At 40.8% G+C, this 72,089-nt stretch overlaps 2 protein-coding genes across 3 annotated transcripts in view; one reads left to right on the top strand and one right to left on the bottom strand.

Annotated features, from left to right (window-relative positions):
- Positions 1-17,638, bottom strand: part of zeb1b (zinc finger E-box binding homeobox 1b) — a 60,157-nt gene extending 42,519 nt beyond the window's left edge. Inside the window, exon 1 of the mRNA XM_077554148.1 lies at positions 17,330-17,638. Within this exon, the coding sequence (XP_077410274.1) occupies positions 17,330-17,387 (58 nt within the window). The 5' untranslated portion in view covers positions 17,388-17,638. The remainder of the gene's footprint in view (positions 1-17,329) is intronic.
- Positions 17,639-34,401: 16,763 nt separating this feature from the next.
- Positions 34,402-67,448, top strand: znf438 (zinc finger protein 438). 2 transcript variants are annotated; one of them, XM_077554149.1, is made up of 5 exons: positions 34,402-34,521; positions 36,039-36,115; positions 55,613-55,685; positions 62,468-64,213; positions 64,990-67,448. In XM_077554149.1, the coding sequence occupies exons 4-5, from the start codon at positions 62,496-62,498 to the stop codon at positions 65,561-65,563; spliced, it is 2,292 nt and encodes a 763-aa protein (XP_077410275.1). In that variant the 5' UTR covers positions 34,402-34,521; positions 36,039-36,115; positions 55,613-55,685; positions 62,468-62,495; the 3' UTR covers positions 65,564-67,448. The 2 variants fall into 2 exon arrangements, with proteins under 2 accessions (XP_077410275.1, XP_077410276.1); XM_077554150.1 differs by lacking the exon at positions 55,613-55,685.
- Positions 67,449-72,089: the final 4,641 nt, after the last annotated feature.

The raw sequence follows: 72,089 nt of genomic DNA, 5'->3' as shown, positions 1-72,089 counted from the left end.
CAACGCGGAGATAGCAAGGTAAAACCTTTCGTGGCACGTCACATGCTCTAAATCAAACCACACAATGTGGGCCAACGGGTCTGGAAAAACCCAACTGCTTACATCCAACCCATTCATATAGGGAAGAGTGTAAACTTGCATTTCACTCATGGAAATGACTTGAATATTCATAAATCCAATAAAAGCTTTAGACCATCAAATGGTCAAACGTGGCTAATTATGTTTTTTTTTTGTTTTTTTTTCTGGAGAGCTCAGTATTGTTCATTCGATAATTTTACCGATTTGACATGTCATTTATCATTGCTCTCTCTTTTTTTATTTATTATTATTATTATTATTATTATTATTATTATTATTATTATTTTGTATGTGAGCGTGTAGTCATTAGTTCACTTAAAACCTATTAAAAAAAAACATACCGTTCACCTAAACCGACTACCTCAGAATCCAGCGAGAGTCGTGAGGTTGTCAGGAGACCCCAGGAAGGATCAAAGAAAAGAAAGGAAAGTGAAATCCAGCACCGACCAGACATTACCTACTACCCACCGGGTTTTTCACCAACCCCAGAAACATCAAAATTCCAACAAATTAGGGAAACTGTTTTAAATATAATGAGAAAAAATATATAATTTTTTTTTTTTATGACGATATTTTCTGTTTTTGGTGGTGGGGTGCAACTGGCCAGAAAATGGACTGGCCGTTCGGGAAATTCCTATATACCTTTTTTTTTTTCCTGGAGAAAGTGGCTAATTATGAGTGAGCCCAGTCATTGCTTTCTAATGGCCCAACCCGCTTCTGCTCTCCACACCCCCTGACATCAACTCCTCTCAGGCCTCTTACATTCCAGAACCCCCCCCCCCCCCCCCCCGCCATTTCCACCGGGACTCTGATGGAAGCTCCGAGATGGCCCACGTTTAATCGATAGTGCCAGGTTGCCAAGACAACCTTGATTTCCTGTCACCGTTTTTTTTGTGGAGCGCCGGTGATTGCGCCGGGTGTCCGTTGCACCTGCCGCCCTCTACTACTCCTCTTCCAGCGTCTCATCAAGCACTCCCTCCTATCCCGTACCTCCCCTTCCCTCCTGATACACAAAAAGAGGACGGCCATACAAAGGCATCATAACGGATTAAACAAAGAGGTTGAGCCGGCGCAATCAAAACATAGCACCCCTGTTATCTCTTAACTACCCCGAGCCGTGACAAGCTATCATATCTACCTTCGAGGGTGATGTCATTGCACCTGGGGGAACGTTTACTATCAGCGGCCCTCACCCACCCACGCACACACGTACACAACCCGCCTCTTGTCTTCTCCGCAAGAGGTTGGCACCTTCTGTTTTTTTCATTAATGGAGAGCTCATTAATCGTGAGTGATAACGAGGACACGGGACAGGGACATGATTAAGGGGTTCTCTCTCCTTTCGCTGGCCGCCCTTGGGAATAAATAGCCTATGGGCTACGTGGTGTAGAGTGTGTGGTCCGCATGTTAAAACAGGTAGAGGACATACTGTATGTCTAGTGTTATCACTAGGACATCTCTGGTTGGAGGACCCTGCGCCATGTTTTTCCCATTTCGTTATTTCAAGTGTGCCCAACGCACCGATTGCGCATTAAACCGGCATATGGCGTCCATGAAGATGGATGACGGAAGCAGTTGGGACTTAACAGTTGTGCGGAAGACGACGACTCCTTGGGGTCTTTAGACTGAGCTTCTAACTGAATAATTCTTATATTTTTGCACCTGCATATTCTGAAGAACTAGCCCCCCCAGAGACTGATTAATATTTTGATCCACAAATCCAATTTTTTAGTGCGACATGATTTTGTGTGCTACCCTGTGATTGCTCAATTCAAAAGTGCATTAGGGTGAGCAACAGTTAATCGAAAATAGCGATAGATATGTATGCCAGACTGGCTCCAATTTCTCTTTGTCAAGTATGCTTTAGACTATGAAATTGATGATTGTTCATCACATGACACTAACTTTGTAAAGTACGTCATGTTTTTTTAGAATCCAACATTACTTTTGTTGTTACATGGCTGCCAGTACTGTGAGTTTGAAATAGGAACGTTACGTATCAATCAAGTATCATAACCTAAAGTCATAAAGAATTGGTCATCATGTTTCATTTCTTCTCTTTTCTTTGATCCTTCCTCAGGTCTCCTGACGACCTCACGACTCTGGCCAGTGTTTGGTTTAGGTGAACGGTATGGGATTTTTTTTAATAGGTTTTAGGTGAACTAATGAATACACGCACACTTGCACGCACGCACGCACGCACAAATACAAAAAAAAAAAAATACAACATACAAAAAATAATAATAACAAAAAATAATTTAAAAAAAAGAAAATATATATATATATATATATTAAAAAAAGGAGAGCAATGATGACATGTCAAATCAAATGAACAATACTGAGCTCTCCAGAAAAAAAATAAAAAATAAAAAAAATAAAAAAATTGGTCATCGTGTCTTGGTGGATTTCGTACTTCAAATCAACCAACAAAAAGCTCGCAAGTGACTGACTAGTTGATGCCGATGAAAACAAGGGCGTGATAATCCGCGACGGTGTGGCAACATCCAAACTGCTCCCAACCAAATGTAATGAATGAAACTGATCCAGAAACATTGCAGGGCGATACGATGTCACAGGAAGAGAGCAGAGATCAGGCCGTGAGGGCTTTGCAGTACAGCAATCATTTAGCCTTACACACGCATTAAATCCAATCTGTCTGGACCAGGACCTTAATCCCCTCTCTTCGACCACGGCCACAAGCAGACAGTAATCCTCCATATTTGTATATTAATAGCAAGAGTCTCAGGAGCGGACTATCTGTGTGATTGTGATGTATGTTTTATTAGTTGGGTAATCTGCTTGTCGATCAGAGGGATCTGGTCCATTTAAAGCCGGACTTTAATAAAAACACAGCCACCGCTGCCTGAAGGATAAGCTCTCCAAGGACAAGGGAAAGAGCATGGCTGCGTTGAATAGACTCATCGGCAACAATAAACAGCTTTACATCAACGTTATCTGTCATGCCGCAATACAATTATTGTGTGGAATCCAGCCCTGGGGCTCTGCCCTTTCCTATGAAGAGGGCTAGATAAAGCCTGACCCAAATATAAACCTGCTACCTTGTTTCCAAGGGTGTACGCTTCGCTCGTCCCTAATGTTATTTCTGAGGGTGCACTTTAAGATTCATTGTGCGCGTCCATAATAATGCTCATCGCCCCTGAGAAACACTGAGCTGACCCTGACATACTCCAGAAGAGCAGATGCCGTTCCACATCAGCAGACAGGACCGGCGCGAAGAGGTGAGATTCCTTCAGATCTGAATCACGCTGGTGAGTCGTCTGCTCACCTCTCGACCTGTCTAGACGTGGTATGACTGCCACGCCCTGCTGGACATCGCTCCTGATTCAATAGTTCGATCAGAAAAGCGCTGCTTTGAATTAGGCAGGCAAGTCAGGGAGAGATGAAGGGAAGGCGACAGACCACATTGGAAACGCCTTCCTGCTTACCAACAGTCTTCTGTCATGCCAGGATTTATTTAGCCTATAAACACACAGTCTACAACCAATACCATTACAAAAAAAAAAATCTCTATCCGCATAAAAACACACTTCCAGACTGCCCAGTGGTGATGCTACAACCCCAAACAGGATGTCCCTTTTTGCCAATCAGAAGTCACAGCCAGTAGCGACAACGTGAGGAAAAGAGGGAAAATAAATTGGAATTACTTGAAGATGACTAGTGACTACGTTTACACGCAGTCAATAACCAGCTATGTAACAAATAAGACCTCTGGGTTACCACTTTTCTAACCCGAATATTTGGTCATTCAAACACGATTGGAGTGCCTCCTTTGTTTTTTGTTTTTTTCTGAAGAGCTCAGTATTGTTCATTCGGTAAAATTTTACCGATTTGACATGTCATCATCATTGCTCTCCTTTATTTTTTTTGTTTTTTTAATTTATTTTTTATTTTTTTGTACGTGGGTGAGTATGTGTGGGTGCGAGTGTGTGTGTATTCATTAGTTCACCTAAAACCTATTAAAAAAATCCCATACCGTTCACCTAAACCGAACACTTCCAGCCAGAGTCGTGAGGCCTTCAGGAGACCCGAGGAAGGACCAAAGAAAAGAAGTGCCTCCTTTGAACTGAAACCTTAAGTTCGTGTTCTTGGTCTTTTGAGCACAGGAATTTACAGATATACAGTGTGTATGTAAGTAAGTCCGTGCGTCTGGCGCACAACCTACCGGAAACAAACACGGCGACTTAGCATAGCATAACTTTTGACATAACTTCTAACAACTTTTGGAGGGAGAAGGAAACTACTCGACTACTTTATTATTTAAATATTTTTTAATATTTATTTATTAAATATTTTTATTATTTTTATTATTTAATATTTATTTATTATAGATATGGGGTAACTCTGTTCACTCACGTATGTAAATAGGTTATCCGGAATGTTTCAGGAACCGTAATTTTGGCATTAACTCTCGATACTGACAGCAAAAAAAACGTAGTCACTGACAAAGACAACTGTATTGTTACAAAAGTTATTAACAATGAACCGCGACATGCGAGGATGCAGTTTTTACACTGTAAGCATCTATCAAAGTGTTTTCCTTTAGATAAACAAACAAATCAGCTTTGTGCGAGAGAGCGGCTGATTAGGCACCCTGGGGAGAGAAGTGATTTTCCTTAAAGATTTGCTGATAAGGAGAAAGAAGGGGAGGGGGATAATAATACCAAAACGGGGAAGTCGAGCCGGCGACAGTTCACAATCCGGTCATAATTCAGGTGGAGGTCAGAAATCCACTCCGAAAGATAGCTTATGAAACGGAAGCACACAACAACAGAAAGCAAAACAAAAAGCTTTGTCTTGAAACACATTACAGCCTAAACATGTGACTTTCACGTGGTAATCTCATGGGAGCATCCCCCCCCCCCCCCACCCGTGATCCCCCTGATGGACTGTAACAACAGGAAGTCAAGCCTGCAATCTGCCCGCAACTACCGCCACACCTACAGATAAGTGAATTTCTCCCTCGCAAAATCATCACATAGACGCGCACTCGCAGCCAAATAGAAGAAGGCACAAACAAACACTGTTTCCAGCCTCCCTCATCATTCAGATGTTACATTAACGACAGCCATTTATCAGTCCACTCAGTTAAGTCTATGTTTAATCCCTTTAAAAAGAAGACTGTGAGGAGCAGAAGAATCGATGGCGCGCTGCCCGTTGGCGTCTGTGGCAAGCAAGAACGTGCTGCAGCCTGGCACTGAAACGCCGAGGGACCGAGGCGGGCAAGGGGGGCCGGGGGGGTCTTTTTCAGTGGGCTCAATAGCCCTTGTTTGTCTTGGTCCCTTTGGGGAGTCAGGACACAGCAGTGAATAGGAGCCAGTTAGCAGCGATAGCATAATAAAGAGTGAGGAGGGGGGGGACCCGGGGTCATTGAAATTCTGCGCAAGCTACTGTCAAGACCAAGCACCGTTGCCAGCTGTGGCAGCAACTCAATGGAGCGTGGGGGTGTCCTACAAGGCTCAAGTTTTGGCGTATAATCATAACATGGGGAGATAAGAGAATCTTTGATCTGGCACCGCTTCGTCAGCAAAAATATTAGATCCCGAGTTAGTTGAATAGAACTAGAACCTAGACCCGCCAGACGTGTGTACTGTGAAAGTGACTCATTTAAGCCATGAATTTCCAGAGGAGGATGACACGGACATGACAAGCAAACAGACCAGGCTTCTTTTTTTTTTTTTTTTTTTTCTCTCTCTTGCAGGCGTATGTCATACTGTGTAAAGACAATCCGCTCTGTGTGGGCGTCATTGTAAATGTTGAGAGTTACAGATAGACACGACAGTGACAAATTATTTCCAGGGGTCGCCTGTTCATAAAAAAAAAAAAAAGACGGGACTTTGTAATGACTCTGATCAAGAAGTGTTAATTAAGAGTTATTTGATTGTTTATGTTTTCTCTTGTTCAACAATACTCTCAAAGATGAACCTCAGCGAAGGGACTGAGTTGCTGTTTGGAAACAGACTTTTTGTTCTCAAGTACAGTTTGACATATTAGCTATGGTTTGGATGGGTCAACCCCAATCAAGCTTGCGTAGCAGGATGGTGATACCCGTGTAAGCTATAGTATGACACCATATAATTCCGCACCATAACACAAGGTAGAGAGGAGCGGGCGGACAATTTACAGCCACGGAAAATTTACCGCCAATCAATGGACAGCTACGTTACGATCAACTTGATCGTGCACCACTGCTTTTTTTTGTTTTTTTTCTTCTTCTTGAAGAGCTCAGTATTGTTCATTCGGTAATTTTACCGATTTGACATGTACCACTGCTAATGACAGCACCGACTCAAAAGTGTGACAGTCAAATCCAGTATTTTGAGAATGAAATGCATACAAATAATTTGGTTCAGTTCGGCAATATTTTGCACGTTACCAAATGAACTGATCTGAACCATCATTTTTTTTTAAATTGACCGTTACTCCTCTGATACGACAATTTTCCGCAAAGGGTGGAGCTCAACTCGCTCAATAGCCAAGTTTATGTAGAGACCTTTTTATCATTACGATTGAAATCATTCCGATGTGATGCGCCGTGATCTAAGGGACGCACGGAAATGGACGAAAACATCACGTGATTTATCGAAGACGGAGTTCATTCGCCTTACCCACGGTAAAACTTTTAATGACGACAGATCTTAATAAAATCAAGTTCCAAGCTCTTGATGAGACGCCATTTTAAAGTGCATACACGACGACATAACAATTTATTTACGGTAACAAACAGCATGCGAAGACTGGACACAGCCTGGCTATTCCAATTTAACACTTTACATAAGGCCCGTTCGGATTTGGCCTTTTCATTCCGAGTTAGGTGTTAATATGGAGGATTTTCATTTTTGCTTAGTCAATCAGACTCATTCTAATCGGAATACATGGATTCATGTAAACACGGGCTAAGGAGAAAAACACTATATATGACATTTTTAACCCTGGAGAACCCAAGAACCCTTTTCTTCTTTGGAAAATTATGAATTATACATTAAATGACTGCTATAAGTTCACTGAACACCAAAATATATGTTTTTTCAATTTTAACCCTTTATTCCCCAGTTTAGGATTAGGGCGAAATTTGACCCTTTTGGAATTTAGGGGTATCATTTTGAAAAATCAGAATAACAAAAACTGTCAGTAAACTAGTTAGAATTTAAGAAAATAATCAATCAAATACACAGCTACATTGAACAATATAATTTTTTTGTTTTATTTGTTGCATTTTAGAACTGGATTTTGAATGTACAAACACACTTTGGCCAATGCAAACAAGAACACAGGGACAAAATCACTGCTGGAAAAAAAAAAAAAAGGTTTTCGTTATTTGAGTAGCAGAATTTATAGGGGCCAAATTTGACCCCGTGGGTTCTCCAGGGTTAAATAGATTACAAAGATAAGCCTACAGTTTTATTTTGTTTTTGGTCATGTTCCTCGTTTGTCCAATTCATGAAACTATGTTGCGCTGGTATGATGCCACTACTATTTACAAATCTTACGTAACCGACCATCATCAAACAGCCTACACATGAAGACAAAGATCAAGGATTACAGTTTGCGCTGAATTGATTTGTATCACTTAGTGCTAACCTAATCTGTTTTGCTCACCGTGTGTCACTTTTATAGCATGCCAAGAAAGAGAGAAGCCAAGCAATGCTCATGATTTGTTTTTATAAGCGTACCAAACCGTAACTTTTGTGTACGGTAACATCCTGGTTTGTGGGTCCCCTCAGCCCCTGATGAGGAGCCTTAAATAGGTTGCCACAGGTGCTGGGGGGGCCGGGTGTGTGCAGGAGGGGGTGGGGGGGTGTTAGCCTGGATGGAGCAGGGCCGCAGGAAGCTTCTTGTTTTCACAGAGATAAAGGGGCTTTCAGGTTGCATCCTGGGCCGTAATCTCCCGCACACTTCCTGGTTTTGTTCACGGCCAGGCGAGAGAAAATGACAAGCTAACCTTCGCCACAAGAGGCTGATCAATAACTTGGGATGAAGCCCGATGTGCGTCTGGCATTTGTGCATTTGACAAGCATTTAATGGCAAAGCGACTTTGATTGAGGTTATAATAAAGGTCCTTGATTTGAGGTGATTTATGTATTCATTTATTCTGAGTGCTGGTTCATTAGCGATGATGATAAAAGTGCGGCATATACTTTATTTTCTGACCCCTTCAGTTGGCTTTAAAAGCATAATTAAGATTGTTCCAAGCTCTTACATCCTAATTAAAGAAAAGCTACTACTCCAAATTCAAGTTTCTCCTTACAGTCACTTAGCGAGAGCCTTGTGCTTGTATTTTACTTGATATTTGCATGAGAGGGCTTTATTGAAAGCTTGGCATGGAGGAGGAGCGCACGCATCATATGAATGAGAAACACACTTAAAAAGTACGAAATCCAACATTCCACTCTGCTTTTGGAATGCCAGCTTTCGGCTAAGAGACACGCCCTGTTCTCGTGCCAGAGGAAACTTTCAATCTCCTCTCTACCTCACTCTGGCTCTCTCATACTTTTGTCAGGTGTTATTTATGAGTGGTGTGTAGCTGAGTAGTTGCATGCCTACAGCACCTGCTGGTGTTGGAGAATCCAAGCCAAGGCAGCTGCTAGAGATTGGGGAGGGACAAGAGAGGGCTAGGAAGAAAGACTACTTTGGGGCTCGAGAACAAGCTAACGAGCGAGTTTATGAGGGCCGACAATGAGGCTAGCTGAAAATGTTGGGAGTAATAAATGTGCGGTGATGTTAAATCGCTCTGCCGCCGAGCTAGCATCTTATACCGCTAATGAAGGTTGTTATGACGGGGAACAGGAGGACAAAACAAACAAGTGACGAAGAAGCACTAATTAATAGTGTTGTACAACTCGGGAGCATAATCAATTAAAGGCCATGCTTCATTGACTCACAGGCAAAAGCACTGGCGCCAGAGTAAACTAGGTGGGGTGAGGGCGGAGGGATCGGGGGGCGTGTTCGTCAGCGTGAGTAAAAGGACAGCTGTACAATAGCTTGAGTGTCATCCCTTGTCCTGCTACATTTACACAATGTTGATATAAATGGATCGTTCTGTGTTTTTTTTGTGTCAATAAGTGATTCTCAAGAGTCCCTTTTTTTAGCCTTTGTGTCTCAAGTTCGTCCCGTACATATTTCATGTGGTCCAGTCATCAAGTCTAATCGCTAACAAGCGTGTTTTCATTATACCCGAATTAGAACGACTTCCTGCTTTTGTGTCTAAGAATCATGGGAAATGTGGTCCTACTCGTGTAGTGCTGCGGTGGCAGGTCAGACCCAAGGCAAGCTGAGCTTTTCTGGTGGCATATTTTCGAATGTTGCAATGTGGGACCGCTGTGAGGTAAATGGGACTTGTTTAGTGCTATTTAACTGTCAACCAAGATAGCATTAGCTAAAGCAATAACACAAGCACCGGTGACCAGATTGACTAGCAATTACATTTGTTATAAATACTTCCTGGTGAGAATTTATTGTGTATTTAATATTAATATATAATATATATTTATTTAATTTATTAAAGTAGCACTAAGGAACTTTTCAACCTTAATAAAAGAGCGACTTGAAACTAGTTGAATGGTACCTTTGCCATGGCCTGAGTGGGCCTGTATCTGTATTTTTACTGGCACTAAACAACTTTGAGGAGGATGGTAGGAACACTGCCACATAAAAAAAAAAACTACAAATGTGCTGACTGCTTTATGGCATATGTCACTTCCCCCTTCACCCATTTGTTACAAAGACAAAAGTCAATTTGACTGGCGTGAGCTCTAAAACGACGCAATGTGCTTGTCCTCATGGGAAATGTGGTCTTCCTTCAGCCATAACGTTACCGCTTTTGTCCATATGGCGCAGTCATAATCAACATAAAATGAAAGTTCCTTAGTGTTGCTTTAACCAAAATGCAATTTCAATTATTTATGCTAATTTTCAGTTCTTTGAGTTGTTTTAATTTATACATTTGCACCTTTTTATTTTGTTTTAAAATAACAAATTGAATAAAAGGAACTTGCATAATTGGTGTTTCAAATAATTTAATTTGTCTTACTATTTTTTTACATTTTCTTGTTTTGTAACAAAAAAATAAATGATCGACCCAATCGTGATTTCAATTATTACCAGTATAATCAAGATGAATATTTTCTTCATAATCCAACAGCCCTACCGTTATTAATTTAAAAAATCTCGTCACCCTAGATTCCTGGTCCTGGTTGAGCTGACACAATCGACTCAAGGCTGCGATAAGGCAAAGGTAAAGCCAAATTTCACAAGAAGCATGCATGTTTGTCTGTCAATAGCAGGTTTAAAATGGGTCAATCGGTCTGGATAGTGATTAAGGAACAGTTAAGATGATTAAGCTCCAACTAAATACTAGCATCTTGCGGCAAAAACACTTTATCTTACCGTGCTTTTGTATGTCTCATACGGAGACAGTAAATACAGTAGCGAGTGTGCCTAGTCTTTCTTAGATTGGGTCACACTCAGGGGCCACTGGGAGCTCCAAAAAAATACTTATGGGTTAAATGGGGCGACGCGGTCGCTCCATGCCTCCCTCTATTACACCCTCCCTCTGCTTTCAGGCAGACCATTCTCCTCTCATTAATCCCGTGTGGATGTTTATCCATGTTGACATTCAGCATAGCAGACGGCCCTCTTTCTGACTAACAAACAGGGTGACTAAGGTTTTCTTTGCTTGAGCTGTCATAGGGCTCTCGCCGAGCCCGTCTCGTTGGGCGTACAGGCTCGGGGGGACACAGGAGTACTCTCGATTTGTTAGTCATTGTGACCCCTGGGACATCAAAGTCAGGCTGCGCAACCGGAATCAGTGTGTGAATATGAATGCGTGCCCCCTCAGGAGGGCCATTATCAGTTGTGTGTGCTATGGAGAGGAAAATCAATATGGTCATCATAATGGGCTGGCAAAAAGCCAGCCACTAGGCTGTGTTCAAAGCACAATGCGCAGCAACGGATTACTTCTCATCTGATGTCATCCAATTTCATCCCCGCGGACCGAACCGCTGTGGGACTACAATAAGGTCAAGCACATTAGAAAAGGGGGCTAGCCGACAAACGTCTTTGTGAAAGGAAAAAAGTTGACAAACTGACAGTCAGGTGCTCTAGCAGAGGTTTGCCCTAAAGAGCTTTTTTTGCTTCACACAACACAAGCTGGCGTGAGCGCCTAACTGAGCCCGCCTTCTGCCTATTGTGTCCGTCCAGTCTTTTTCATTAACCGCTCCACTGAGGACCACAAGCAAGAGGGAGGGGACGGACGGACGGATGGGCAGGCGGGGGAGAGAGAAAGGTGGTGGTAATGATGGGGGGGGGGGGGCGGTCAAGGAGGGGTCTGCAGACAGACCCAACGGGAATTACTGTTGGCCTACCAAACGCATGATTAGAAATAAACACAGCACAACTCGGGACACAATATATGACTGTGCTCTTTATACCGCTAAAGATGGCAATTAAGAAGTAATCACTCCTTGAGTATACACATCACTCCAGAACATTATCTCACCCTTGCACCTGTTGGAAACGGCCAAGAGGGCAGACTGACGAAAATTACAGAAAAGTTGGCAAGTTTTGTGTGGTTGAAGTCATCTTGCGAACCCACCTGTGCCCATGACTCACTGCTTTGGTGTCATGCTTGCATGATACACAACCCGGCTCTGCTTACATCGCTATGTGTCCGTATCAGGGTCACGACGGTTTCCCAAGCTTATGGATCGTTTTTATTTTTATTGGGTCATCTATTGTCAGTTTAAAATTAATTTTATTTATTGATCACCATAGAATTTCGGATTTTATTTTTTCTTACAAATTTATTTGTAAATACCGGCCTAACTACACAGTAAATTCTATAGAGTAATTTTTTTTTAATTTTTATTTATTTTTGACTATTTAGAGTGGGACCAAATAGACTCAGTTTCAGAGTAAAATAAAAAAACAAAACAAAAAAATTATATATATATATACAAATATATATATACAAATAAAAGTCACTCAAGGGTTGAGGAACGAACTCACAGCTTGGGAGACAGCCGATCGACTCCCTGAGCCACAGCTCCTGCTGTGTGTTAGTATATTGTTCGTGTCAGCTGGAATTTTTGTAACTCCAAGAGAAAAAAAAAAATTTTTGGTCTCCTCTTGGAGGTAAGCAAACAGTAGGAGGGGCATAGATCAGGTGGTAGTGTGTCTATCTCCCAAGCTGAAGGTCGTGAGTTTGTTCGTCAACACTTGAGTGCTTTTTATTTTTTATTCTCAATTCTTTATTTTACTCTTCCAAGTGTAAATATTAGCCTATTCAAAAACGGAGTCTATTTGGTCCCACTCTAAATACTTTACAAAATTTACTGTGTAAGATATGGTGGACTATAGTCAACAGTCCCTGAGAAAAAGTACCCCAAAGGAGGGAGGGGGGGGGGGGCACATTTTGCAACGGCTGTTGTTTTGTTCAGCTCATCAAGCTGACGCGTTGCTACAAGCTACCCCCACCACACCCGGCAAACTCCAGGATATTAGGACCCTTTCAGAAACACTGTTGCTGGTCCGCGCATGGTACGTCACCCTCATTTGGGGAGGGTTCAAGGTGTGCGCCCCCCTCCCCGTCACATTGTCCTCATGGCTCATGCTTCAGATTGAGTGCAACTCCTGCCTACTGGGCCATATTAAGCCTTCACCCTGGCGCTAAAAACAACATGTTGGGCACCCGCGAAAATACACAGGATGGAAATGTAACGAGCAGTATGTAAAGGGGAACAAGCGTGACGTCGATGTAAGCTACATTTACAAGATAAAAATGTCAGAATATGACAATGTGGGTCCTTCACGGCCTTAGGCTGTGTGGGAAGGATTTGATGAATTCTGCTTACGTTCCATGGATTCCTCCCTCGCGGGGACCTTCAGGAAAAGAATGGGTCATATGCAAATGGCATGCACAGTATGGAGAAGAAATTTCCCACAAGCCCAGTGTGAAAAGGGCTCTCCCTCCCCATGCCAGGCTGGCTGAATGGGCCTTTTCTTCTGCCACTGAAAGTGAATGAGGTAGAGCAGGCTAACTGCAAAGGTAACTAGGCTCTTTCTCCTCGGGCTTTCTCACTAAAGCCTCAACACACAATGGTTCATTTACGCATTGAACCACACAAACCACAATAAAGCACATCCAAGCGCAGTTAAGGGGGTTACTGAAACTGACTCTGGGTTTAAAACTCCTCCTTTATGCAGGGAGAGCACCTTTTTATAGGCTAATGCTCGCCGCCTCCGTGGGGGCAGCTAATCATTAAGCAGCCTTAACAGAGGTGGGATCGTACATCATATAATTCTAATTTCAAGGAGCAGCCCACTGAGGAAAGTCATTCTCCTACCTTGACAATATCAGTTAGCCGTAAAACATTTCCACTAGAAATGTTACCCGGCATGAGATGCAGGGGTGGGAATCTTCTGTCTCACGATTCGATTCCGATTTTGGGGTCTGCAATTCGATTCAGAATCCATTTTTGATTCCCAATGAATTCTGCTTCAATTTATGGATGAGCAAAGAATCGTCATGATCTCCTCCAGTCTGACTCGCTAATGCTAATTAGCGCGCTACTCGCGCTCACTCAAAAGAACGGCATACAAACGCTTCAGGAATGTATGGATCTTAACATTACTCCGGCGTATGCTCTTTCTACACTGCAAAAAAAACAACTTTTACTGGCGTAACTTAATCGTGACGTTTTCCTTCTACTCTGTAACTGAACTTGCGGAACCACACTGCCCCTAAGTGGCCAAATCGGGTACAACATGAACAGCGTTCCCAGTAAAGGCACACACAAACAAGGGCAAGACGGTATAAAAGAATTTAAATAAAATCAATTTTGGGACATTTAAAATCCTTTTTGAATCGTACGAAATGAGAATCTCGTTTTTTTTTTTTTTGGGGCACACCCCTAACGAGATGACTACTGTACAAGAGAGCCGCTGCCACCTGTTGTAAACGTCTTTGGACACCTCAACCGCTTCTCACCAACTCCATCCATCCCCCCACTTGCCAGTCCGCGGGGGGACACACAGCCCACAATTTAAGGGGTCACCAAAGAATGGACAGAGAGAAGGAGGGAGAGGAGAAAGGGCCGAGGGCTCCAAAACTCCCTCCCTTTTCTCCCCCGCTCTTCCCCTTTCATTGAACAGACTTAAACACAAACACAATTGGACATGCTGGAAGCCTCACAATGGCACAGGGGAGGAAAGTGAAGTCATACTCTCGGCACGATGGGTGCCTAGGTCAGGGGGCAATCAACAGCACCCATGGCTACTGTGTCTTAACCCCCTCCGCCTCCTCTCCCCCCCCCCCAAAATAAAGGAGAAGCTTGGGGTGAGAGGAGGGTGTGTGTGTGTGTAGCGCGTAGGCGGGGGGCGATTTCTTCTTACTCGGCACTTTCAAATGAAGCTGCTGGGGAAGTTGGTGAAAAGCCGTGAGATGAAATATTTCCTCCTCTGCTAAAGTCTTCACACAACAGGGGTGAAACCTTTTTAAATGTAAACACGTGGCTTTAAAAGCACTAATGTGAGCATGCGGAGCTACACAGCCAATCCCGCTTCCTCCGATTGCCATTGCTTGTTTCGCTTGACAAACTGTATCCACAGCTTGTGTTGTTCCCGAGCAAACTTACAGCATGTGGTTGCATTCAACGTTTTTTAGGCGTGGTGACAGAGTCCAGCGCGCTCCGTGTAAATGTCGTTTCATCGAGCCAATAAACAAGTGGTCAACATCGCACAAGTATTCGCCAAGTGCCGACCTCATTTTCCTCATTTGACGGGTGATTCATCGGGGTGAAGTCGAGGAAGAATTGCGATCTATTTAATGTTTTGATGCAACGGCTAAAGTGAGAAAAGAGTCCAAAAACCATCCCAGTGACGCCCTGTTTATTTTCGCAAAGAATGTTAACGCCGCTCGCATTCCTCTATTCCCAAATTGCTGTGTTAAATTACCATTGCAGGGAATGGCAACTATTCCCAAGGGGAGCGAAATGGAGAGAAGCGACAAAGGGAGCAGTAGTATCCCACCAATTGCAAACACCTGTCATCCTGCGAGCTGTTAACACCTCTCTGTTTACAGCAGAGAATGGAGCTCACCTTGATCTCAGCTAAAGCCACTGACCATCATTTACCGGGCACATAACTAAATAAAATTTTATTCAGCTCGCATTATTATAAAACAAAAACATGTACAGATAACTTAAATTCCATAGCAGTTCCATTAGGGCTGGTTTGCATGACAGATCACAAGGCAAAAGGAAGTATGGATATTAAGGCAAATGCAAATGAGGTCAAAGTAACAGACAAGACATCTGCCTGGTCACGGACTTTAAATATCAATAGGCCTGCGTAAAAGCCTGTCAGTTTAAAGGGGACAAGTACACATTGTGAATTCTTTGTTGAGCAAAGTTTCCCCAAAGTTAGAAATGTGGTCCCATTTGCTAGATTTAAACAAACACGCGTTTATTACAACACTAATTCAAAAAAGCCAAAATTACAAACCTCAAGTTTGTCAAACTTTGCTCTAAAATGATAAAAAAAAAAAAAAAAAAGCCCTTAGCTGTGCCGTTATCTAAGGCGTGTCCACATATTTACACCCAATCTCCAGAGACGAACGACGCAGCGAAGTTGAACACGCCTCATAACAAACTTCGAGAAGACACTTTTGGACCAATGGAAACGGCACAGATAAACATGGGTTTGGTGGCATGTAACCGCCCACAACAACTTACCATTCCTGACTTTTCCAGCTCAGCTCACCAAAACCACTAGCTTTTTTTCCCCCTTGCCATTTAACTCTTTAAACAGTTGACTTATCATTTCATAGTGATACAATTTGCACTTTTGTGTTGACTTGCTTTCCTACGCCTCCAACAACCCCGAGACCATTTTTTTTGTGTGTACTCTTGCCATTCTTGGCCAATTAAAGATGCTTAGAAATGACATTGATATTATTTCCAGCATCACCCTACTTCCTTGGGGCTACACTGGGTGGCACAATACACACTTCCATGATGCAAAAACAACACTATTGCACATTTACAAGCAGAGGATGCAAGTGTAACACACTTTTTTTTTTTGAAAGATAGAAACCATGGAACCAGCTATGTGTCATTTCACTTCATATATCAAAGCACAAGTCAAATTGCGTGTGCGTGTGTGTGTGTGTGTGAGTGAAAGTATGTTTGACAGTGACATACAAATGACGAATATTGTGCTTTAAAAGCTGGCTAGGTGACACAACCGTCCCAGTGGACTCAAAAGGATCCCCAACGCCACAGCCGGAGAGCCGCTGTCCTTATATGGGCTGCGCGCAGCTCACGTAAACATGCGCGTGAGCTGTGCCTCGCGCTCCGGAACCTCAGTCAAACCGCGACGTTTCTTAATAATATGCACCATTTAAAAAAAAAAAGAATTTAAACCGTAGACGGCGATATGAAATCCAAACGATTTTAATACCATCAAAAAATAGGGGAGGGCTATCTCTTTGATGAAGTTATTAAAAGCGCGTTGCTTTGCTGACCAGCTTCGATAAGGCAACACGAGTTGTTCCGCCCAACGGTAAGCAACAGTGTCCCTCAATACCTGCTCGGAGTATATTAAAGAATTTTTTAAAAAAGCACTTAAAAGAGTTTTCAATTTTGATAAAAAATGTATCCATCCACCGAAGCACAACATCGCTCGCGTAATAAGTGATTATCCCGTTGATAAATGTAATAACATGTCCGAGTTAGACCAACTCGACAACATTAATCAATAGTACCTTTTTCTATAAAGGAAAAGCGTGCACAAATAAACGAAAACGTGTTACGATGAGATAAAAGCGCTGTCCGTTTTATAACTGGGTGAGGTGCGAGTAACGGGTGCAGCAGACCGGTGAAGAGGAATAAAAACTCTCCAGAATGTTCTTAAAGCGAGTGGCTCTATAAAGGAGAGAGGGGGGAAAGTATACAAAAATGCCAACATAAAATAAGAGCGTGTCCGTTTATGAAAAGGGTGAGGTGCGAATAACGGTCTCGGGTGTAGAGAACCGCTAGGCGGAGGGCGAGACACGACCCAGGTATAACGGTACCACACAGGCAGCGCTCACTTGCTACTTCACAGCACTTTCCGTCACTAAAAAAACACACACTTTAGCTCATCCAAAGTTAGCACGGAAGCAACCGGGGGACACAACAACCTCCCGACTGTCCCCCCGAACGCAAAGCTCGGCGTCAGAAGTAGTTTTACTCACCGTTGTTCCTCCTCGGGTTCGCCTGCTTTCTGCGCTTACACCTGGGGCCATCCGCCATGATCCTTTCGTTGTGTCTAAATGCTGCCGGAGAGTCACCTCCTCTCGCACCCCCTCTCCCCCTTCGTGTCCTCCCTCCCCTTCACCTCCCCTTATCCGTACCTGGTTTACGACACTAACACTTTACGACATCACCTTCTTCGTGTTACCTCCCCAGACTTAAGTTGTAGACACGGGTCCCACATCGAAGGAAAGGAAGTGAGAAGAGAGAGACGGTCGGCTCCTCGTGTGCGTTTTACCTGACCAGCCTGTCGGAAGTGAGCTGCCGTGTAGGTTTGCTCTTTTAAGTCTTCTTTGTTCAGTTAATCAAAGGTAAAGATGATAGATGCGCTTTGCGAGATGTCGTCATAAAGCACCACCACATGTGTGACTTGAACGCACACATACATGTGCAACACCTTTAACTTCCGCCCACCCCCTTAATTGTCCAAACAACGTTGGTTGTATTTTCATCCACAGTACCTGAAAGTTGATAGAAATTGAAGTCACTAAAAGTTTTCAAGTTTCTGACAAGTAATTTTCTGCAAGATTGATTGATTAAAAATCAAAGTACAGTTAATGAATAATAGTTATGTGATCAAGGCAGCAAGCAGGTGGTTAGCACATCAGCCCCAAAGTACTGAGGGTACTTTGTACCATTTATTTTAATTTTTTTACAATAATATGTTCTATGCAGCCCCACTGGTCTAAATATAGTATTCTGGTTAATATTGCATTAGTGAAATATGAGTTATAAAATCCAGCCGTTTTTATCCATCTCAGGGGCGGCCATTTTCCCACTTGCTGTCGACTGAAGATGACATCACAGTTGCTCGGGTCTCAGGTAACAACCAATCACAGCTCAGCGCATAAAACAGGTGAGCTGTGATTGGTCGTTGCCTGAAACCCTGAGCAGCATTGATGTCATCTTCAGTCGACAGCAAGAGGTAAAATGGCCGCCCCTTGAGATGGATCAAAATGGCGGGAGTTTGCTTCATAACTCTTATTCCACAAATGTAATAATAATCAGAATGTCATGTTTAGAGATCACATATAACATATTATTGTCAAGAACTGTTAAGGTTGACTTCCACTTTAAATCAGGCATAGGCAAAGTACGGCCTGGGGGCCACATTCGGCCCGCCCACATTCTCTGACCGGCCTTCATGGTGACCATAAAGCCAAAGCAAAAATATTAAATATGCGGTGCTTTTATTTTGAATGTTGTATTTTTATTTTATGTGCACACGTCCGGATGCTAGTACAAACGAGATAGCAAGCAAAAGCTACAACTTGCAGTAACTTAGCGAAAATGTTTTTCTATATTTAGCAGCTTTTCCAACCCCTCCACACTGAAAAAAAAAAAATCCTTTGGATATACTTAATTTGAATGCGCACATCGGTCCCACACAACCATTTTGTGCTTAGCTGACATGATTTTATCTCTTCCTCCTCGCTTGATTATTGCTTGTCACATCCAAATATTTAAATTGTGTTCAGATTGTTTAAAATAATTATGTTGATTTAACACATTTTTCATTTACTGCAACCTCAATGTATTACGTGTGATCAAAGTGATTTCATCACATCCAGGAAACGCTTTCTAAATTAATTAGTCCAAACTGATTTACTAATGGTAATGTAGGATAATTATATGAAATATCTGTTAGTCTAATTAGGTCTGTAACTTTAGCTTGATTTAACAAGTGTGTGTGCAAATACAAAATCAATGTAGAAAAAAATGCATTACAAAACACTAAATAGTCAGATGAAAGCCAAAACATTCTTATTGAACTTTATTGAAAATTGCATATTTCATACATTAAAGTGTAACATTGAAGAAGAAGAAAAGACAAAGCTGCAGTGCCATAACTCGATTCATTAAAAATGTTCATTATTTAAATTGCTTCACAGTTGTTGTTCCAAAACAGGACAGAAAATATCATTTGTACGTACATAACACAACAATGAAAATGTTTGTTGCAGTGCCAAAATGGTATCAACATCATTTGTACACAAATGTCAACAATACCAATGGGAAAAACTTCATTTCAGTTGGAGAGGCCAAAATTGGACAGAAAATGCCCCATCAATAGTACACAGTCTTCAACCATCATCACAGTTGCAGAGCCAAAAAACGGTCGAGGGAAGCGGGTCAAGAAAATTTAGCCTGATAATACTATACACAAATCTACAATTTCATATGCTGTGCGTATTATAAGTGATCACTATATCGTTAAATATAACCGTCAATATTAGTGACAGTGATTAGGAACTGCTAACATGGTTGCTGCACAAAATTGATATTCTAATTTTTAAAGTGTAAGGATGTAACTTTAACTCATTCACTGCCATTGACGGCTATAGACGTCAAAAATTCATTTGAACTATTTCTATTAGTTTAACATTTTTTAATTTTGTCAACGAGTATGAAAACCTAGATTTTTTTATTGTACATTTAGAACAGATATGAAATTTGTGATTAATTGTGAGTTAACTAGTGAAGTCATGCGATTAATTATGATGAAAAATTGTAATCGCCTGATGCCCGAATTTTTAATAATCTTTAAGTCGCGTCAGGCGATAATTTTTTTAATTGTAATTAATCGCATGACTTCAATAGTTAACTCATGATTAATCACACATTTTATATCTGCTCTAAATGTACAATTATTTTTTTCTTCTTTGTTTTCATACTGTTAACAAAAGTGGAAAAAAAATGTTAAACTAATACAAATAGTTAAAATAAATTTTTGACGTCTAGCGCCGTCAACGGCAGCAAATGAGTTAATGACATTGTATAAAATGGTACTTCCTAATTAAAACAGGACATATTGTATCAACACCTGTAGCAATTTACTGAAACAAAACAATATTCTTTTTCTGAATACATTAAAAATAATACAAAGTTGCCGTTAGCATGACGACTCAGTGATCCGGTTACTCATGTGGCCCCGTTGCAAAATTAATCGTCCATCCGTACTAGGTGTGAATGTGGATGGTTGTTTGTTATTTGTGCCCTGTGATTGGCTGGTGATCAGTCGCAGGGTGACATCTCACCCGACTTCAGCTGGGATATGCTCCAGCACACTTGCGACCTTAACGAGCATACGTGCCATAAAAAATTGATTACTACGTGTAATAAGACATGTAATAATTAAACATTAAAACATAAAATATGAAAACAAAACATACATTCTAGCTCATTTACCAGCTAATTTTTTGGCTTGCACCAGCATACATAACGTAAACACAACTAATGCATCTTTGCTCACCCCCCACCCTTTTTTTTTTAACCCATCGTTGACCACTATTTGAGTGTGTGAAAAGTGTGTTAGCGAGAGGAAGAAGTCATGAGACCGTCATCACTGATTCAATCCTCTGCATAAAGAAAGAGCCCGCTGTTCCTCTGAGTAGCGCTTACCTCAGACGAGGAGGACACAGACATGCCAGTGCAATCAGCAGGTCCGGGCTGCCTCCAATCAGATGAAACCTTCGTGCACAAACACACAATGCTTATCACACCACGCGCTGAGCAAACTGAAAAAAACTGTCACATGTCTGAGGAGAATACTTTTTGTTAAAGGGAAGGGGAACTTTATAGACTGTACAAAGGCCCAATCGCGTATATATCTTCTCAAATACCGTAATACACAAACAATTGGTAATTTTTCTAAAAATGAAAACCAAGTATATGTCGACTCGTTTATTATTACGTGAAATGATATTTTCTCTTGTGTACGACGGCGTATTAGGGCCACGTCTATTTTTCTTTTTTGTATTTTTTTTCGAGGGCAGGGTCAATATTCTGAGAAAAAACATCCCAAATTTGTCACTTTAAAAAGTGGCAAATTTTCAACTTTATAAAGTGGCAGATTTGCGAGAAAAAAACCTCGGAAACTTACGAGAAATATGATATCATGTTAAGCATTCACAATTTGACGCGTTGGGCGCCCCACTTTGCGAAGGTCCACACCCTTAAGTTAATTTGTTAAAATAAATATTTACTTGTACATTTATGTTTCCAGAATTATTATTTACATATTCATACATTTTGGTATTTTTTTGTACTAGTAAGTTGATGTGTCGAATCTGCTGCTCTCCGTCATTCACTGGCATTTACCTAAAGTATGCTAGCTTCTGATTGGTTAGTGTTAGTCAGCTGATAGGGGATCAGGAAGTGTTGTCGCTCTCGCTGCCATGTAGGCTGAGTCACTGGGTGAGGTAAAAAACTAACTTGATTTTTACTTATCAAGTAAAAAAAATTTAATAAGTGGATGGTTCCTTAGAACCCAATATTAGATTTGGCAGAGGCATCTTTTTTTGGATTACGGTTATAATTCTTTAATAAAAAAATATACAAGTTTCCTCCTGTAAACATCATTATAAGCATATCATTTATACATGTATTTATATTTGTAAAATGACTGAAGTCCTCTTGTTTATGTTTAACAAATTTCAAACATGATAAATCATCTCAAATGTTCTCCAATTTCGATGCTCTAAATGTATAGAATCGTATGTGGAGGAACGTTTCTTGGGAGGAGCAATATGGCGGCCTCGCGGCTTTAAAAGTCTTGGCCTATCGGCTATCCAGTCATATATTCAGATCAGTAATGACGAGTAAAGATTAAATTAAGAATGAATCCGTCTCCATCCTGCCTTTTCATTTTATAAACAGTGTCGCATTAACCACCAACGAATCCTCACATTAGACTATAGCTATGCTACGTGTATTTCTCGTAATTTTTTTCTCGCAAATTTGCCACTTTTTAAAGTCACAAATTTGCCACTTTAGACAGTGGCAAATTTGCGAGTTTTTTTCTCTGAATATTGCCACTGCCCTGTAATATATATATATATATATATATATATATATATATATATATATATATATATATATATATATATATATATATATATATATATATATATATATATATATAATATATATATATTTATTTATTTTTTCTGGAAAAATATATAAAAATATATATTTAGACGTGGCCCTAATACACCGTCGTACTTGTGTATTCATAATTATTTTTCAACCAAACAAAAACATTTTTGTTTAATTCTATCCCAATACTGGATTATTCGATAGTATTTTCCACTAAGATATCCCAACACCAAAATACTAGATAGCTGCAGCCCTAATAAAGGCAGAATTTTGATATTGTTGCTTCTTTTAGATAATGCCGTTGTGCCTCAAATGTATTATGTCATGAGGAAATTTGCAAGCCCCAGGCAATCGTCTCCCTTTTAGTGCAACTCATCCTTCAGCTACATGTACTGTATACCCGCAGACGATTGTCAGTTCTTAGGACTGAATAATTCAGGAAGCGCAGAGCAGGCCAGCTCTGAGGACAGGCTGACCAGACGGAGAGTAATAGCTTTAGCATAAACAACACCTCCAAACTTGCACTGTTCCAATAATTGTCTGACAAGGGGAGGGTTGGTTGCCCAGACACTGCATAGCTTGCTGAAAGAAGGCCCCAGAAACGGTCTGAATCAGCAAAGATCAATGGTGAAACTCTCAGCGAAAACCACGTGGTCCTATAGCGGTGGCTCCTCGCACGCTGAGCACGGAAAATAAGATGCTTGTTATCCAATGGAAAGTCAGATCTTTTCCCATTTTCCTTGGAGCGCGCCACTATTAGCATGAAGGCAGCGCCGGTGGAAAACAAAGAATAACAATTGTGCGACGACACGTAATGTAGAACAGCCTGAAGACGTCTTAAAGAAAAGCTGGAGGTTTTTTTTTTCTCTCTCTGGCAAATATTGAACTGGCGCAGACTCGTACACGATTAAATGGGGAATGCGTTTTATCAGGTACATGCAGGGTTTCTGATGTCTCTTGTATGAACAAGGTCAAGACATGGTAAAATAGTAAGCTAGTTTGTCAAGTAGCTAGCTAGTTTGTGTTCTAAAAAAAAGAATCAAATAGTCATTTATTAGTTACTTAACTAAACAGCTAGCTAGTTAATCCATAAAATTGTCTGATGGCTACTTTGCCAATCAATTACTTGTAGTTAAACTACTGAAGCATTGACATACTTTGCTAGCTTGCTTGTTAGTTAGCCAAGTAGTCAAATGATAAGGCATATGGGTCATAAAACAGACTGCAGAAGCAGAGTTAAAACTTTTCAACCATATTTTAGAAAAAGAATATGACGAAATGTGTACGGTAACATATTTCATAATTTCATCTGTTTAGACAGTCAACAATTATGATCATTTAAGCCATTAATGTTGTTAACAATGCTCAGTGTCATTAGGACAATTATTTCCTGTACCTGGTGTTTCAAATTTTTATTAAAATTTTTCACATTTCGTACATTTTTTTCGAACGATAATGTGCTAATTAATTACCCAAAGATGTGTTCAGTAATGTTTCTGGTAGTTACATCACCAATATTTATTCTGTTTAAGGCCAAAAGTGTGTTTGGTTTCTGACCATCCAAACCACACCAAGGGGGAACTGGAAACCTGGAAAAGAGTAGCTAAGAATTGCTGTCAAGTTGTAAGAGTAGGCTGCTGTTACTTTGTTTTTTTTTAAAGAGCCATAACATCAAATGGACACATATTGAATGTGAGGCCAGTAGTTTTCTGCCTCCTCTGACCAGGAGTCACACGCCAGTTGTTGGGTTTCCATCCACCCATTTTTATTTAAATTTCCAAGAAATGCGAAAATAAAAATGACTGGAAATAAATGCTAGAAATTCAAAAAAAGGGCCCAAAATTTGTATAGAAAAAAAGAAGTTACGCTAAGAGGGGGTGGATTTTGAAGTGTATCGAAAAAAGGAAAATGCGAACAGGTTTTGTTAATAACCACTGGGCAAGATCGGATACACGTCGCACGTTTTGACCGGATATTACGCCACACGTATGTTTGTAGTTTAGACGTTATCGTAGTCGCTTCCTAGTTTTCTTCTTCTTTTAAATTACTGGTAGATCACATCTCTATGGTGTATACCGCCACCTACAGGGGCGGAGTCCCCTCTCAATATTCGCAAAAGAAGAACAGATGGATACGTCGCATGTCCGTTTTCCACATTTTCAGTAAATGTACTGACATTTTTTTTTTAATTTTATTTTATTTTATTTTATTTTATTTTATTTTATTTATTTTCTGGAGAATTATTTTTTTTTAAGTAAATTTACTGTAAAATGTCTTAATTTGATGGAAACCTGACTATTGTTTCTGCTATGCTTCACATAAATTAGTGACTTTGAAAACTGAGGCTTTGTGATTATGTTACTGCCTGGTTCTGTTTGATTGATGACATACACAAATGTCATTGGTGCTAATGTTGGATTGGTAATGTTAAAACAAATGTAGTGAGTGGAATGTGGCATTTTTTTCCCTTAATAACAACATTGAAAGCACTTTGACAAGTACAGTGCATTTAAATAGTTAATTAACTAAATGTAATGGAGTAAATGTAACGCGTTACTAACCAGTTCTCACTAAACGTGATCGGTTCAATTGCCGTTGAATCAGATCGAGGCTGGATTTGTTTGGAAACTACCGCGATCACTGACCAGTTGAGTTGATCCAAACCCGAGTTCGATTTCTGTGCTCACTTGACTTGGGTCCTAGTTTAAAACCATGACAATAACATTCAGATATTGTTCTTATTAATGCGTGCCATGAAATGAAATGAAATGAAATGAAATGAAAGGCGGACTCTTGTTCTTTCTGTAGAGAGTTGAAACTGAAAGGATGAGGAAAGGATAAGCAGCCATCCTCTACTACATTAAGGGATCATGCTGCTCCCTGAAAATGAGTATTGATCCTCTTAGGTGCAGGATCGTTTAGGAGATTAATGTGAGAAGTGGTTGAGCTCCATAGTGCTCCACCAGGACCAGGGGGGGGGGGGGGGGGGTCAGCTCAGTGGGACAGCCCAGCCACGGGTGACAGAGGTGCAATTGTGCAATAGCGCAGAGAGGGTAGAGAGCAATTCGGTCCTGTACATCCTCAGTAAAGTACTGCCATCTGGGCTATCAGCTAAGAGCATCAGCTGGATGTACAGGTTTAAGAGGTAAGATGAGAAGGCCCAGAGCACGTCAAATAGAAACAGTTTAAAGCGAGAACACAAAACCGCATAGACAGACAGGATGGATGGAATGAAGAGCAAGGTAAAGGAGCAGAGGAAATGAGAATAGAAAAGAGGAACAGAAAGTGCAAAAAAAAAAAAAGGAGGACGACGGAAAAGGTACACCCTGCGCTACTCCGAATAGAGAGGAGGAACAAGAAGCTGTGGCGGTGATAAAGCGACACAGAACAGACAAAACGGCTTAATCTCTCCCCAGAGACGGCGGCTAAATGTGAGGTTCTCCTCTTCTGCTCTCCACAGACCGCCAAACCCCCCCGCCGCACAACACCGTGGCACTCTACTCGGCCGCTAAAAGTCACAAACGTAACAATTGATGTTCAGTTTTAGCCTATTGCTGAACTGCCACGCTGCACAAAAATGTGGTGTGACTATCATAAAAAAAAAAGAAATACTAATCCAGCAAATAAACAGATCCCGTTGCAGGCCTGAGAATTTTCTCATATATCTCCTGTGGGGGTTTAGCAGACCTCGGGGGGAAACTCTTAAAACAAATATTATCTCAAGTATTCAGCTGCATTTGAATGCATGCTGTCAGAATGCGAAAACCAACAATACAATGTTTTTAGGACGAGATGTCAATCTGATCTTTTTTTCTCCCTCGCCAAGCCAACAAAATTTTCAGCACACTTCCGCCTTCCTCCTGTATTTTTTTTGTTGTTTCTCAAGACAGGAAGTTTCTGACACAAAGGTTGAAGACAGCCACACCCTAAACATAGTTCGTGAGAGTAAAGGTGAACTAAAATTGTGCATTTTGACACCAGGGATAACGCTGAAGAAGTAATATAGCCTGATCGTATAGTTGTGCAAAGGTGGGTGGCCGCAGAACTTCGAGTTCCTGACCCGCGGGTGAATGTAACGCTGCCTGTCTGCACTGTGGTCCAAGATATATACTTGTTTTGGCTAGGAGGATATGTGTGTGTGTTATGCTAACACACGCACACACATACACAACTGCAGTGACCCAGAAAGCCTTGCCCAAGTCATGTTTTATGGCTGTCAATTGTAGAAAGCCCATCTTACGTTTATATTGTATTCATTGGAGCGCCTGTTACATTTTAGTGTTTGTGTGTCCGTGTGCTCCGTGCACATCAAACTAAGCATAAAACTCCAAAGTATCAAGGTTTTGTTTCTGGATGAATCTCACGCTAGAAACCAGTGTACTGTCAAGTTATTGGTGTTCTGACTAGTTTGTAGTTTAGTCCTACTACAATATGATAACAATTTTAAATGTGTTTTTGCAAGTATAAAAGAAGATAATTATATATTCAAACACAAACATGTTGAACTATGTCATATACGTCCGCTAGCTCAATGCTAACATAATGGAAGTGTCATACACAAGCTAACAAAAATTAGCATGGATGTTACGCCAAGCAGCAGCAACACATACAAACAGAGGATTTCCTCTAACGAAAGTCCGCTAGCTTAATGCTAGCATAATAGGAAGCGCCATACAGTACACAAGCTAACAAAAATTAGCATAGATGTTGCGCCAAGCAGCAGCAACACATACAAACAGAGGATTTCCTCTAACGAAAGTCCGCTAGCTTAATGCTAGCATAATAGGACGTGCCATACACAAGCTAACAAAAATTAGCATAGATGTTGCGCCAAGCAGCAGCAACACATACAAACAGAGGATTTCCTCTAACGAAAGTCCGCTAGCTTAATGCTAGCATAATAGGACGTGCCATACACAAGCTAACAAAAATTAGCATAGATGTTGTGCCAAGCAGCAGCAACACATACAAACGGAGGATTTCCTCCAACGAAAGTCCGCTAGCTTGATGCTAACATAATAGGAAGCGCCATACACAAGCTAACAAAAATTAGCATGGATGTTGCACCAAGCACCAGCAACACATACAAACAGAGCATTTCCTCTAATGAAAGTCCGCTAGCTTGATGCTAACATAATAGGACGTGCCATACACAAGCTAACAAAAATTAGCATATATGTTGCGCCAAGCAGCAGCAACACATACAAACAGAGGATTTCCTCTTACGAAAGTCTGCTAGCTTGATGTTAACATAATAGGAAGCGCCATACACAAGCTAACAAAAACTAGCATAGATGTGGTGGTAAAACAACACCTTCTAACAACTGCTACTTTAACACACACGGAGCAATAATACATTAGAGGACAGAACAAAAACGTGGTGCAATAAATATTAAAGGTACTTTTGTTTCATTTGTTTTTAACATCTCAATCTGTTGGATCACAATTTAAATGCCTCATTTGCATTAGTGCATTCAGTTTCTTGTGCGACTTTTGAGGCATATTCTTTTGTTAGAAAAGTTTTCTAATTGTTCACGCTTTTATTTATTTATTTGTTTATTTATTTATTGGAGGGTCTACAGTAAAACTTTTAAACAAGTTATATGTTGGAGCACCTAGGGAACAAATAGGCCTATCACTTTGTGTATCTCATAATGCCGAAAATCATTTTGACTTAACTTCGCAAAAAAATTATTATTATTTTTTTTTACATAAAAGAACATTTAAATGATCTTTCCATCGGTGATAATTAGTACACAAGGATTTGAAAATGTACATTAACATTTCCTTGTTCTTGTTTATAAGTGCAAGTTTAAGGCTGAATCTGAGAAATGTGTGGGTGGTTTATGTTTGCTTATGTCTCAGTTTGTGATAGGCCAATACTGTTTTCACCGGATGAATGTGAATACCAAACACCTACTCTTTTCTCACATGTGCAACATTTGTGTACAGTCTATGCATGAATGGCATGAGCGGCGCAGTACTATAAATGAACAGTCAAAATGTTAGCCAATTACTATGGGTGTCCCTTTACTCAACCTTTGCATATTAAAGCCTGGTTGTCAAACAGATTGTCTTCGCTGCTCTGAGCAGCCGGCACTGTGAAACAATTTTCATTAAGGGACGACTGCACGGACCTTAGGCTGGCGGCCTCATGTAATTTCATAGCCCAGCGTCCCTGTGACCACTTCAGGGTCCAATGGTGACCACCCACACCTTTACAACAACCAGCGAGAGGTGCTGAAAAGGTGACAGACTGCAAGTAAGTTTTAGGCGTGAAAAGGGAGTCCCAAAATGAAACCCCAGTCCAGGAAATGACTGCAGTAATAACGTTTAAGCTTTGGGAATGAAAAAATGTAGAAGGACGGGCCTCATTTGTGCAGGTGAGGAGACACATTCATTATTTTTAGAAGGGTTTCATCTGACATTCCAAAAACATGCTCTGCTAACTGAAGACCCCAATCCGAGTCACTGAGTCAAATGAGTGACCCTTCACTGTCAGCGACCACGCCCTAAAACATCAGATGTAAATCAAAATGTCACATACACACACATGCTGCTTTTTTTTGACTCATTCACAAAAATAGATCTTCAGAATTGTGAGTAAGTGCGGTTACCCAAAAAAAGTACTTGCGTTTGCACATTTCTTGTTTCGTGGAATAAACAAATGAAGTGTGCTTAAGCTTCAAGTATAATTTGTTTGGGGGTTTTGTTTTGGACTTACTTTCTATTTCTTATGTCAAGCGTTTTGCCAAGTTGACCTAACTATAGCTGCTACCTCTTATATTTAAAGTAAACACCAATGACAGCACCAGGGCAGCGAGTGTCTAACAAGACACAAAAAAAAAAAGAGTAGCTGGCGCTGTGTATGGCCAATCAGGAAATCCAGATGCATAACCTCGTTACTTGTAGCAATATCCTAATCCATTAATACAGGAAAGTGTAACCTGATGTCACATACAATAAAATATTTGAAATATGTGAAATGACAGCAATCTCTAAACACGACAATACAAGGAGGTGGCATGTAATTGGTTAGAATCACACTGCAGCTGCACACACACACACACACACATCCCTAACAGTGTTTGTGTCTTGCCTGTTTGAATGCTTCTATTTGAATTAAGATTAAAGGAATGCATTGATCGTTCCTGTATCCATGTTATGGTCAGATTTCCAGGTGCCTGTTTGTTTCACACTCTAAAAAGAGTTGGGTCAAATAATAACCCAAATTGCATCAAAAATGGACCAACCCAACATTTTTAGTTATTTAACCCCAAATTTTTGTAACCCAATTGAATTGCGTCAAAGATGAACGGACCCTATCTTTTGACGTAATTAACCCAGAAAGTTGGGTCAAATTAAATTAATAACCAACAAAACAACCCAATTTTTTGGGGTTATTCATTTGACCTAACTTTTTAGGTTAGTTGACTAACCCATTTGAATTGTGTCAAAAATTAACAGATCCAACTTTTTGAGGTATTTAACCCAACATGTTGGCTCAAATTAAATTAATAACCCACAAAGTAACCAAATTCTTAAGTTATTTTGTGGGTTATTCATTTGACCCAACTTTATGGGTTGGTTGGATAACCCAATTGAATTGCGTTAAAAATGAACAGACTCAACCGTTTTAGTCATTTAACCCAAAATGTTGGCTCAAATTAAATTAATAACCCACAAACTAACCCAATTCTTAAATTATTTTGTGGGTTATTCATTTGACCCAACTTTATGGGTTGGTTGGATAACCCAAATGAATTGCGTCAAAGATGAACGGACCCAATCTTTTGACGTATTTAACCCAGAAAGTTGGGTCAAATTAAATTAATAACCAACAAAAAAAACAATTTTCTGGGGTTATTCATTTGACCTAACTTTTTATGTTAGTTGACTAACCCATTTGAATTGTGTCAAAAATGAACAGACCCAACTTTTTGAGGTATTTAACCCAACATGTTGGCTCAAATTAAATTAATAACCCACAAAGCAACCCAATTCTTTGGTTATTTTGTGGGTTATTCATTTGACCCAACTTTCTGGGTTAGTTCACAAACCCAATTGAATTGCGTAAAAAAATGAACGTCTGATTTAATTATTAACCCACAAATCAACCCAATTTTTGGGTTGGTTTGTGGGTTATTCACTGGACCTAGAATTGTTTGGTGGGTTATTCATTTGACCCAACTTTTATGGTTAATTACATTACACTAAAAGTTGGGTCGGTCCCTTTTTGACCCATTTGGGTTAATTTTGACCCGATTGTTTTTACACAGCACAATTTAAAATGAACCTTTTTTCTATTACCTCTGTCGATACTTGACCATTAGACAGAAGCATTTTGTTGACTGGAAAGTATATTATTCACAAAAAAATATTTCAAGAGTTTCTGAAAAAGGATGAACAGGCAAATCCCATCTAATAAATTCCATCCCCAAAACCACTAACTACTCTCATAGGTATTGAAGCCTGTCAGCTAAAAGGAGAGTCCAAAATGGCAATCAACTTAAGCCTCACATCGTGGACCGTGAGCAAGGATGCTCATGCTTATTCAATGTCTCCACTGAGGTGTGCAGACACTTCATTTAATATTTCCATAAGGTTGCATATGAGGGGACGTTAGGCATGCCGGTAATAGGGAAGTAATGCATTCCGTGCCAATGGCAAAAAAAAAAAGGTACGCTTGAAACATCCCTCACATGAGCAGCAGTTTTCAACTCGACAGTGGACACATACATAATTAAGCCAAGTAAAGAAATGCATTTTTCATCCCCAAACATCAAAACACTTCAATGTCTCTCATAATGAGCAAGGTACATCACTTTTATTCACTGAGGGAATACAAAACAAGAAGCGGGTCAATCAGAGTGCCTGGCCTAAAAAAATAATATTGGCAGAGGAAAGGAAAGGAAAAAATGGATCCACATGCACAACCTATTTTAAAGTTAAATCAAGCAATCATGTAATGTAATGCATCCTTGGGGGAGGAGGGAGCTTTTTACATTGAACTTTCTTAATAAGATTAGATTAGTATAATATTAGTGTCACTCCTAGTACTTTTTGCCCAATCTAGTTCTACTCATGCAAATCAAATAACTTATGTATTCAGGTGCTTTATCATGGATGCAATAAACCTTTATTAACTATACAGGAGAGCCGCAAGTGGTTTTGCCTCATGGTGGCCAGTCAAGCGTAGCAACAAGAAGCAATGATGTTAATATTAACACACACATAAAAAAAAACATTTGTAATGTGGCGCATCTGCAACAATATTTGCAATTAAGATGTGATTCTTACATTTTTACTTAAATTTTGGTCAAATTGTACATTTCACGATGCTATAATAGCTTTAGTACAGAAGCGTGGATCTGCTAATGTGGAGTAAACATTTTGGACGCAAATATGTATTTGCAATATTAGAAAGTACGTATGTTCGAACGTATTTAACGACGTTCGAACATACTTGTAGGCTACTTCTAGGCTAAATGCTAACGCCACGGTGTGTTGACTTGACGATGCGCATACCCCCGTGACATTATGGGAAAAAATGCCAGACATCATGCACTCCAGATATGATAATAGATCGTATAAATTCAGAATTAAACATCATTTATGAACGTATTGGTATTATGTAGGCCAAATGCTAATAAATAGCTCTTTTTTTTAAATACACCGTGGCATTATGGGGGAATAAAAATGGCTACAAGTATGTTGGAGCGTATTTTTGCCAGTGAAAAATATTTACTCCACATTGGCACGACCAAGATTCCGTACTTTATATGTCTTTGTGGTAGAAAAGAATGTTCAGTTGTGCCGAGGAATAGCGCTGCCCATCTTTGCGAACATTACATCGACCATCCAATACGATTCCGAGCGGCTCCCTGCAAACCTTCATAGATGGGAATTAACCTGACACAGCTTAAAACGCCTTCCAGAACGTTGGTCGATAATGTCATTATCCTAAAGCAATTCTTAATTCTATTTGGACCTCGGCTAAAGATCCCTTTATTGATCACAAAGTCGGATGACACGACTACTTTTTCTATGGTTAAGACCTCAAACGCGCTTCTATGGCCCATTGCGGCTCAATATACAACCAAGCGCTACTGATGGCTTTGAATATAATTTGAAATGCTTTAACATCTCTTTCACAATGATACTCTGAGGATTTAATCAAGAGTTACAGTTAGCGGCTCGGCAAATGCTGGCAAGTGATAGCTGCGCCGTTCATCAAGGCTTACAGAAAAAGCTATTTCATATCCTATTTAGAGAGATGAGAAATATTGATATGAGTCACAGCGCATTATCAGCATGAAACAGAGGCAACCGAGCCTCTCTTTTTCTTCTCAATCCTTCACTCTACTTGCCGCCTCTTTATGACAGTGAATGTATAAAAAGAATACGAAAAAAGAGCCTTAAGTTGCATGTTTTCTCGTTCTGACCGTCTGTCATCAACAGGCACAAACAAAGTGACGCAGTCAGAGAGCACCTGTCACAGACGATCCTCTGTAGGCCGTGACAGTGGTTAACAGAAGGAGACGTGTGTAGCCCCAGGTGAGTCAAACTGCAAAACTAACAACACCATGCTTCACTGACCAAGCAACGCAGTGTGAAACACTAGCAAAAAAGGGTGTGCGTATAATGTGTGCAGCCCTTCACGTGTATCTAAATGTCTTTTTATGGCTTCATTAGATGTCAAGAAAAACTCATCATTGGTGTTCCGTGTACTTTCATTTATTGCCCTTACTTGAATTATTATACAAATCAAATATTGTACACGGAAAATGTACCAATAATTGGATATAATTATTACAGCAGTGGCACTGAAATATGTCAAATATTTGAAAAAATAGTTCATAAATGTGCAAATAAAAAATAAATAAATAAATGTAACATTCTTTTTAAATTAAAAAAAAATGTTTTTTTCAATGAACCAAAAACAACACGGTGTGATTGTCAAGGAAGAAGTGGTTTGCCGCCGTAGCTATAATACAAAGAGAGGAAACGGGCTAGAAATAAAAAGAGAGAGTGTGTTATTTTCGAAGCCGTTGCTTCCATTTATTGACTGTACTCGTGCATTCCGCGACAAAGGTACACCATGCTTCACTATCTTATCACCAGGTACATATAAAATGAAATATTTCATAAAGTGCTGTTGGAAATCATAATAGAATGTATATATTGTGCAATACCATATTATTGGTATAGCTTGGCAATGAATTAGATTAATCCATTAATTAGCAATTAATAAGATTGTCTTCAATTTAAAGCACTTATTGTTGTTTTAGTTTTAATTAATATGCTTTAATTAAAGGGGAAGTCGGCCCAAATAATTTCTTCACAATAAGTTGTATTTGCCCCACAAGTATAAACACAGCATCTTGATTAATATTGTCTTTGTTTAATATGAGTTAAGCAGCAAATTCCGCCTGCTTTGAGTCAATCTGAGGGTCCACTCACAGCTCAACAACGTCACAAAACAGGTGAGCCGCGATTGGTCGTTACCTGAGCCCTGAGCAACTGTGACGTCATTTTCAGTCGACAGCAAGTGGCAAAATCACCAATCATGGCTCATCTGTTTTCTGTAACTCATATTATTTGAGTGATGCTTATGTGAGCATTAAAGTGGTAAAAATGGAAAACTATATTAGTTTATGTTATTACCAATGACAGTAAAAGTGCTGCAATGATTCTCAAGTCCTCAATGAGTTTTACCTCAGGAAAATAGGGGAATTTTCTCATATTCACCCTTTCTAAAAGCATTATCTCTAAACAAATTAACGTCTCTATGGATTATTATTATTTATTTACTCGCTCTTCACAACTGCTGCATAACACCGAGTAAAACACTCACTGCTTGTTTACTCAGTCAGCATCTGAGCTCTGGCAGCATTTACAGCAGACTCACAGAACCAGCGGGCTGTACCATTTCTTCTCATGTGAGGTGTTTTATGAAAAACATGTCTACAAAGCACCGTTCTTGACTAGCGAAAATAATAATAATAATAAAATATATATGTATTTTACAATTTACATTTGCTGTCTGAAATGTATATGAGCCGATTTAAAACGAGGAATAAGTGATTGGAATAGTCTCCCGCATACTTACCACCCCCGTGTGATCTTATTGAAGGTTTGGCCCAAAATGGCTGCAACGAAACAGAAATGAGAATCGACGCTTTTGCCAAGTATTTTCGAAAATGACCTCGTCTATAAAGTGAAGGTGCAGCCCTCCAGTTCTCTGGAGATCCAGGTGAGACACAATTCGAGCTAATTCAACAGTTAAATTGAGCCTGCTGCTTTGAGTCACGGAAACGAAGCCAAACTGGGCTTACTTTACACTGTTGCCAGTCACCATAGCTTATATGTAGCTCGAATATCTGCATAAGGTCCTCTACTGTTTGCCGTCAAAGTTAAGAAACAACAACATGCAATACTATACAAATGACGTGAATATGCACATGCAGCAACTTTCATGTTGGTGAACAGTGTCGTAAGATATGTTAGTTTGTGTACAGTTAATGGAAGCAGGCCAGTGCTAACCCTACGGCGATGCTCCGCAGACAAACGTCATCAAATTAGGATTCCAGCACCAAGCATTGTCACAGACCACCTGAAAGTGATGTGCAGACATTGATCTCAATTTAAAGGATGCTGTGAATCTTGTGCAGAGACCTCGTCCTTGTCTCCATTGCTACTTCCTTGATTAAGCATCCCAGTTGCTGGTTGCATATTTGAAACTTTTAGGGAAACATTCCTAGGCAATGAAATTTGTTTAAATTAGTATTTTCAGTCAAAAGTACCCAAATGGATAACCCTTGTACTTTTCCCCCGTTGGCAGGTACATGCAATGTACCAGGTAGGCTACAGTACCAGGTAGAACCAGGTACGGTAGCGCAGTAGGACAGGTAGCTAAGACATTAAAATTATAAGAGGGAGGTAAGGCCTCTGCACTTGTTGACTTTTTGCCGAGATGTTCACGAGGAGAATTTTATAATGTAATGACTCACTAGTGTACTAGTAGCACACTGTGGTCAACTACTTGGATCAGAACAAAACACATACCAGCTCAGTGGCCGAGTGGTAGAGTGTCCGCCCTGAGACTGGGAGGTCGTGGGTTCAATTCCCGGCCGGGTCATACCAAAGACTATAAAAATGCGACCGATTGCCACTCTGCTTGACACTCAGCATTAAAGGTTGGAATTGGGAGGTTAGAGCACCACATGATTCCCGAGCGCGGCGCTGCTGCTGCTCACCGCTCACTCAGGGGATGGGTCAAATGCGGAGAACAAATTTCGCCCCACTTAGATGGGTGTGACAATCAGTGGATCTTATCTTATCTTATACCTTTTAAAAATGTGCAGCTAATCCATGTGATCAGAATCCGTACCAGCCGATCTCACATATAAATGATTACATTGGAATCGGCACTAATCGGAACATCCCTCATACAAAGACAACCCACAATAGAAATAGAAATGCTTAATAGTGCTGTAATGTTTGGTGGGAGCAGGAGTTAGTGAATTTATTGTCTGATGTAGTCTGGCATCTGAGATTATATGTACTTGGAATTTTATACCCTTAATCAAGGTCGTCTTCATACTGTACTTTTTTTTTATTGGCACAGTCCTATATGGTGAAGTAAGTGTTTCCTGTATCAGCTCATTTAAAATGTTGATGGTGTTGACACATCTCGTGTTACAAAAATTATGAACACATTTGCTTTGTGGTAAGTTATGTTAGGTATAATATTTTTCTGCTTTTTTACAGGGAGGCTTTAAGGAAACGTGACCTCCGTGAGTCGGGATGCATTGATGGATTGTGAGGCCCGAGATTCCGGAAAACTGGTATGTGACTTTGTGAATCTTTCCGCCAAACTTCAAGAATAACACATGTGACTGGTCAATTGTGAATTAAGTGATATGTTTCATAAATCGGACCTTGACACAGGTAGAAAGTGGAGCAAATAATGCAATTCCTCCCAAAAATATTCAGTTCATGAAAACAAAAGTATGCTTACAAAAACTATCAAATGATGATGGCCTCACGTCTGTCCAAATTATACTTGAAACAAAATAGTGTATAGTCGTCAGGGTCTGGTTAAAAAAATATTTTTTTAAAAAAAAAAAAGGTCTGCAAATGACCCATGGGCTGGACTTTGTATGTGCCTGCTCTACCTGGTTTGGATGATTCTTTTAACTTCTTTGTAAAGGTTTGCAATTGTTCAGCATTAATCCTGCTCACCTAATGTGTATTTAGCAAGCTAATGCATTTATTTATTCACCCGACAATTAAGTCGCAGAATCAACTGACGTTAAGTGAAATTTTCTTTGCCTCTCAATTTGGTGAACGTGCATGTAATTTTAATGAAGAGTGCTCTGATAGAGAATTCATTATGTTGGTAGGATAGGAAGAGCTAGAGAAATGCGGAAATGTGGTGTAGTACTCTTAATGACATTACTTCTTTTATTGAATATCCTATAATAACAGCAAGTTATTTTGAGTGATTAACTGTCATTTGTCCCATTTTGTCTGTAAAATCAGGATTCTGACCACCAGATTTGGCTTCAAATTAGAGTGCACAGTACATATAAAATTATCAATTTTTTATCGTCAGTGTCCTCACTTTTTCAGGACACCTCAAAAATGGCACGTTTGTTCTACCATTAACTCATTTGCTCCCCAAAACGTATAAAAACTGTATTTTAAATATTGCCAAAAATAAGTTTTTTATGCTAGAGCATACAGAAGGCTTTGATGTAGTCTCTGACATGAAGAGGTCGCTTAAAGCAATGGTAGCCTTGTTTGAGTCTTATTTATAAATAAATAGAAGCATAAGTAAACCGGTTTTGATAGATTGCCATTTTTAAAGTTTGACTTATAAATGCTTGCACAAGGACATCCCACCTCTTGCTGAATATAACACTTATGTCATTAGCTTATTTGCTCCCAAAAACGTTATTTTAAATATTGCCATGGTCCCAAAAACACATTTATACGTTAAACACGTATATAAACGTTCCATTTTAATTATGTTTTTATTATTATGCTAGAGCATACGAAGGGCTTTGATCCAGCCTCTGACATGAAGAGGTCGCTTAAAGCAATGGTAGTTATTACAAAAAACGGCCAGCAGGTGACAGCATAGTATAAGAGATCAACCAGGGCCATGTTAACAAGCTATTTTTCCCAGTGTTTTCAACAGGTTTGTGAATAATAATTAAACTTAGCTATATTCTAATGCTAATTGCTGCAAAAACGGAAATAGATACAAATATACTTTTTTTTTTTCCTGATGAAAGGCTGCAAAATATTTTATTCTAACAAGATTTGTCTGCACTAAAACAGGTCAATTATTTTATAATACTTTAAAATAAATCAGTCAAATCTGGCCCTTCAACATTACTTTGGATTAGGTCGTCCATTGCATTGTTTCCCAACCAGGAGTATGTGAGCACATTGCAGGGGGTATAATATGTAAACTCGGGTAACTGATGAAAATAAAATAAAATAAAATAAAACTGCTATACTATGACTCAGATAACCTGTTCTACGTTTTGTTTAATGCCTATTTAAAAGGGACTTTAGTAAAGGTGCTCCTATTTTGGATGGTAAATGTTATAAGAATGATATAAAACAGAAGGTTTATTCTTTATTTTTGATTCATTGACATACCAAAAACTAAAAGCTAAGCAAAAGTGACTAGTTGGACCATTGATTGTAATTAAGTAAAAAACTAAACAAAACAGTGCTTAATGTATGCCAGCTTTTAAAGATTGATGGAAAGCTTAGATTGTTTAGGTATTTGCAATTATTAACGGTTAATGCATTGCTAGACTTTTTCCTGTCTGAGTTTGAAACGTCCGACTGTATTTGACTGCAGCTTCAGTTTGGCTCGCCGAACGCTGTCATTTGTTTACGCTCCCGTTAGTGGCTAGTTGCTAACGCTGCAGACTTGTGTCTATCATGCAGTGACAGACTAATTAACTTTCTTAGCGTCCTTAATGGGCAATTAAATATAATTTCGAGGTGGCGTCGTGTTGATGTCGGAAGTTGATTGTCCCGTGAGGACGAGTCGAGCCGTGCGCCATGCCGGGACGCAGATACGATGATGTCATCAACATGCGCTACCGCGGTAAGACAGTAGAGTCAAAAGCTCTACCTTCGGCAAAATGTTTACCTTGTATTGAATACACTATTCCGTTTATATCGCCCAGCCCTAGTTCCATGTTTTTATAGCAATAGAACACAATATTTTGTGGGCCTTGCAAAATCAATCAAAATTCAATAAAACAGCCGGGAGCGAAGGGGGTTGCTTCAGTGAAAATGGCTGGGAATGAATGAGTTAACATTGCAATACTTGAACATGGTCAATTAATTGATAACACCAACGTTTGGAGTGACCAATAGTATAGATATGTGATTTTTTTTTAAATTTATTTACCAAATTGTGGCTGTTTTCTGTCCCTGTATGCTAATTTACATATTTTGTGAACTAATTAACTTAACCAGAAATTTCCAATGCTAAACAGCTAAAATTGGAGATAGTAAGTAAAGTGAGATTTTCCGTGTGAAGAATTCAAGTAATTCAGATTAATCTGCATCCAAAAGTATTAACTGGCTGCTTGTCAAATTGTCATGTTTCTGCGTGCTATGTCATGTTGTGGATTTGCTTGGCCCAAAGTTGATGTAAAAGACAGAACATTTGTCCCATCACCTTTTGAAGTGTCTGCATTTTGCGTTGGCTCTTTCCCAGATGAATATGCAAAACAAATTATTTTTTGAAACAAGCCATCTGCTGTATCAGTTTCCTAATCGATTGGTGCCTGGAAGCTTTCTGCCCCATCAGCCGCGGTTGGCAACTGTGAGCTTGCAATATGTCAGCGTGGATGTTTCTCACAATCAGAAAGTAAAAAAAAAAAAAAAAATGTTTAGTTTCCACTTCCTGCAAGGATTAAGCCTATTTATTTTGTGAGAGCGCTTGTAGTGTATAGTTGAAAAGCATCCGGGATGTTAATGATCAGCTGTGATAAATTGAAAATGTGTTGCGGGGAGGAGGAGTGAAGGAGAAATTCCCCTCTAAGCCGAGCCAACATACTGAAACTGGAAATAGCTCTCACTGTGGTGTATATTCCAGAGGGGGGTTTTGGTTTTCCTTTCCAGGTACAAAATATTATTTTCACCACTGCCAGGAAGCCAGGTTTTGTCACATTATAACGAGCTGTAAAGGTCAGCGAATCCCACATGCTGCAACTCCTGCAGGAAGTTTTCATTTCGCACCCCTTCAGACCTGCAATTTTTTTCTGAGCTGTTGCCATTTCAATGTCTAGCTGTCATCGCGTGTCGCCCCCAAAGGGTTAGCGTGCATTTACCCTTCACTTGCCCCTACTAATTTTTTTTCCTGTTGAGCTCTGGTGGCGGTGGGGTCTCATGTCAATCTACTGCAGTTGAGCTTTTCAAAGTGTTTATAGTTTTCTGATCCTAAAAATGCAAGTAGTGCCTTGTTAGAGTCTTATTTATAAATAAATTGAAGCATAAGTAAACCGGTTTTGAGAGATTGGCATTTTTTAAGTATGACCTATAAATGCTTGCACAAGGACATCCCACATGTTGCTGAATTAACTCATTTGCTCCCAAAAATGTATAAAAACGTTCTATTTTAAATATTGCCATGGTCCCAAAAACGCACTTATACGTTTTTTCATGGTTTTTATTTATTTTTTTAATGCTGGAGCATACAGAAGGCTTTGATTCAGCCTATGACATGAAAGGTTGCTTAAAGCAATGGTAGTTATTACAAAAACGGCCAGCAGGTGGCATCAAAGTATGAGATTAACCAGGGTTGCAACAAGCTCTTTTCCCCCAGTGTTTTCAACAGGTTTGTGATTAATGATGTAACTTAGCTATATTCTAATGCTAATTGCTGCAAGACGTAAACGTATACAAATGTACTTTTTTTTGTCCAGATGAAAGAAGAGACTCTAATCTTTTGTTTGGTAAAGAATGTTTTTATAGTAATAGAACACAATATTAATCTGTGGGCCTTGCAAAATCAGTCAAAATCCAGTAAAACAGCAAGGAGCAAAGGGGGTTGCGTCAGTTAAAATGGCTGGGAGTGACTGAGTTTTAATATTAACATCAAAAGTTCACATTCGCTATTCGTACTGACATTAGCTACCGAATCAACTCAAATGGGTTACCAATGTAATTTTGCCGAAAGACACATCATAATCCAACAAATACAAAATCCAATTTGATTACAATGTAAATGGAGTGTACTTGTATAGCACTTTATATTGATCATATGTTTAAAAACCTATATTCACTTATCTCATTCAATCGTATCGGAGTAGCACACACCAACCGGTGCATTGACGCAAGTTATTAACTTCCTTTTACCTCCAGTATCCGTGCGGTACGTAGTACATACCTTGGCCAACGTTGCTACTAGCCTCACCCTAGCTAGCACTATGCGAGTTTGCCTTTATGGTTTGTCAGCCTAATTTGAACATTAAGACTGTTAAAATTTTGATTAATTGCAAATGTGTTGTTCTAAAAAGTTGAATACAACTGAACTGTACTTAGGCATTGATTCTGCCTACCATTATAAAAACCTGCTACTCTTACCACACTTTGATAATGACAGGAATCAGGAATGTTTATGATACTGATGGATTTAAGAAAAACTTAAAATACGTCAAAAAACTCACTACAGAATCTTCCATTCATTGAAGACACTAAGCCCACACTCACTATCGTAAAAAAATCCAATCCAGGTCTAACCGAGATCTGCAGAGCATTTTGCTCAGAGTAGAGCCACAAACCACAAGGAATCCAATCTTTTTCCAGATCAGATTTGAGCCATGTGCTCCCAAGTTTTGGTCCGGTACTTTCTTTAGGAAATTATACGGTACTGCAACAAATATTACAAAACACTGTACTCCCACAAATGTGAGCCATTGATTGCAAATGAGATTTGTCAATGTGTACAATTAAATGAATTCATTATTTTTTCCAAAAATGAGTGCACTCCAATGAAAGTGTATCAAAGAAAAACAAATCACCAGAATTCAATTAGTGTCTAACCATCATTAACAATATGAAAGCTATTTACTTCCTTGCGAAAAGGATACAACGCTGACTTTTCAGAGGAAGCGTGCTCATTCATGTACTGTATGTTAGGTTAACCAAGGACTCCGAATTGATTGTTTGAAAATGAGTACGAATGGTTCTGTAGCTCCGTGCCTTGTGGTTGATTGATGGTTGGCTAAACAGCATAGAAAATGAATGACCAAATATGTATTCCATGGGGCTGGTTCACATACTTACAAATGGTTGGCAACTTTCCTTCCTTAAAAGGCCTGTAACTCTGCACGCCGTGTATTTCTTGTATGTAATGTAAGTTGGTTAAGTAAATCATAATTTGTAAAGTATGCGTACAATTAGATTCTAACTTTTATAGCTCATTTCAGAGCGGCTTACTGCTCACTTGGAAAATTGGTTAGCTGACACGTTTTGAAGAGTTTTCACAGGCCCGGCGCAGCTCTCAGCTCTTTTGGAGGAGTCGGTCACAGTTGGACTGTGACAGCCTCGTTTATCACGCTCACTGTGGCAAATCGCTCACAATTTCTGAGGGTGCGTCGCGTACAGTGGCTGTGAGGGAAGAGAAACATCGGCGTATTTTTCATCCCTCCGAATACGAGTAAGGGGTTGGCATGTAAACATGGCACCTTGCGTAAACAAAATCCATGCCGTACAGATGGCGGTGATGTTGACTTTGGCTTACGAGCAGTTCCACTGCGGTTTCTCGTGTGGCGAGATGAGGAGGGTGGAAGCAGGCAAAGGAAACTTAGATGCTTGTCTAACGTTTCCGCTCAATCATAACTATGATCATATTGCTGTAACGCACACACTCTTGCGTTTCTCCCAGGCGCCACTCGTCACGACGCTTTGAAGAAACTATCAGTCGAAATGATTCAACAAAAAGCTGATGTTCCTCAAAAATCTTGTTGCTTGTTGACAAACTCCTTGTAATTTGCAATGCAGTTGTGTGCTTAGTGTTGTATGCTTTCATTTTGTTGTTTTGTCATTATTGTTGCAGCTTTCCTGCTAAGGAGCCAGAAAAAAAATACTAAATAAAAAAAAAAATAGGCAATTGGCTTAGAGTCACTCCAGGACACAAGATGGGCCAAGTCCCAGACCCCCTCAAGCTGTAGCAACCTAGCTTGGTGCTAACTGCTAATCTGTAGCCGACCTAGTGCGCTCCTCTCTCGTCGCAGGGAAGAGTTGGTGGCGCTTGACAGTTTTTTCCGCTTTAAGCTAGTTGTTTATATTGGTGACAGTGCAGTTCTCAAGGATAGTTCTTACGTGGACGCGTCTGCTGTGTCGCGGCCGGAAGTCGCCAATTACATAAAATTGTTGTGTGAAGAAGTTTGGACACCCTTTCTCTCATCTATTTGCCCAAAACTGTTGAAGTTGGCCGTTATAAAACATCTTTTTTTCTTTCTTTTATACAAGTCTGTTTATACGTGCCCTGTCGGGTAAGTGCTTCCCAAATATGTCATGAGCGGGATGGTTGAAGAACAAGGAAAGCACATCTCAAGTCTGAATAATGAATGAAGACCATATGGTGGGCGGAAAAATGAGTTTGTGGCTCAGTAATAGTCGGGTGAATATTGCTTCTCAGCTATGTCTTATTAGACTGGTGTTTTAAGGAAAATGATATGATGAACTTTACAGTAATTATATTGGTGGCGCTTTTTTAAACCTAGCTATGTCCCATTCAACAAGTTGAAAAATGGGAGTAAATTACATCCAAATTTTCAAAGACGAGACAAACCATTATTTGTCTTTTACACACACAGACACAACATTTTGTTGTTGGAGTTAATGGTCTTGAACCGGCGTCCCCACGTTGGCAGGCGATGACCTCGACCACATTAGCTCTAGAAACCAGTTTAAAATGTAAGTCATTTTGGACCCCGTACTTTTTGTATTCTATCAGAGACAGTCTTATAAAATATGAAACCCAAGCCACACCCTGTCATTCCTCCGAGGGTCCTCCCACTTCAAGAGGTGCGGTACATTCATGAATGGCAGCAGAGAGGCGTTCCCTCGCATCCCTGGTTCCAAAATATACTGCCCCCCTGCTAATTTATTTCATTACTCCACCCTTTGTCTCCTCAGCCTCTCATCTTCCTACATATCCGTCTTTGCAAACACGTTTTGCGCGTCTCCCGTTCTCCTTCCCACAGCTATGATTTAGGCGTCACGCTCGCTCCCACTCCCTCCGAAGCCCTGGATCACGTTACCCTGCCATTACTCAGTCGTCCCCCCCCCCTCGCGAGGGTGCTCCGTGTCAGCAGTCGTGGAGCCTGCCTGCCTCCTCCGGACCCGTAGACTAGCACAATTTAACCACAGACGCCCATGGTCAGTGGAGTTGCTCCAGCTATGGCACAGACTCTCTGGAAAGTTATGCGGAGTTAGCGTCAGGCAGCGAGCGTCACCGTTTTGCAGCTGCATTTTCTATTTCAAGACGAGCCTTCTTTGGTTGCACAACAAAGCTGATCGTGTTTCAGATCTGTAAGAAATGATTGTGTTGTTGTTTTTCTCATGAAGGTGATGCAGGAAATGGTACGAGGGCAGTGGTTATTCCGTTGGTCTTTTAAGGATGAGTGTGTCAGCCTGCTTTAGCTAATGCAGAAATTCCCGTTGCTTGGTTTATGATTTGATAAATGCCCGCCAAGTAGTCTACTATATATCGTAAGGAATTGTGGGACGCTATCGCTTTAATTTATGAGATGTAGCGAGACACAGTAAGTGTGTAACTGTGTCCTCTGCCTATGTATTCTCATAGGTTGTAAAGTTTATAGATGCCAGAGCAACCCCCTGCTATTAAAGCTTGTTGTGCGCTCATGTGGAGCTACAACTCCCCTCGTGCAATCACCTTTAATTCCGCCACTCGCTAAATTTATCTTGACAATGACACTTGGCCAATCCCGTGTGTGTGGCAAGCTAGCATATCACTTGCACGGGAAGACCCACTCTGGCTGGGATAATCTTGTCTAATTGAAAAAGAGGCATCGTTGAGGGCCGGTGGTTTCTGTGTCGCTCATCTCGCTGCTTGTTTTGCAGTAATGAGACATCTGGGGCTGCACAACAGAGATGTTTGTAGAGGACTGTCAGAGAATAAACAGAGCTCGCCGATTGTTTACAAGTTCCTTTACGTGGACATTTTAGATTAGCGTTGCATGATTAATTGCATTTGTGATAGTATCACAGTAAGATCAAATTCTAATTCGCCGCTCAAAATGACATCACGGTGTGCAGACAGACTAAGCGTAGCTTCTCTCTGTGCTGGTTACGTATGCCCGTGGAAAATTTTGATATTGGGGAGGAAATCACAATGAGATTTTTCAGCCTTATTTTAGTTCTACAAACGTGCACAGTTCCATTTTGTGCAGTTTGGTATGCAACATATATGTTGGGCACCCTCCCATGGGGGGTACAAACCACAACAGTACTCCGCTAAACAGAATCCTTCGAGTAATGGAATAAGAACAAATGAAGAAAAAAAAGAGTAATGACAGGGATGTGATTTTTCTGCTAATTCGCGGAATTCCGCTTTTTTTTATCTCCCCCCCCCCCCAAAAAAAAATTCAGATTTTTTATTTTTATTTTATTTTATTTTTTATTTTATTTTTTTATAGTAGTTCATTGTGTATGCACATGACTCCGACAGATAACATCTTCTGCTATAACAAAGACATTTGTGGTATGTTCTAATATGAGTTACTTTTCATTTGGTCATGATACAATTATTTGTTCATGAAATTTGAACTCTTCAACATTATTTATGTGTTAACTTTGTAATCACATTAGTTAGATATGATGATATTCTCAGTGATAGTTTTTAAAAGCAAAGGCAGTCCAATGTTTTTGAATGTGACTGATTTTGAGTTGACTAAAACTGCCATTTTATATGGGATAGTTCAATATACATTGAAAATTTATGCTGTTGTTTTGTTTATTTCTTTGTCATGTGAGTGCATTGAAAGTACTTAAAAACACGGAAAACCCATGAGCCCTAACCCTAACCCTAACCCTGGACCTAGCTGGGTGCCAGCGGCCCCCAGACCCCCGGCTAAATTTTCAGATAATTTCACTTTGGTCAAAACACATCCCTGTAATGATTCAAAGTCATTTGTGTTTATCCACACACAAAACTGACTATAGCATGTTGCCTTCCTCTTTTTTTTGGTTGACTTCATAGGTTGTGTCACCATTGTACAATGTCACTCTACTTAGCCATCTTTTGTTAAATGAGCAAGAAAGGAAACAGATGCGAGAGTTAGGGTTTATTCTTCCAAACTGTACTATGATAAGTAGGAAACCATAGCGTACCTTCCCATAAGTGCGATTCACTCAACTCTGAAAATGTCGCGGTGAACATCGCTCTGACAGTATCTTGAAGGGAATATCAAAAGTTTTCTATGACGCCAGAAAATGAAATGTAAACTACTCACTCTATTGTAATACAGTTAAACGGTTCTTGGTGGAATGGTAAAAAAAATGATATATATGAATAATGAAAATCCATATAATCATTCCGTATAATGGTGAGTTATATTTTTTATTATTTGTTTCTGTGCCAGTCTGTTCAAATGTATCTAGACGTGGCGCAAAAAAAGGTTGAGAACTGTTGTACGATGCTGAAAAAATATCAATGACAACCAATAATCGGCTTCGACTTAACTTGCATCAAATTATAGAAGACTACAAAAAGTCATAGTTTAAATCTGGTATTTCTCATAGAGCCTAATCGGCAGAAAATTCTTTTTTTTTGTGTGTGTTGTTGCTGATACTGACATTCAAACTGCCCCCCCCCCCCTCCAAAAAAAATCTGCAAAAATCAGACAATTTAAAAAAAATTCCAATCTGTTGTGAAATTAAATAGTGTACGTCCTGTAAAAACCCAAAAACACAACAAAGCAGTCAAATCTTCTGCCTGTCATTTATATCTTTATTGTTGTAGGGGATGAAAAAACGTTTTTTATCCATCATATTTAGTATATATTTTTGTATTTAATTGGCCGATTATTATTGGCCAGTTCTTGGAATTCTGCCAAATATTGGAGTCAGCACCGGGCCCTAATTTCTACTGCCACCTCAGGGAACTGGTCGTGTTACTTGGCAGTGCATTAAGGTAGGTCCACAGCTCCGCTCCAGATCCAGCTGGACCCACTAAGCCCTCCGCAACTCACCGGAGACCTCTAAATTATTGCTTTTCACAACCAGAAAAGCACCTCACATTTGAGTCGGATTTAAAAAGAGCTGTTTTTCTGTTCTCTTTGATCCAGTATCACACTTGCAGACATGGATTCTTGTTTAGCTGTGGATACAAGAGTGGTCCATGTATCGTTTAAGGGCCACATCACTTTATAATTGTCCCTGCTCAGAAAAAACACACTCTTGCACCTGAAAAGATATAAACCGACGAACCTTGCTTTGATACGTGAGAGGCTTAAGGTTAATACTAAACTGCTGTAATCCATTATTTGGTTGGTTCAGAGAAGAGATAGCAGTGGTTCAGCATGTACCTGTCAGTACTAAATGATTGCTCATTTCCTGCCAGAGAGGTGGGGGGGGGATGGGGGGGTGAGAGTAATCGCAAGCAGCTGCCTCAGCTGGACCTTGCTTCTCCTCACTTTTAGCTTGTTCTTCTCAAGCAAGCTCGGGTGCCAATACGCCTACTCATTGTTCATGTTCCACCCAACCTGTTTGAAAAAATTGCAATCTTGTGGTCAGACAATACTTGAGCGTCAAAGCAAAACTGTGATTGACGATTTGCATTCTTTTAACAGTGTGCATTTAATTTGGATTAGGTGCATGTTCAATCCATACATCAAAGCTGAGGCACCGGGATTGAGAGAGCCATTTCATCACTTTCCTCTCTAAATCTTTCATTGGAAAACAATAAACATAAATCTGTGGAATGCATCCACGTGATTCAAGTCTACGGTTTGGACGTACGTAGGTAGGGAAAGAAAGCCAGGTTCTGCTCCGCTTTCCTCTGGCATTGAAAACGAATAGCCGGAGCTCTCTGGGGTTTTCTGACATTTGAAAGAAAAAAAATCTCACCTTCAGCAAAGGCAGACTTGCAAATCAGTCACAAGTGCACGATTGGTGCTTTTAAAAATGGGAAAGAGGATGTGAGAGATTCTTGAGGAGTCCTCTCAGCAATGCAGAGAGACTACGGGTAGACCAAGGCTTCTCCTGTGAATCTCAGTTAATTAACAAAGTAATTAAGATCAAAATCTCTGTTCAAGGAGCTGCCATAAATTGTCTATACATTAAAATAGGCCATCAAAAGGAAATCCCTTCCATTCATGAAAGGGGTAAATTAAACCGTTCAGACCCTTTCCTCTGTTATCCCCGCCGCGTCTCACAAGGGACGACGTGCAAGCCAATGTTAAGCCGAGTTACAGCCAACATTGCTTCAACAGAAGCTCTGTTCATAATGCATTCACTATACATATTTTAACTTATTTCAATAAATAATGTCACTCCAAGGACGTGGTTCCATCTTGCCGGGCCAACACTGAGCGTAAGCCACACCACATTGTTCTCATTTCTCTCGTGGCAAATGATAGATAATAAACGGTTTCTTTAGGAGAGTTAGTGTTCTCTCATCAACTCACACAGACTGGCACAATAACCTCACCATGTGATGGATGCGTTTGTCTCTTTTATTCTGGTGCTACAGGCGGCAGAAATATTGCTGCATATGAATTTAGTGTGCACAAGGAATTGAATGTAGTGAGTGGAAAGGGAAGGGATTTCAAATCCGATTAGGGTCAGTGTACTTTTTATGGTTGTATTTTGATTGTGCTTTCACCTTTTTTATTTGCTTTATCCATTTCTCAGTAGAACTCTGATTTTTTTTATTTGTTTTTAAATCATCCAAGCAATGTGTCTCTGTGAAGTTTTTCGAAACAGACCCCCAGTTCTGCTACACTCCGGACTGTTCGGAAACTCGGAGCGCAGCTGGAATGTGCTGTTGGGTTATTCAGAGCGTCATACTCTGGGAATGGCGTAGCGGACTCTGGCTACTCCGGCTGAGGAGACAAGAGTGTCCGAGCAGAATACAGGGCCAGCGTGGAAGCTTGTTGAAAGTAACAGCGTATTTGCAATGTGCTATTCGCTTATTCAGTGGACCCGTACTTTGGGAATGACTGTGCACTCTGGCTGCTCTGACTGGAAAGACGGAGCGTCAGGGCGGCCAGCATGGAAACTGTTTAAACAAGATGTGAGGGTTGTGGGCTGGTGAGAAATTTGAACAATATCTTTCATCATTCGTGTTTGTAAATTAAAAAAAAAAAACGTGTCTTAGGCATAAAAATGACCAAACCAAAACGGCACTTCAAGTGTATACTTATCAACAATAATATTCTGGATCTAGTAATACTAAAACAAATACTCATATAACTTCTCTCTCTTTACAAGTTCCCTAGATGCAGAAAACTGCATTATGTGTGATGTGAATTCACTGAAAATGAGTCATTTTGCGCAACTTTTATATGAATTTATCTCAGAACTACAGTTTCATCTGCATGTGTACCACAATATAAATCATACAATGTTGCCTTAACTGTAAGGCCTTGCTGTATGTACTATGATCCTCACAGAAGCATTTCTAACAAACCCTCACTTTTTATCCGCAGTAAAGCGAAATGTTTTATATAGAACTCCAGTCTAAAAGTGAACGAGAGACTGTAAAATGTAGCAAGAAGGAGGAACACTGGACGGAAACGAAACTTCCTATCACCTATACACACGCTCAAGTCTTGCCACATAAGCTTGTTTGAGGAAGAGAAGGGTTAGTTGTCAGCAGTCGCAGGTTTGGAGGATGAAATTCCTCTATTTGTCTTGTGACTGAAGAAAGGTCCAACCTGTGTCAGGGGAAATACATTCAGTCAGCTTATCAAACTAAAAAGATCATCAGGCATCCCGAAAATGCACACTGACAGATCAGTCGATTGTGATGTTGGCACACTTTTAGATGCGGTATCAATCATTCGTTTTGTAGCTAAAACAGTTAACTGACTGGTGAGCGATGTGAGCCCGAGGGCACTTTTACGTCAATTCCACTCGACAGCAGAGGGCAGTAGAATCTCAAAATGGCTGCGCCCTGAGATGATTGTGATGATTAATGTATTTTAGTGGTAATAATCCTAAAACGTGTTCTTGAATAAGTAAAAACTGAAATAATAATAAAAAAAAAAGCTGTCATGATTTTGTAATTAGAAACTGTTCAACGAAAATGTTAGTGTTGTTTGGAGTCTGATGCCGTGTTTTAATTTTGACTGCGATGTTAATGTTCCTGACAAAATATCCAGAATGCATCTGTGAGGTGACGATAAAGTTGGCATCTCTGTTTGACAGTAGTACGTGATAAATATGATCTGTGAAAAAATTGACATACACGAAAACGCCATGCTTGAAGGAAAACTAATCAGAGACGGAAGGCTCACACCCCTGCAGCCTTGCGTTGACCTCTTACCTTTTAGCCCAGAAAAGCACCATATTTGTAATGGTGTGTTATGCAACACTAAGCGTTATCGCTTTGAAGTAGTTTTTTTTTTGTTTTTTTTTGCAAGGCTCTTTTATCTGAGATAAAAAAAAACTGCAAAAAAATCAGAACGTAGGAGTGATGGAAATGGTATTTAATTTGCAGAGATTAGCTGTTAACGGGCTCACTTTTCGCTCGCATATTTGTCATAGCATAAATGACTTCCTCTTGTCTTTCCTTTCAGGCAGGAAAGGGTTACTCTCCGTATTTCCTGCCCAATTCCCCAAGCAGTGACTATGTTCTGATTGCTTTCTAGATGTTAAACATTCCCAGGCTCTTATAACCTTCTTGGTTTGCCTCTGCTGTGCAACAGCTGTCCCAGGTGAACAAGTGGGCGAGCCCTCCTGTTTTTAAGGATACAATCTACATTTTTTTTTTTCTCACAGGGGCAGGAGATACCGCACTGAAGGGGCAGGAGGCTTTGAGATGAGAAGCATTCCCCCTTTTGCTTTCTACTAAGTGTCTGCAAGACTGTGGGAAAGGAAATCGTGGTATACTGTATAATTGGAAAAATGAAATAGTCAACTGCAGATTCCATTTCAGTAAGCCTTTTTTTTTTTTTTTGCCTTAAAGTTATAGAGAATAAGGGAAATGTTACCTTTTTGGGTTCATTCCCACTGCTTGCCTCACGAGACACCTGATCGACAGCTGAGTTATGTTATCTCGTCTGAGTCAGCCGAGCCTTCGCATCAGTCATGAAACAATCCAGATTGTGCTAACATATGTGCGCGGAGGCTGCATTGTGGACATGACCCGGGAGCAGAGCTGGGCCAAGCGGCACTATATTTAGCCCAGCGATGCTCGGGCTAATTGCCCTCCCAGGCCTAATCATTTCCAGGCTCTGCAGTTCGCAAGTGACTGAAGGGGGAGACCAAACACCCTCCAACCTCATGTTAAAGAGACGTCAGCATCAATGGGCCTGTCAATGCAATCCACAGACAAGACAAATTATCTTACTACGCTCCCTCCTTGTATTTTATTAGCTGTGCTATAAGTGGATTGTCGGGTCCGTTTTCAAAGTTGCTACCACTGTATTGAGGACTATTTATAGACGTTTGGCAGCGGTGCTGGATTATTATCATCTTCGAGGCAGTTAACGTACAAGTGTGGCTGTCCTAGTTTAACAGATCTGTCCAACTTGTGGAAAAGTTTGGCTTGTTCCCACACTGTTGTTTGAACTGCAAGATTAATGAGATTGCTGAAAATTTGATGCTTAATGAGTGGTTACCAATGTCTAAGCATGTCCATCTTTCCTTTGTAATAATATTCCTGTCATCGTCAGTCCGTCATTATTCGAACCTGCTAAATGGATAAATCGGTCGCCAAGGTTGACACTCCGAGTTTCCGAGCATCCTTTTTCTTTTGCGTTGTCGGCTGCTCAGTCATGAAGCTCTTGAGAATGAGGCAAAGAAGGGTGGCGTAAAAAGAATAAGTCAAGTGTATTTGGCATCTTTTTAAGCGTTGAAATTGATTGTTCATCGCTAATCCCCCTCTCCTGGTTGCCTCTATAAATCAAGTTTCTAATTTCTCTACTCCACTTTTTTCGCAGTAGAAAATTAGCAGTCATGATGATCCTGCTCTCTGGATAAATTTGCCGCACCAAGTTCCGCACCATTGAAGCTTATACAGTATGTGCCAACTGAGTATTGGTCATGTAACTTTGAATTACACTATGTTACCCCCCCGAGTTAATTAAATAAATGGCTTCATCTGATTAGTCATGTGATTCCAGACCATTTGTATTGGGGAGAGGAGTGTGGCTGGCGGAGAAGACTTTCAGGGATAAGGGGGCGAGGTCAAAGGGCACTTTAATGCTATTAGTAGAGATCTGCTTATTTATTAGGATGTGAGTTATTTATGCAGAGAGGTGGCTTTTCATCACAACTGAGCTAATTAGGTGATACTAGAGTATTTTTATCAAATAATTGAAAATCCTTGAAAGTACTTGCTTGTACTGTCAATTCAATTAGTTTTCATGTCGGGGTGAAACGGCTTATGATGTTATTTGTATAAGCTTCAAACAAAGTGTTAAAAAATTGACCAACCAAGGACTGATTTGCAATTTGTATTTTGGATGATCCTTTCTTTGGTTGTTGGAAACGTAGCGGGCCACAAAAACATCGAGGTGACTGAAAAGGCACGCATATACACCTTCGCTGCGTGTACTTTGTGCACATGTTGGCGAATGGTTGGTCGGTGGCGAGTCTGGCACGCTGCTGAGTCTCTGGGTTGCTCTGATAGCGCTTGTTCCTTTGAGAGCCGAACATGCTGCGTATAATGACACCATCTTCATCCAAGGTCTGATCTCAGGCCAGCTTGAAACGATCCAGAGTCTCCGCTGCCAAGACCCGGGCAGAATGAAGATACACTTGCGATTGGTTGAGCACATCATCATCTTGCGTACAGCCGGTTTGATAACTGATACCACCCGCACGCTTCACACTGAGCCTTAGCTGGAACACATTGATATCGATGCCCCCTTGGCAAATGAGCCCACCTCCTTGTCTAGCTCACCTCTCTTGATCTGCCACAACTGGCGCCTCTCCCTCACAGTTCTCTGTTCTCTCCGTGTCTTCCCCCACCCAAAACAGTCTTTCTTCTCTCCCCCTCTCCTCCCAGTTCCTCGCAGATCCACCGGGCCAGATTTTTAGCGCTTTTCTGCGAGTCCTGCGAGGAGAACCTTGAGGGTCTCGGTGGGATCAATTTAAAAGGGAAGTGCTTGTCTCTCCTCCTCTCCTTGGCCCTCTCGGCTGATTGGATCCGCTCACCAGAAACTTGCAGGCTTTTGATCTCACCCTCTCCAAACCCACCCCTTCTCAAAGTTTTTGCCCGAGCTTGGCTTGGGAAAAAAAGTCTGTTCTACTTTCTTGGAAAGTTCCCACCCCCCACCCAACCGATTCCTGTTCACCTGTGAGTGATGGAATAGTAATGTTTTCTAATGCCACTGGGTGGTTTAAAAAAAAAAAACTAACTTAGACATAACTGATTTGTCTTTGAAGATGTGAAAATGATCCCGCTCTTGTACTACTTTGTGGTCTTTGGGTGAGAAGTTGCTGTGAGCTGCAATAAATATTTTACAGCGAGAGGAAAACTTGGAAAAAGAAAGGTAGGAGGTGCTGCCTTGAAGGAGTGTGTTGATGTCGCTCGGTCCTTTGTTCGCCATATAGGGACAGACAGCCTTAACCACCTTCACCAACAGGAACTACGGGACTTTAATCATCCGGGGTGTGGGGGGGGGGGGGGTTGGGGGCGCTTCTCTTTTAATATGTGGAACTTTACTTCAAAAACATTAAAACAGCTTGGACATCACAATGTGTAACTTTCAAATAAATTCATTAAGGAACATAAATGCAGTTCAGTAAACAAACCATTAGCACAACTGTTATTGGTTTTTGAATAGTGTTCTTTATTATATATTAAAAAAAAAAAAATAGACAAGCTCAAGTTTCACTTTTGGTGTACCTTACCATGGCAGTTGTTCTCCCACTGGACGTTCTTCTGTCAGGTTACTATTGGTCAAATAGTTATTGTTTATTTTTTGTCTTTCCTAACTGACCTTTCTTCCCCTTGGAAAAGCCCTGTCATGATAGTATTACCAGTCTTGGTAAATTTAGCCAAAGCAGACCACAATCTCCAGTGTTTTTGTTTTTTTTAAGACACATTTGAAGAACATCACCTTTTTTTCCTTTTTTTCCTTTTTTTCCTTTTTTTCCCCGGAGTGACTTTTCTCGGCTGTAGAACCACACTAGAGAAAACTTGAAAGTTTGAAGTGGCTCAGATACAGGCATTTTGTCTTTCTAAAGAAAAGTAACCCTTACTTTCAGGACTCTCGAGTCCCAGTGTAATGACATCATTGGCAAAGTTGTGCGCTAATTGAGGTTTAATGCTAGAGTAGAAGGAGAAGGGCTGTAATTTTGCCGCCCTGGCCTGGAATAGACGATGTTTTCATGTGGTCCCAGCAAATTTAGATTGCAGTCCTGCCGCTGTGGGACACCTGTTTTATTTTTCTTATTTCTTCTTTGTATAAAAACAATATGGAAAAGTCTGTTTTTCCTTAACGTGGAATTTTCCATTTCAAAGAATTAAGCACAGAGACCATATATAATATACAAAGACCTCATGGTGGGATTTGGCAGAATGCGTGCGTGATTGAGTTTCAACATACGTCGTCGTACCGGTCGGGTAGCAGATGCTTAGTTGGGGCAGTGCACTCAAATTCCGATTGTAGAGTGTTGCAAAAAGCACTGTCAGTTAAAATAAATCCCCACCCTGAGATTGGCTACAAGTGACATAAAATTTGAATTGTTCTGTGTTCATTTTATTTTATTTTAGTGTGGCTGGCTAATGACGGCTAAATAACATTGTTTGACAAATGATCTGCAGTCACTGAGAAACTAGTGTGACGCCATATAATGGATTGGTGGATGCAATTGGGGAAAAAAACATTATCAAAATCAAAAACGATCTTGAAATCTTACTCTTATTCATTTTAAAAGTAATGAAGATATTCATTCAGATATACATTGATCACATTTAATAGAATTTCCAAAATCGACTATGGGTGAAAAAAACAATTACATAATTACCATTTTTAATGGTATTTTTTTCCACATCAATCAATATCGAGAGATACAGTATCATGCTATGCAATAAATCACAGTTTTTTCGCCTGATGATAATGTAACAGGCAAAATATTAGTTACCTTTTCAGCTTGTTAGCATCAGTTCATGAAGCGGCGACTTCCTGTGCTTTGTGATCTTAGTTCAGGCAGCACAGGAAAACATCCACTGCATTACTCCGTTGCGTGTGCCGCTTTCCCATTCTTCAATAATTTATCCAGACAAGTAGAATGGATTATTCTATGAATATGCACTAAAAATTCATTTCTTGTGCTCTTTCTCTTCAAGTTTGTGCATGCTAGTGTGAGCTCAATTGTGTGCCCTTGCGCACGTGTGTTGCCGTGTGTATGCAGCTCTTTTCTGCTTGAAACAAAGGAGGTGTCGGGCTGAATTAGCCCCCTTATGACTGAACGCCCAGAGAGCTTAGAGATGCACCACAGGTTCTGCTGAGTCGCTCATGAGCCACAGTGTCTGCCTCGTCGTTGCTTTGTGCCCCCCCCCCCCCCTCGCTCCAACTGCACACCCTCTTTCCACTCCTGAGTTGCTCTAACAAGGTTGTTGGAAGAGGATAAGGCGTGTTAAATGAATAATTTACACACACGAGCGCTCCTTATTTATTTAATATGGATGTATCTGACTGAGTGGGCAGCCTGTGTCCCTGCCTGCCGAGACACTGTTGGCTAAACGAGCGCTCATTCTGTTAAATGGAGTGTGTCTGCGTGTGTATGTGCAAAGCCACGTGCGAATCGTGTCCCTGCCGAATGTACTCGTCGCCGCACCGTGTTACTCTTTACACTTTGATGCAAATAGACCGCTTGAGAAGTCTTTCACCTTTGTCACCGTTGCGTTCGTGAATTTAACAATTTTACAGCCAAACACTCAGCAAGGGAACATTTGTTGAATGCTTGGAGAACAAATTTATTTTAGTTAATATGAACTACATTGATGAGGAAGAACTTTTTTTTTGTACCAGAGTTTGGCACTGTAAGCTACTTTCCTTTCCATTTGTACTCAATTATTCCATCGCAATTGGCCTGGTGATTTTAGATTAGACATTTTTCATCTAAAGGTGAAATACTTGATCTCTTTGCAGGGGGAGTGTGGAGAGGTGGGGGGCACGACCATGACCTAGGCTCTACCTAATGACGAAGGGAATCATCAAATAGGTAATCTATGAGTTTAATCTGGTCTTGAATTAATTAGACCCAACTACAGGGTCAAAAATGTCTTATTTTCTATGACTTGTTCTTACATTGTTAAAACTGTATTGCATCATCTACCTATATCTACCATATCTGCCTATTTCTTCTGTTGATGGAGGTAGCCATGCACAGCAGGATACATCACTACAGCTTGTGTATGTACGTGTGTAAATCCCAAGAGAAAAAAAATCCCATAGCTCACACTGACCTCATTATAAAAATAGCTCATCTATCCACCCATCACTCTTTTTTTTTTTTCAATTTTCCCTCTCCTCTGCAATCCCTTATACATTGTGATCCTTTCTACCTTTCTCTTTCTACTTTGTCTCTCTGTCGGTGTTTGCAGTGGATTTAACACAAGATTAAAAGCTTACGCAAGTCTTTGTAACATTAAGGTTTCTCCTGCACCTGTCATTACCAATCTGGTCCTAATCTGGGATCATAAGATTTCTTTTAAATTAATCAAGAAACCTTTCAGGATAACATTTAAAACAGTGGTTTCGTGACGTGCCAACCGTGTCCCCTAGCTACAAATCAATCCGCCCTGTCTCCTTGGGCTTTCATCGTTTCTTCTACCTGCGTTTCACCTTGCTTCCCGTCATTAGAGTGCTCGCATCCTTACTAATTAACGGCAACTGCAGATATTGTGGACAAGCATGTCTTTGATGTTTAGAGTCTCCTATGACTTTGCTAACAACCTGTTCACTTACAAGTACTCTGGACTATATTAGGGGAACCTCTAGGTCAGGGGTGGCCAAGTTCGGTCCTCAAGAGCCACTATCCAGCCTGTTTTCCATGTCTCCCTCCTTCAGCGCAGCTGAATCTAATGATCAGCTCATCAGCAAGCTTTGCAGGAGCCTGATAACGATCCTGATCATGAATCAGGTGTGTTAGTGGGGAGAAACATGGAAAACAGGCTGGATAGTGGCTCTTGAGGACCGAACTTGGCCACCCCTGCTCTAGGTGGTAGGTTACATTGTGGGACACTCATCCATTTTCAATATTGCTTACCCTGTTAAGGGTCGCGGGGTGCTGGAGCTTATCCCGGCTGACTTCAGTTGGAAGGCGGACTATACCTTAAATTGGTTGAGAAGAAGCACCTGTGGCCAAAGCCAAACTTTGGCAGGGTTTTTACTTTCTGGACCTGGATCTCTCATCTCAGTTCCTCAGTGAAGATCTGCTTCTTATCAACTTGAATCCAAGTAATCAGCAAACGTGCTATGTAAGTCTTGGCATTGTTTTGTTTTTAGATCGAATTCCCAGAGTTTGGACTGTCCGAAATGTCAAATCTTCCAAATTGTAACATGTGTCTAGATCAGGGGTGAGTCCTGCAGGTTTTGGAGGTTTCCCTTTTCAAACATCATATATCAGCTGGGTTGGAGAAGGGAAACATCCAAAACTTGCAGGACTGTGGCCTTTAAGGACCGAATTTGCCCACCCCTGGTCTAGATCCAGTCCTCAAATACTCTATAATTTACGGCAAGCATGTCAATTTTTCTACAAGATAATATGTCTTTTAAAGACCGCAAATCTTTTTTTCTCCTTTGAGTAACATCACTATCTCAACTGTAACATCTCAACAAGGAGAACTGTGTGGATCATCTGCCGATGCTTCTGATCTTGCTTGTCTGTAGGAGCAGATGTGATTAAGAAAGTTTTGCAACATTTCCATTTTTCTCTCAAGCTGAACTGCAACCATGAGGCCCTCCTCTGTTTGGTACTTCACTCAATTTGAAGTCCTTCAAGACTTTGCATGCGCACTTTCCTTCGCAGTCACGAGTTAAAAGCTCAAAATCTCACTTGTGTGTCCTACAATGCATAGCTGATTTATGTCTGTCTGTGTTGGGTCGCCCTTGAGGTGCATTACCTTCACTCCCACCTCTGCCTCTCATTTTGCCCTCCTTCCTACCTTGCTGTTTATCTGTCTCTGGGCCCATCGCGTCCCTGAACCAGCTGTAATTAGCATCCGCATAACGCTGTTTATTTACTCAGGTACTGAGGAAAGGGGAGGGAGGTGAGAATGAAAGAGATCGTTGGAACCAGAAAGCTGAGCAAAGGAAGCGGCGATGAGGGCTGGGAACAGGAAGAGGGAGGAATGATTCACAAAATCAAAGCGCTATGAGACTCTCTTTCATATCGGATGCATGAGATAATGATACTAAGAACGATGTGATGCAAAAAAAAAAAAAAGTCAAAAATTACATGCACAGAACTTTCTTCTATGCCTCTCTGCCTTTTCCAGTGTTTCATCTGGGATGCAGAGGGACTAAAATTAGCATGATGGCATCTTCCTTCCGCTCAGATTCCCCGTTGAATTTGTCCCATTGAGCCGAGCGATCATTAAGGTGTTTGTGTCCCAGTAGAGGTTGCAACGATGGCCCTTCTCCCCAAGGCAGTGCCAATATTCACAAAACTCTTTTAAGATGCTGCGTGGAAGTGTTTATTTCAAAGACAGTAGTGTTTAAATATTAGAGCTACATCACAAACGGCACCCACTTGTTTTTGAGAAGAGCATAGAAAAAACTGCTGATGAATCTAAAGTGGTTTAGTGGTGAGCGAGGTAGAAAGGGGAAGTGCCCCCACCCTCCAGCAGATCAGATGCTTTTTGAATCATTAGAAACATGAGATTCTAGATTGTTGATCTGCAACACGTTAGCGTGTCATTAAATCAATCGATTTTTTTTATTATTAGATTGACTGAAGTTGACAGGGTACAGTACAAACAAATTTTTACTTGAGAACTCTCCAAACAAACATGAAGAAAATTCCGCAGAAGCACCATCAGGTCCGTCATAATTAAATAATAATATATCTGCCAAAAGTGCTTTTTCTTTTTTTTTTCTTGGGTAGTCCATGGACCTCCTGTTGCTGCCGACAGCTCTCACTCAACTTATTTTTTTCATCAAGTTCCCCTCCATTTTTCTTCCACACTCTTTAGTGCTGTTTGACCTATTCGAATGGGTCCAAATGTCACCGCGTAAGGAAAGGTCAGGTAAAGGTTTAGCGTTGCAAAGTCTGGATGACTAAGACAGTCTGGCTGCCTGGGGAGGGATAGGGTGTTAACACTTGAGACCACAAACACACATTTCTAGACATGCTGTTGGACACGCTGCTGTCACCTCCACATTGATGCCACTCACCTCCAGATCCTTTTGTCGTATTAATTGGTGCGCAAACTCGTAAATATGCTTATTTGGTTCATCTGTGGATTATTATTATTATTATCTTCTTGTGGATGACATACAGCTTTGCTGAAAAGGGAGTCAAAGGTTACTAGTTGTTAGGGTTTTATGACGTCCTGACTTCAATAGGCAACTTTTGTATTTAGGTTCAGATTTTGACCAACGCCCACATCTATTCAGAGAATGCATATAAATTTATACAGATGAATGTGAACAGTTTAACTTCTATATGTGGCAAAACGGGTGCAGTTAAGCCCATTTAAGTCATTTTAAGGGATACCTCAAGGAATAGTCGTGGGGTCTCACTATCGATTCATTTTCATCCCCATGCAGGCTAAATCGGCATGGTCCTAATTAGAATGGATTTCTCCCGTGCATTGATTTGCCCAGGTGACAGTGGATGACATATGGTGGTTGTGTGTTTGTTTGCACATGCCATGAATACCATATGGTGCCGTGATAGAGAAAGAGAGAGAGCAACACCTTTTCGTTGTCGCCCAATGAAAAGACAGAAGTTGCAGCTGGATGCTATCAAATCCCTATTTGTGTGTCTTTCTCGCTGTTTCATCCAGCATGAGCCGTGGGACGAACGGAGGACCTCTGCAAACACCCGATTTCATTTTCCCCATGACTGCGTTTGCTCCGGACACAAGAGGGCTTAACTCTGCCACACGCGTACGCACGCAGTTTTGCACTTAGCTTAAGTTGAAGACCGTTTTCACCAACAGCGATTGAGCAGTTTGCATACAGAGGACAAAAAAGTCACCTCAAACAAATAAACAGAAAACTTAAAGTTGCTCAGGTGGAATTGAAATGAATAGTTTTACCTAAAAGACAACTGGTACCAATATTCGGATGTATTGACCTCTCGCACATGTTTGCATGTAGGAAGAGGATTGTGAAAGATGGCTGCTCGACATTGCTTCTCACAGCCGGCTGGCCCCGACCCCCCATGATCTGCCCTCTTATCTAGCCTAGATCCTGGCCTTTCATCTGGGCCAAAACCTGGGGGAGTTTGGCCTCTGGTGTGTTTTTACCCCTCCCTCTCACAAACATGGACACATAGTTCATTCCAGACCAGCTCCATCTCTAGACCCTATCTTTGGGACCCAGATGAGCATTGCTTTCCCCTACTAGGGAGATAACAAGCCTCACAACTATGCTCTCTGCTGTCCTCTCCTCAGAATACAAGTCAGTCTATGCCATCAAGTCCAATTCTAGACTTCGTCTCCTCTCTTTGACTTCTTTAAAAAAAAAAATAATAATGTGGAACCAATACCAGTACAATTCAATTTGAAAATGAAGGGACCGAAATCGTGTGGTTGCACAAGAGAACATTTTCAGCCAATTACACAATCATGTTAAAACCTGTGCTAGGCAGTTCACACCAATTCAAGAAACTCTGCACTGCACATACGGTAAAACCTTCGAAGCACTACATTTTGCATGTGTCCCAGCTCTGTTTGAGCATGTAAGCCAAAAGTTTTTTTTGTTTTTTTTTTAATATGCTCAATTCATGCTTGGTTTGCTCACACACACTGGCCTCCTATTCAACCCTGACCTCTTCTATACATAAACATACGTTCCTCACCTCTCACCCTCTGGCTTCACCTGTTAATCTGTCTCCCCTTTCCCTCTGTCCCTTGCATTCTCTACCAAAACAAAAAACAAAAAAAACACAGGTTTTCTGCCTCATCCCAGCCCTGACCTATGACCCCAGTCAGATTAAACCCGATGACGTTTAAAATCCAAAAGCAGATTGAGTGGAATCTCTGACCTCCATATGTATCTGTCTTTTATCCCGTGTATTTGATTCCCTCATGATCAGCCATTTAGAGCCTAATAATCATGTACATGGGATCCCCTTACAAGTTGACGCCACACCAATCTTCTGCTCACTGTTGACTTTGTAAAATAGTAAGACCCGTTTTTTTTTTGCCCACACGGTTTTACGTTTGAAACCTCATATTTACACAAGTATTCCAATGCTTTGCTGTGTTATTCCACAACGGACGCCTCATAAACTCCTGCTATAAAATTTAGAGCTGGGCAAGGGAAGATTACTTTAGAGTAGAATGAAAACTGAAAGTGTAGTTAGATGAAACTGAGCTTCAGGAGTTCACAGGGCAGAAACTATTGGACTGCTATATCGAATCACTTAACCTATTTTCGTAAAATGTTTAACAAATTAGCGCCTAATCCAATTACAATTTCCATTTAGCACAGTAATCGGATGTCTGTGTTGTCTGAGTAATTTATGATGTTTCATATTTAACCTTGTATTTGTTTAATGACTGTTTCCAAGTCATCAATGACGGCATATTGGCTAATAAAGGCAATTCCGATTTTGATTTAACAGGCAGATTGTTAATTTTTTCAGCCAGTAACGCTCACCATTCCTGTAAACATCATGTCTTCTTGCAAACGTTCACTCGGTGGAATGAATTTCCTCCACCAGATTCAAATCTTTGGCCACATAAATTGCCCGGAGGACCACGCATCCCCTGGTTTTATTCCGCTGAGTGTTCAGCCACAGTAACAATCAAAATACTATCTGTACCTCCAGTTTTATGGAGCTGTCATGTGGCCAGGTACTGTGTAAATATCCTTTGCACAAAAACACTTCCAGCTGTTAAACAGTATGCCTTTTGCTGTTTCTCGTTACTGGTTCTTCTTGAAAAAGATGTTATCTCTATCAAGTTTCTGTTGTATTGTTGCAGTGTTTTTGTGATACCTCCAGAATTCTTTTGGCATTAGTGTGGATTTGGAATAATGATTCTGCGGAAATCAATGTGAAATGGAACCCGTTGCATAATCTTTTTACTGTAAGGCTTTGATGCATTCCAGTGTTATCTTCGCCCCCTTTTGATACAAAGATGTGGTATTGATTTATGGGAATACTGTTTTAATTTAGCGTTTACTATAAATGCTTAGATTGACTAAATTGAGATAATCAGTATTTTATCACTTGTCAACACAGCCATAAATTCAAGTTTTAAAATATAATTCATTGATATGATAACCATAAAATGTTGCTAAATGTTAAGAAGAAAAAGTTGATCAAATAATCCGGGCATAAAAATCTGAGGGTCATCATTAATGTTTTTAAGTATTGAGAGATGAGGGGCAAATTCTCAGGCTCTGCTAGCTTTACTTTCCAGGAAGTGAGTTGGGGGTGATGCAAGGAATTCACTGCAATGGCCCAGCAGGAAGTACGACTACACACTGAGTTCAAATCAAAGAGGGCATTCTGTTCTTAGCCTCGGGGTACTCGATAGCTGCTATGTGTGACCAAAGAGATATGGCTAAACAGACAGCTTGTCACACTAGTGCAGATTAAAAAAAAATTGTGGTCTTATATTTGGTTTTCCTATTTGAGTTGCACACCGTGAAATTAAAATGGCATCCAACTGTTCATTAAAATGTTTCCCAAAAGAGATGTCTCTAAAATGTTAGTTTAATGTCCACCAGCCAAAGAATGCAGGTGTAGTGCTGCAAGGCTGTCAGTCTTTGGAAGTTTGGTTGCAAATAATATCTAATACAGCTATTTCGTCTGCCTTTCAGCTGGTTTCCAGTGAATCCAGCCATTCAAATGAAGAGCCTTCAGTTCCGCAGCATCGCCCCCAAGGCCCCAGTCATTGTGCCTTCCCCATCCGCTACAGTCCTAGCCTGCCAACCTCCCATGGCCCTCCCTGAAGCAAATAGCGGCTCCACCCCTAAGTCCATCGTTGTGCCTACTCAAAACTATGCACTGATGCAAATAGCTGGTCAGGAGGGCACGTTCTCTCTGGTGGCATTGCCCCCTCCTGTCTCCTCTCAGACAACACAGCAGCAACCTCAACAAACCCAGTCCATCCAAAAGAATCTCAAGCTGCCCATACCCAGGTACAAGCCTGTGAGGAGAGCAGCGACCGCCGATAAGGTTAGGACATCAACAATATCTCTAAGGGTGAAAACTTCCTCTGGGGTTGCTGCGACAAAAAAACTGGTGAGCAGCACGCCGTCGTTGATTAAAGAGAAAGAAGAGTGCACGGTCACTCAAAATCAAAAGCCAACGGAGGAACAATCGGAGCAGGTCATTTTAATAGATCCGGCACCTTCTGAAATCTCTGCCCCTGCCCTTTTACCTGACAATGCTGTCCTGTTCCCGGGGTCCCAATTAGAACAAGCTCCAGTTAAAACTGAACAAACTGCAATAACAGTTACTCAAAATCTATGTCCACCTTCTACTCTTCCAACTGCTCAAACGTCACCGGCCAAATCCCTCGAGCAAAGTGGCTCTATGATGAAGATGTGCCAATCTAAGCCTGCGGCCGCTCAGCTTCCGGACATCACTGTTATCTCTGCCGCCATCTTCGGTAAAGCAGTGCAGATTGTCCCTTCCCCTCCTAAGGGTAAACTGCCCATCCTACCCTACTCTAAAATGAAGACCGCACTCATTCCAGCTGCCAAGCTCAACTTGTCCCAAGATAAGGATTGCTTAAGCCGATCACGTCCCATGAGCCCCAAAGATCCTCCGTCATCGATCCACCGAACATCTCAAGCTCAGGCTCATCAGCCCCAGAATAAAAACCCGCTCATCCCGGTGATGAGTAACCTTCAAAAACTGCCGGGAAAGAAAAGAGGAAGAAAGAGAAAGACAATGGAGGATATCTTAGCATATGATGCCCGAAAGAAGAGATCTTTGTCCTTTTTTCGTAGAAGAATCCCTGAAAAACCAGCAGTAGTTATGTCAGGTTCCATGCAAAAAGAAGTTGACATTTCAAAGTACCGTAGCATTCAGCCCAAGCCGGTGTTTGTCATGGAGGCAATTCCCAAGATACTTAGCTTGCCTGCCAGTACTTCAGATGGTCAAGAACCAGAGCTTCCACCGAGTCAACAGCTCTCAACACCTACCGCGACTAAGGACCGAGATAGTTCTAACGAAAAAACCCTGGTCGCTCTCGATCTGACTACTACGTCCCATTCCAGAATTTTCATCACCAGCCGTTCTATTCATCGCTGCCCCACCTGCAGCCGCTGCTTCCAATTTAAGCATCACCTCCAGAGCCACATGAACAGTCACACCAGCAGTCGGCCACATGTATGCCCGGTGTGCCGCAGAGCGTACACGCATTCTGGCAGCCTGAGCACCCATATGAAGCTTCACCATTCCGAGGTTCGGTCTCGTCGGCCTGTGAGCTGCGAGTTCTGCAAAAAGGCCTTCGGATACATGGGCGTGTATTTCAATCATCTGCGAAAGGTGCACAAGGTCTTGCTTACAGCGGAGCCGTCCATAAAACGTCATGAGGAGGACGTGGCTGTTGAGGGGTAAGATGATTCTTGCCTCATTTTATCGAGTTATTTCGAACGGCCTGTCTACGCATAGATATAAACGGGAGAGCAGTCTGCTCCGTCATCCACCAGTCCCCCGAAGACTTTTCTTAATTAAAAATTTAAAATTTCTGAAAACTCAAGCCAAAGTAGGGATTTGCGAATATCTCTGGGTCTTTGTTTGGCTGTGGACAGTTGTAACCAGACATTTACGTTGTCACTCTGCGACAAAAATGCTCTTGGGTCTTGTTAGTTTTGTATTCCAGAGCAACATTTAGGAGAAGTTTGGACTACTTGTCGGTCCACACGAACCAGCCTAGCGCCATGTTTTTTGCTCTTGTGGAAGTGACAGAAAGAGATGGAAGTTGCGGCTGATTGGACAGTATTTGGCTACTGCCACCTAGAGGCTTTGTATGCTGGTAAAAGCACTCAAAAACGCATTCATGCGTTTTAGTGTGGACGTGTTTTTTTTGTTGTAACGAACGATTCAGTGTGTATGGAAACTTTTTTCTGCATGGAGAGGGGGGAATTTTTGGTTTAAAAAAAAAAAGCCCGGTTGCGTGTAGACCAGGCCTAATTCATTCGGTAACTGGGGTGGTAATGCAAAACACTTAATAAAAGTGTACACCATGCTCTCGACACTTGTCGTAGAATAAACAAAGGAGTTAAAAAAAATGCTAAGATCGCATTTTAAAGTGTACCATTCAACTTCCGGTTCAACATATTCAAAGTCATTCTGCCTCATAAGATAATTACCAATTCTGTCCGTACAGGGAGGACTCAGAAGCACCGGATGAACAGGATCCTGTGGAGCTGCAGATGAAATGCGGCCGCTGCCAAGTAGTCACTCACAGTTTTGCTGACATGAGGACGCACCTTGTTCATGTTCATGGCGAGGAAGTCCCGATCCAACTTCGGGAGGGTCAACCCTCGCCAGGTGGTCTTAATGCGGAGGAAGAGCTGGTAAAACGTGCCGCGCACTACTGGGGGCATCCCAACAAGAAGGGCAACCTCGTCAAGTGTGGCAACTGCGACGCGGAGTTCTTCTCTTTTGCTAAACTCAAGAGGCACATGATGTTCCGCCACCGTGGAAGTGAGGAGGAGGACACGAAGACTATCTCGATGTCAGCTGCCGTCGGAGTCCTTGGGGTACTTGCAGCAGGTTCTGCCTTTAACTGTGTACTTTGCAGCAAGGTGTTGGATACTAAAGAAGCAGTTTGGGAGCACTGGAGGGGTCACCACCACTGTGAGCAACCCAGCTTACTGTGGGCGGCCCTGAGCACCTACTCGGGCCTGGAAGACGAGGCCAACAGGGATCTGGACACTCTTGTTCCAAGTCCACATTAGCCTGCTCAACATGGGGTCCTTACTGTAGCTTGTCATCATATTGCAGGGTTTCCCCAGGAAACTTCTTTAGTCTGGTTGCTGTGGATGGACTTGGAATCAAAAGTGGGAGGAGGCGAGCAAGAAAAGCCTGGTGACCCGCCAAGCCCATAAAGCACTGGGGGAAACCCTGTATTCACGCAAGGTAAGGTTGGGAATTCAGAGGGGGTGTTCCGGTTGAATCTAGTGAAAAAAAGTGTTCCAGTTCAAAGACATAAGGTCAAAGATTCCAAATTTATGAACAATGGTCTTGTTCCGTTTGTTGCACTGTTTTTGTTTATTTGGTTGTATAAAATGGAATGCTTATTTAAATACAGTAAAGCGGTTAAAAAATATAGTTGTAGCCATTAATTTACGTTTTGTCTTATTTGCCTGCATTCAGCAAAACTGTTCCATTCACACTCGAGAATGCTTTTAGTTGTCTTTAGTCAAACAGCAGAGCGAGCACCTTATTCCACAATATGTCCCAGGTTATTCCATGACTGTATTCAGGAAAACAAGACCCCTATCCCCCTCCACACACACACACACACACACAATTATATGCATGGTGCGACACCCTCAATAAGAAATGTTCATTTTTGTTTTTGTTGTCTTTTGTATAAACTGAGGGGTTGTAAGTAGTTCAGTTAGAGACTACCGGAAGACGACTCGAGTCATCAGGTAAAACCACATCGGAATCTCTACCAACATTGTTACTGTAATGAAAAAAACAGAATTAAAGGCAGTGTTTGGGGTCATACGTAGGAGTATTTGGACAACATTGGATTTAAGTCCCACACCGCATCAGATACTTCCTAACATTGACTATTAGACTTAATCTCTCAATATTAACCTTTCCCCTCATTAATTCTAATTTAGTATTTACATATGTTTCCTATTGTTTGGTTCTAATAACTCTTCGTATGGTCAGTGCCAACTTGAACTCAACAGCACACCTGACCAGCACTCATGTGACTGCCTTGTGGCCTTTAAAAGAATCAAAAAAGTACTCCATGTGTTACGTGGCTTGAGTTTAGTGGCCAAGACGTCTCGACTTGTTGATTGCCAATTTGTGTATTCTGTGATATGCCAAGGTTCTCTTCACACAAGTGATTGTACGTCTGTGTTTAAGCTTATAACCACTGACATGATACTGTTTTAGCTAGTTAATGTTTTTGCCAGCTCACGTGTGCACATGAGGAAATTGACCCTCTCTTGAGAGTTTGTGTACTGTTGTCCAGAAAAATATGCTATTTTATACTAGATTCATACAGAAGTCTTTTGGTATGCTTGTGTTAAATGAGATGTCACTGAGATGTTTGAGTCAAATTTAGTATCTCGGTGGGCAGATTGCATAGTAAAAATGTGTCTGTTTTCGTATGAAGAAAAAAATGACAGGGTCAAATGAATGTACGTAAAAATCCTAGTATACATATATATATATAGATATATAGATGTAAAGTCTAGATACTTTATAGATATATTGTGAAAATTATAAATACATATATTTACAAATATATTTAGATTATCTGCTGCTCTGTTTGCTCACAACAGAACACAAAGTTGTCCACAGTGTGGCACTAAATTTGGAACTGATAATAGGCTAATTCCAGTGTACTAGTGCTCATCGAATGCCTGCGTGCGTGTCACCCCCCCCCCCAAGCCTCAACATTAATAAGGAAAGAAATGGTCAAATCTGCTTGGTTGTATTTAAAACAAATTGGACGTTTGAATCCCTCATCAGTAACGTGTGTAACATCCAAAAGTAAAATGAAAAAAAGGCTTAAGTGTTTGTGTTCGTTTGTGTACACTGAGAGCCAGTTGTTGCCAATTGTTTATGAAAATAAAAACATGCTTTGCTGAGAAAGTTTTCGAATGACTCTTAATCTCGTACTGTGTGTATTTTTTAAATTGGTCAATGGAAGTCTGTACTGAAATTTGCAGATTGTTTTGCTTTCTTTTTAAGTACTGTGCTTATGGGGCTCTTAACTGGATATATACTTTTTATTTCATTTTTTAACTATTCAATTAGTGCTACTGCCTTTTTAACTTTTGGGTATTAACTTTGTCAAACCTGTAAATAACAAATAATAATTTTCCAAAGCTCGAACTGGTAATTTTAATTACTGGTAGTATTTTCTTTTTAAAAGCATCATTCGAAACAAGTAGCCATCCGCTAGCTCCGCCCCAAGTTGTCATGATTACAGAAGCTGTTCTCACTCTAGAAAGCTGTATGGAGTGCTCTGTATAACCCTCAGGCTTTGCTCGATTTTAGTACCCTTTCAGCTTGTTCAGGACCATTTTCAAGTGTGTGTTTTTTGTTAACGTCACCCCATTAAGTGTTTATCTTTTAACCCTTGAAATTTCACTTTCATCTCCTGAGGAAATGAGAAAAGAACCAGAGTTTTGTTTTAAAGCAACACTAAGGAACTTTCAGTTTATGTTGATTTTGGCGGCGCCATTTGAACAAAAGCAGTATTGTTATACCTGAAGGAAGACCACATTTCCCATCAGGACAAGCGCATTGTGTCATTTTTTTTTAGCTCACTGCAGCGAGTGAAATCCAAGCCAATGTTAATCCTTGAATGTCCTTTCATTTCAGGTAGCTTTTGACGTATGCCATTAAGCAGTCAGCAAATTAATTTTTTTTTGTGTGGCAGTGTTTTTACCATCCTCCTCAAAGTTGCTTAGTGCCAGTAAAAATGATACAGTCTCCCTCAGGCCATGGCAAAAGTACCATTAAACTAGTTTTAAGTCGATGTTTCATCAGAAGAGTTACGAAAATATTTTATTAAGGTTGAAAAGGTCCTTAGTGCTACTTTAAAGCTCAAAATGGTCTTGTAGCCCAAACAAATTGGCAGAGGTGGACAATTTACAAAATGTTGCTGGTCCGTCATTCGTCGGCACGCTGGGCACACTCCAGTTATAGTCAGCCTGTCTTTTTTTTTTTCTAAAGCCAAATTGTAATCGTCAGTCCATTATCTTAGTTTAACCACGCTTCCATCATCACTACGTCACCACTACATTAGGACCAACCGCTAGAGGTGGGCATTAAGTCAGTACTGACGGACTGGCCGTCGTTCAGTACTGATGGAATGCCCACCTCTGCAAATTGGAGGTCAATCGTTTTCTTGGTACAGATACTATTGCACCTTTTAGAGGTCCCGTTGTATCAGCAGCTCATAAGCTTGCGTATTTTGTCTGACAATATAAATGCAGTAGAGTAGAGGAGACGGAAGAATGTGAGGTTATCAGGTTCCAAGCAGAGCATTTGAACAATAGCAGTATTCCTTTTGATTGCTTCATATTTAATAGATGAGGCGGATGCCTGCTTGTCTTCTTCTCAAGCGACATGAAACTCCACTCTTTTCAAGTCCCAAAAGACAGAAGAGAAGAAAATAAGTTCAATAAATAGAAGCTATATCCTTGCCACGGCCATGTCCAATGCAGGTGCTTGGGCTCTAAATGTTTTGGAAGCACGGGATTCTGTGTCACAGGTCAAAGGGCACCTTCGGCAGGGTTTCTGCAGCCCGTCAAAAGACAAAACCTCGTCAACCGTGGCCTTTATTCTCTTTTATTTTCCTCTACTTTGCAAAGACTCAAAAGGCTGTAAATGAGCGACTTCAGGTGGTGCTTCTGCCGCCGAAGGTGCGACATCAGTTACACATGGCAGGCGCAGATGAAAAGAAATGCGCTATACATTGATGCATATTTCTCTTTAATCAGAGTCAACGCGCAGCACAGCCGTCACACAAGCGCTCTCACCTCTGCGTGGCTCTCAGGGGGACCCGTCTGATCAAAGCCTCCCCCCTCTACTTTGTGATCAGTGAGAACGAAGAACTGAAGCTTTCTTTTTTCTTTCTTCGGGTCCGATTCTTTCTGTGGTTTCTCCCTCTGCACACCTTGCGAGTTGGTCTTGGACTCAGACTTTTTTGGGGGTGTGTAGGACATTTTGCCATTACAACATGTACTTCCAGGTGGCAAAAGCATTAACTTTCTCGGATAGCACCTATTAGAAAACTGACCCTTACATGTTGTTTGACCAAGGTAGAGGGATTTTGATAAAAACGTTTTAGCCTTCTCTTCACAGTCATTTGTATGTGTAGTGCCAGTCAAAAATAAATTAGGCAACATGAGGTGAACTAGGAGCCTTAATCCACAAAACCAATGTCGGTGAAAACATCTTGAAAAAAGGAACAAAATGGTGTTTAAATTTTGTCAATATGGCAAAAATTACCCCTTGTTTCACACAAAACAATAACATGTCCTGTGATGTTTTTTAATTTTCTTTTAAAAAAAGAAATCTGATACAATTTCTTTAAATGTGGAGCGAATTACAAAGAAGAGGCAAGCTATTATCCAACACAAATGGAGCGTTACAAAGACCCCATCGGTATTATCGAAAATAAACAGCATGATCAAAAATCTTAGCTTCGTACTACTCTCGTCGGCGTCAATACAAAGTGTAGTATGTTAGCCTAAAAGCTAGCATGCTAGCATCATTGGAAAATAAGCCCAGCCTCTAAGCCTGCCATTAGAGGTAAATGGTTCATGTCTGTATTAAAATGGAGCGGACCTGCTCTTTTAGCCAAATATGCCTCAACTAGAGCGAATGTTAGCTAGCGGGCTAGCCATTGTTTTGCTTACTTATTCAAAGACAATTCAACTAAACAAGAGAAATGCCTTCCACAAATTCGAAGAAGGAGGTTTCTTTCCATGTGAGGCAGCTTAACGATCATGTCTGTATTTACGACGTCTCACCAACAAGTTCTGCTGGATTGAGTTTAATTCCTTTGAAGGAAAAAAATGCTTTTGTCATTGGTTCACTTTAGGTCAACGCTAGGCAATCCCTTCTTGACTACTACAACTATCCTGGCGCCCGTTGTTTACAAACATTCTAAAATGGCCTATTTTCATCTCCAATGTAAAACAGGGTGGAAGCAAAACCACACAGATTCTGCGCCAAGACCCAAAAAGGGAAAGCTGGCACGACTGAAACAGCAGAGATTTATAGGAGCATAAAAATGTGATCCACTGACCATTGCGAACATCTTAAGTGTGGCGGTGTAACGTGAGCGCAACACGCAGTGTTTTCTTGAACATGAGCTCCACTCCTCTTCACTCACTCCCCACTGGTGGTTGCCAGTCTGTCTTGATACGCTAACATGTGTGACGACTCTGTCGGCACATGCGGCGTGTCGGTGATATGTGTGCACATTCATCAAAGTGATTCTATGGTTACATGAAAGATTTATAAAGCGCCTACATGTCAGGACCTACATGTACAAAGCGGTAGGCCCATAGTTAGGTGCCCGCCCTCCCCGTGTGTCTCGTTTTTTAGTACGGACACGTGAGCCGCCCTTCCTTTCCCCTGCTGCCTCGGTACTGGTCTCAGGTTTCAGAGTGTCCCGTCTCTCTGGCCCTCAGAGATTAGTCATCTAATGAGCAGCAGGGCTGATCGGGTGAATAATTGATGACTGGCGGCTGGAGAAAGTCATCGATCCGTTGGAGCTCCAAATGGAGTAGAGAGGGCAGGACACCTCAGGAGGACAAGCTGGCACGGGTACCACCAAACCAAAGTCTTGGTCTGTTAGAGGCCTAAACCACATGCGGTGCAGTTGCTTCCAAAAGTTTTGGAATGGCATAGTTGATATTGTTTTTGTTGTATACTGAAGGCGTATTCAAATCAAAAGATAAATATGACAAACATTTTGAATTCTATTTGAAATTTGATTGCTTTCCCAGGCCTCTACTGCAGCCTCAGGTTCAGTCAACCTAGAACATTTAATAAACAATAGACAAGGAAGGAAGACAAGAGACTTAGATTATTTTTTCTCGCGAGGAGAACGGACAGAGATGTGCTCAGTTAACAATCTCCAACCCGCTCTGAGGCACACTCTCCCAAGCCCCCTCTTTTTATTTTTTTACAGGGCGTTCCAACAACAAAATGTTTCGGTCCTTGTCTTGTGATAAGAGCACAGTCCCTGTTCTGCAGCTGCAAGAGAACAAGTCATGCTTTGCAATACTATAAGAGTAAATATGGGATAACTTATGTACATTTATTCTAACATTTTGCAAAGCTGTTCAAACGTCTTGAGTCGTTCGAACGTATTGGTAAAATTATTGGAACTAGAGGGTGACAGTGAAAATCCACTCCCGTCCTGCTCCCGTTCAGAATGACTCCCACTACCCTACCGCTCCTATTTTGGAGGTCAGCTACATTAACTCATTTGCTCCCAAAAACGATTTAATACGTTCTATTTTAAATGTTTTAAGTGTCCCAAAGACGTATTTTGTTTTTTGTTTTTATGCTAGAGCGTACAGAAGGCTTTGATGCAGCCTTTGAACTGCAGAGATTGGGTGAAGTAATGGTAGTAATTACAAAAATTGCCAGCAGGTGGCAGCAGAGCATAAGAGATCAACCAGGGTCATGTTGCAAACAAGCTCTTTTTGCCACAGTTCTAAACAGATTTGTGAATAATGATGACCAACTTTAATGCTAATTGCT

The sequence above is a fragment of the Vanacampus margaritifer genome, chromosome 20 (genome assembly GCF_051991255.1).
Source record: "Vanacampus margaritifer isolate UIUO_Vmar chromosome 20, RoL_Vmar_1.0, whole genome shotgun sequence".
NCBI classification, from domain to species: domain Eukaryota; kingdom Metazoa; phylum Chordata; class Actinopteri; order Syngnathiformes; family Syngnathidae; genus Vanacampus; species Vanacampus margaritifer.
This window is presented reverse-complemented; position numbering and strand designations above follow the sequence as displayed.

Coding starts and splice junctions, on each gene's coding strand:
- znf438 (XM_077554150.1), top strand. CDS start 62,496: ATGAAGAGCCTTCAGTTCCGCAGCATCGCCCCCAAGGCCCCAGTCATT. Junction 64,214..64,989: donor GAGGACGTGGCTGTTGAGGG/GTAAGATGATTC, acceptor CTGTCCGTACAG/GGAGGACTCAGAAGCACCGG.